The following is a 72089-nucleotide window of genomic DNA, read 5'->3' as shown; positions in this document are numbered from 1 at the left end:
CCTTGGTTACACTATGAAACAAGATGCATAATAATGCATACATTAATGCACTCTCCATTTAACCTTAAAGATCATTTCACCTTAAAGAGCATAGCAGATAACTCAGTTATGCAGGTAGGTCCTTGGATACAGACAACATATATTTCCTTTCTTAATTTCTGCGGTGAGAAAAGGAAAACAAAATGCCTCTGTTTGTTGCAGTATACATGAAATTGGCAACATGTTTTGTGTGCATAAGTGGTGGTCATGTGTAACACTTAACAGGTAATGCATTATAAAATGTGTGAGAAAAAGCACTTTCATTTCATGTGCCAAGGTTTAGCCATTAGTCATCAGAAATATTGTGTATATATATATATATATATATATATAGAGAGAGAGAGAGATTTTTCAGCAGGATACAGTAACTACCACTGTTTGTAATCTACTATTGTGAGGACAGTAGCATATTTATATTACAGGCTAATTAGTTGTATTCATTAGTTGGGGGCAGTTGGGGGTACATAAGGTACTGGAACCAAACTGTTTAAGCTCAGATTATTATTTTTGTTTCCTTTTTACATTTTTGCTAAACAGCATATTTAAACTCATGACATAATATGTTTATGTAAACTGTAAAATTGTAAATATTTCCACCTTCTAATAAAAATATAAATAAATATAAAAAAATAACATGACACCTAGACCATTTGATGTACCAACATGGGATTTCCACCACAAACCAATGTTTACATACAGTTTCCAAATTTGGGTTAAAATGACCATTGTTCTGACTGAAATAAAATTTGATGCAAGAAAACATGTCTCCACATTTCATGGTGACATGTTAAGAGATATGGCCATTGGCCCATTTTAGCGTTTTCACTATTGATAAGGGTTGCACCTACACAGCATTTCTTCCTAAATGGCATTCATATGCAAATTTAATCAATTTCTTTGAAAAGATTATTTGAAGACTTTACTCACAGATTTTCGCTTCTTAATTTAACAGACTACACTGCCATATGACAATTAAAATTCACGTTTTAAAACACATTTTAATATCTAGATTGTTTGATGGAGACAATTACATTCAGCTTTATTTTACAGACCTTTAGGCAGATCATTGTGATCTAATAGGATGGCTTACAGCTATATTTCCCACTTTATCTATTCAGCCAGTAATTTATTGCTCAGTTCTGTCTGTCAACACATTTACTGTGTGAACCATATCACGTTATTTTGCCTGCCTCATTCGCACCATTGAATTACGGTGAACCATCTAGAACCTTCGTACAGCATGGCTACATTTCACCAAGGGGGTAAAATAACATGAACTGCCTCCTCACTCTGAAGCCATCTGCAAAATTAGGATAAAAACTGCTACAAAAAATACAAATCATGATTATGTCACTGAACCTATCTTTGTTAAGTTAACCCATAGCTAGCCCAGACATTTTTAATATTGCTAAAATTTTCCCCCTGAAAATACTATAGCTAGCAAAGTAGTGTGACAGAACATGTGTTATTGTTTATTTGAGAAAAATGTGTACTGGAACTGTTATTTCTCAGACACTCATTTTCAAACCATTTTTAAGAGCAGTATCTTTTACATTTACACTTTATGTGGCCAAGGCAAACAAACAATAATCACACCCCCCCAACAATTACAGTACTGCTGAACAGTGTCTTAGCCAACAGTGAGATTACCTCCCTTCATCTCCTGCTGAAGTCTATGGTTTCCCCCTACCATTTCAAAATGTATAGAAATATGATGCATGTCATATGTAGTTTTATTATGCTTTTTGTGATAGATGGCTTCCTTCCTACAGACCCAATGAGTATTATTGTAATAAATCATAGACCAATAAAACCACCCGCATGTTTATGTGAGCCTGACTGGACGCGGTGACAGCGGCGTCATGCCCAATTTACAATTCCTGCAGAGGGAAAGCGGTGAAATGTTGGAAGTGGCTCGTTTTAAATGCGGAGGAGGGCGCTAACTGACGATGCTGTGGAGGAACTCTTTGCAGTCTACACAGAGCAGTGCACTTAAGGTGAACACGGAGACTGGAAAATGGCGGAAGCAGTTTAAAGTTGTACGCCACAAGGCAGTGCTTATTCCCTTTGTAGCAACGTGTGCCATAATGGTGCTATATTTCATGGATGGCACTAATGATTCAGTATCTGTAAGAGGATCTGCCATATAAATTAATGCAGTATGTATTATCTTCCATGTTTACATTTACCATGCTTTAATGTCGCTTGCCTCTAGCTACCAACCAAAAGAAAAGGAGCTGGTCTTCTGCACCGGTTTGAGGAGCTTCTCATGTTGTTTATGTGACTGTATGCGCTGTAGACTTCAACATTCTGGATATTGCAAAGTCTCAGCTCTTGCAGTTACCTCATTGTCACAGGACAGTAAGTTTAGCAATGTCAAACAAAGCTGACATGTTTTCCCACTACAACACCCCCTTAAGTCTTATAATATAAAATGTAATCAATAAAGCAGAATCAACCACTCAGTCCTTTCTATTGTGGCACTGATAGACGTTGAGGATTTTTGAATGGGAAGCTTTCCACTATCACCACTGCTCCACCAGAATCGAAATCAAGCAATCTAACAGCGGAGTGATACACAACTCAGGTGCTGTTAATTCTATTGAAGTACTAATTACATATTTAAATGCACAGTCTGTAAAGAGAGAAATGCCTTGTGTCACGTCCCATTGGTATAGGCATACAGTATACCTTGCTCAAGCAAACCTGAAAGAGTAATTAACATACGATGCATAATGTTCACATGGGCCTTGTAACCCAATGAATATGGAAAACTGAAAATTAAATGGTCAAAATATAAAATAAAAGTATTCATACTCTTTGCCCTCAAGTGACAGTTGTTTTAAAGAGAGAAAAGTAAGGATGGGCAATATGGATAAAACAAAAGAAAAAAACCTCTACCTGCTGCAATTTGTTATAAGCAGATATTGAAATACAAAAGCTGTTTAAAGTTCCTGAAACAATGGTCGATACTACTGAGGAGAATGCATGGAAAAGGAAGCACTGAAAACACAAGATGTACACAGATACAGATTTTGCACAAATTTGCAGCAAACTGTAAGTCTTCTGCACACATGTAAAACTAACAGAAAAACATCTGTGAAAGACACTTCCAATGGCACACAAAAACCAAAAAACAACTATAGATGCCATCCTTACAAACATGGTATATCTACCACCTGTGAATTACTGTGTCATATAAATTATTAAAATGTGTAAAAATATACTGGCTTAACTTCTAATAACTTAACGTTATTAGTATAAATACCTATATAAACCATATAGATACTTAAGATATTTAATATAATTGCTTTGGTGTTCTCTTCTTAACTGTGTGTAAAAATTATGGTAATACATTTTATCTAGCCCCACACATCATAAATTAACCAGTCACTGACCTTAACAAAAACATATTGTGTGAGAAGATAATGCAATATTTCTTTACACTGGTTAAACAAGAACAATGCCTCATAATATGACAGACTGAAGGCCCCCTGAAGGCTGATACTGAAAGCGATTAGCTAGACATACAATATGCAGTTATGCACACCACTGCGCTTGCTAGTATTACCTTGCAACCATTTTCCAGCGACATGCTGTACTGTGTAATTCAGAAAAAGTCCCAGTCTGCATGTGTCTCCAGAACCATGCAGCCCTGCTGCGCAGGAGCCAACTGTGAAATGTCATTCTCCATAACTTATATGGAAGTAATGATAAGAGTTGTAATGATAAGAATCACAACGATTTCACGACATCGCCACATACAATTGCCAAATTGTAGTTTTTTGTTCACTTCTCTATATTAGTGGAATAAATTTCATAAGAGGAAACAAACCCAGCATTCACACTTTTGCAGGAAAACCAGAGCACCTTGATGAGCAATTGTGCAAATGTTACCTATCCATGCATTTGCAGGACAGGGGTGTGAAGACATTTTCTCGCCACTTCCTGCAAAGACAACTACCTGTGTCTACTGGATGCAACACCAAATGGAGGGGGCCGTGGTATCATTTCCCCATTCAGCTGTCTTTCTCATCACCACATTCATATTTCGGTGGCAGCAACAAAGTTTGCAGAAGTTTGAATGCAGGGAACACTTCCAGGCTATCCGGGTTTGCGTTTCTTACAGTATGCTTCTGGTTTCTGGTGAAGTTTGAAGGCAGGTGTTTCAGTGTTACCATTTTAGTAAACAGCAGCTCCTCCCAGGTCTTACATCTCACATGTAGGTCTAAATGGGGAGGATTTTCTTTCTCTTTTTTTAAGAGACTGACAATCTGCAGCATTGCAAAAAAAATCCTTACAACCTAAACAGGCTGGTACAACTGAAAGAGAACCACAGGAGGAAAACATACATGGATTCAAGGGCACCTCTGTTGGACACTACTTCAAGGAATTAAGGACTGAAACATAAGCCAGAATTGGACACATGCACAATACCTCATAAATACCTCAGTAAATATGAATTTTGTGATGAAGGGGCAAAGGTGCTTCAGGTAGATTTGCGTGCACACATACATACACACACACACACACACACACACACACGCATACAATGAAAATAGTCCTTGATGGTGTAATAGCTGCATTTAATGCAGACCTTGTTCATCACATCATTCACAAATTCATAAATATGCAACTGAATGTCTCTGGCAAGTTTTTTTCCCTATTTGCTTGTTATCTATCTGGAATGACTTTCATACCAAACATTTCCCCTGTCAGATCTTCTAGTGCCAACTCCACATAAGATGGCACTACTGCATGACTGTTTATACATGTTTGCAAATTCTGCTGATGTAGAAAACACACTATGAATAAATATATGTATATACATTCTAACCCTTAAATATTGGGCAATGGAATGACAGGTAATAATTAATGGTGGCTTAAATCATGGACTGTATAAGCATCTGAAAAAAAAGTACTGTACGTGCATGTAAATTGTAATCTGGGAAATGATTTAGCCATGATAATGATGTCAACAGGGAACAGCCATGTGCTGGGTTTGATATTGTCTGGCCTATATTTTAATTAAAAAGAGCAGTGAAATTCAATCCCCTAGATCTGAACTCTGGCAGTAATGCTTCACTGATGAATAATAGATTATGAATGGCCAGTTTAGGAATCATTATAGTTATGAAATGAGGCAGGAGATAACCCAAATATTGACCTTCTTCATCAATAGTACCATTTGTTGACAAGACCCCCTAACCTTAGAAATGGACATAAGTCCATTTCATGTGAATGTGCTTGCCTGAAATTCATAAATACCCACAAAAAGGGCATTCAGGATCTTATTTTGGAATTAAAGCTTTTAATATTCTATTCTGCAGGACTGATTGCCCATAAAATACCTCATCAGAGAGAAAGTATGATAAAATGATTTCGTCAACAATAACTGTGCTTCACTAATTAGGGACTTCTGCACACACTCATGTTTCAAAACATGGGATTCAGATGTTTCTTTCTGTTTCCTGAACACAATGGCAGTCTTTCTCCCTCCAGTTAAAGTGGGGGAATTGTGCTCAATGGCATATCTGTTCTTCTGTGAACATACATCGGGAACACAAAAACTTACTTTGTGTGATTGAAAAAGCACTGTAATAATTTTATTGCTGCCAGTGTAATGAAAGCCCCTTCAATATACTGTCTGCCAATTCACAACTAAGCTTCAAGCTCAGAATCCTTTTTAGGATTGTGAAAGGAAACACAATAGGGGGCTTATTATTTATCTCTAAAGTTAATCTTACATTGGATTTTTCCATCTCTTACAAGCCCCACATGATTCTTGACAAAATGTTTCCTGAAAAACAGTGCAGACTTTACCAGTCTGTCGGTGCATTAGTAATATGTAGGCTAAGGGCTGACAGTGTCGTTAGAAGCACTCAAAGCACAAGGCTAAGACTGCCACAGAGTACAAGGCTATTTCCACACAATGGCAACCAGAAGATGCTCAATGTGAAGAGCAGGAAGCGGAGGCGAGTGACTCACTCCCCCCAACAGGACAGCTTAGACCTGAAACCGAAAATCGGAGACAACAGGATGCTCTAGACCTAAAGCTAAATGCTGAAAATACGCTCTAGGCCTGAAACTCAACATTTGTCAACAGCCAGACACTCTAGACCTGAAACTGAACACAACAGCCAGACACTCTAGACCTGACACTGAACACTGGCAACTGGACGCTCTAGACTCAAATCTGAATGCAACAGCCAGATCCTGTAGACCTGACATTGAACATTGGCAACAACCAGACACTCCAGACCTGAAACTGAACACAGCAGCCAGATGCTGTAGACCTGACACTGAACACCGGCTCTGCTTGCCGGTGACAACAGGACCAAACCCTGCTGCTTCCAGCTCTCAGCCTGGGCTGTACCTTGCGGGTGATGGCTTTAAAAACAAGCTTTCAGAAATGAGGTAACAGCAAACAAACCTAAAAAGAAAGGTACAAAGCGCAGTTTGATTTGATCCTCATCTCCATGACAACAAACAAGGATTCCTTCCTCCCTCACAAATGATTAAAAGTGCATGTCATTCAAATAGCTTCATTTCCACAGCTTCAGATTACTGCTTGTATGGAGCTGCTGCTGTCAGACCTCCAGTTCAAAGAACTGCTGCAGCAGTTTCAATGAACCCTGATACATATGTATGAATGGCAGATTTAGCCACACAATCATGAGGATTTCTAATGGTGATCAACAAACATCTGCAGTTGTATCTTTAATCGAATTTGAAGACAGTGGAAATATGCTTTGATATAAAATTCAGCAGAGACACAGTTACTTTTTTCTGTTGACTCAATCTTATCCAGAAAGCCCTTAACAAAATGTCTGAACAAGAAAAACAACCCCGTACATAAATTTGTAACAACCTAAAAGGAAAAAGCAAAAGGCATTTCTTTACTTAGCTTTTCAATGATGCTGTTGATGCAGTGTTTATAAACATCATGTGATCCAGTAAGTTTGGCAAAGGGCCAGTCTGTATTAACATAAAGAGAGATCCCTGAGCAAAGCAACATATTAAACCATGCAAACAAATCCCTCGGTGCAGAGCATGAGATACATGTCAGTGGTAAACATGTATGGCATCTTCAAAAGAAATCAAATTCACTGAATCAAGCAAAAACATAATGTAAACAACATAAACATTAGAACCAAACCAAAACATCAACAAACTTATAATACATGTCACGATTCTGTTGTAAAAAGGCATCATTGTTATGTGCAAGAACATGGGATTATGAGGATCTTTGCTATTTCAACCCAGTATAGACCCCAGAAGTTCCCTGGCAGAAACCTTGTTTTTTCATGTCATTCTGCCACCTTTTCAAATCACTCTTCAGTTCTGTGCTCTCTGAGCTCTCCCTCTCACTGTCCCCCTATTAGCGCTGCCTTCTACACTATTCTTGGCTGCCCATAGCCACTCTCACTCATTCCCCCTCAGACAACTCTGAGGAATATACGTCAGGCCAAGGTGAGAGGCCACTTGTGCCTTAGTTTCACACTGTGCCTGAACACAAGATGATAATGTGCATGCGTGAAGCTCTGCTAACCCTGAAACCAACTGTTGGAACTCTTCTGGTAATTTAAGCCTGTTCACCCAATTTTGGCATTGCTCCAGGGTACTTTGGAAGCCACAAGCACACAGTAGTTAAGTAACCTCATCCTAAATTAATGTCAATTTATGCAGCTTCTAAAATGCTTCAAGATTTTCTCCTCATCCTGTTCATCTAGCCCTTTCAGCAGTAGCTACATTCCCCATCAGTCAATCAAGACTTATGGCTGATGTTCAGATTCTTTCATTATTTTGGGTTGAATGATTTCATTTTATTATCTGTGCTCACCTACAGCTAACCAAGATTCTATAAAGACTAGTAAATCTGTGCAGCACCTATGGTGAACTGATGCCGGTGAATAAAGACAGAATGAAGTCTTCGGCCGAAGTCAATTCCAAAGTTTGTCAAAAATAACAAGCCTGGGTTTGTGGCATGGGAGACACAACCAAGGCACAAATATGATGCAGGAGTCGCAACCGTTAGCTTGCCAATTATTGTCTAACTCGTCAATTATCCAGTACACAGACATATTTGCTGTTGATTTATGTTGCCTCATTTTTCTTTCTAACACCAGTTATAGTAGATACCCAACTAACAGTCTGTTTTTAATGAGTGATTTGACTCAAAAATAGTCCTGCTAGCTCGCTAGCTCATGTCCAACTGACATAAGAAACCTGAAAATTCAAAAAAAAAAAAAGGGAGCTAGCAAGCTACAGAACATATGACAGAACTTACTAGCCATAATCAACCTAAGATCATAAACTAGTCAGCTCCCTCCAGCAAATAGGACTGGTAAGTAACAGTGACCATATGTTCTCATTCATATATTTTTTAATTTGCCTCAGCATTGTCAAGCTGGGAACCAGCCAACTGACAGCACTTATTTTTTATCAGTGTTGATAATAACAGTTATAGCAACATGTACAGCAATATACATACTTGTATACATATATTTGTGCAACAAAAAGGCAGCTGAAACAGGGTTTATCGGAACATGAAATATTAGTGCTGTCGCGCTAGATGTTTAGCCATATTTATCTTGGTTGTTCGGCTTATTGCCATCAGAATGTTTGAAAGACAGCTGGAACAATTACAGGCAGTTTTGGCAAAGTACCACTAAATGTAGAATGTACAAATACAGCCAAAATCCCCAAAGACTTAGAAGGATGTGTCTCCTCATTAGACCAAGGCATATTCTGAGCAGCATTCACCTTTACAATGTTGCTCTGTGATGAGGAAACAAACAACTGTTTCCTCTTTAACGATGCAAGTAAACAAATGCTGACGTATCCAGCTAAGGAAGTAATCCTTTGGGGGTGACATGTCCCATCATGCCTTTCTGTATGAGACAACCTGCTTGAACTGTCCAGAAAGACACCACAGGAGACAGAGAAAAGCCATCTGCCAATTACTTCAGCTTTCACACCAGAGTTCCCAAGTGGCTCTGTCAGTTAACACACTTGTTCTGAGCATGAGCCGAGTCCTATGGCCCAAGATCATGCCTAGCCATGTCATCTGTAAAAAGTGAGTGGGAGCCTACAATGGAGAAACAAACTGGCTTCATTCCACCAGGGCTGGGGTAGATATGTCAGCGAGAGTTCTCTCATGGCTCCACTATCGACACACTGTGATTCGTTCAAGCAATCACTTGCTCAGATGATGTCAAGGAGTTCAGCCTATCCTCCATTTGGCATCTGCTTTCTGGTGCACTGTGGGACTCGTGTTGTGCAAAATAGTCGCAGTTAGTATGCATGTATGAGAGGATTGCATTTGCCACACCCTGTGCTCGTTGTGTGAGGGTAGAGGTTGTCTTGGTGAGACAAGCCTAGTGTACAATGAGCAATTACAAAAGGTTTGGTGAAAAAAGGGAAAAATGCAACATTAAAATGTAAAAAGACCTATGTTTCCAGTATAATGGCCCTCCGATGCCCACCTTGTCTTATTGCAGACTGCCCAGTGCTCAATTAATGAGTGGGACAGAAGAGTTACAAGTTCAAAAAGTTTTCAGTTTTCAGAAACTGAAGGTCCAGAGTTCCAAATGTAATTTTAACAACTACACTAACAACAGTCAAATTATGTTACAGTGAGTGTATGACACCTTTTATAAAGACTAACTGAAATAGCATATTACAGTGGAGGTGATTTACTGATACATTACAATAACAAGCAATCCCCGGAAATGCTACTATTAATCAAGAAAGTTTCTTAATTTACTTAATTACCCACATCAGAGAACGTTAACATGAACACCAAAATTTGGAGCACTGTGCAGAAGGAGCCGTGCATGGATGCATGGTTCTGCAAATATTTAAACTGTGACAGTGTCTCAGTTTAGTGTTTATTTATAACCCCTGTTTGCATTCTGCTTCATTTATGTTTTAGACAAATGAGATATATCTTGAGATGTGTCTCACACATTCAAAAGCAAATAGTTGTCATAGAGGCAGTTGGGTGCATTAGGTTAAAGGACACAGAGTAAACACAGACAAAGCCATATCTGCCGGGCACACGGGGAGAGGGTAATCACAGAGCATGCCTGAATGATCACTGCTCAGTCTTCTGCATGGAACACTATCAGACCATTGACCAAAGAGCAGTCAAAATGTCATATGCTGCAATTATGTGTACTAAAATATGGCATACTCTAAAATATGCTTCAGTTTTTATTAAATTGCTCGACTTTTCATGAAAGCTTTGATTATCGACCAAAATCAGCCGAGAAGGGTGTACGACATAAATGAACCCCAGCAGACCAGTAAGCCAATTTTCCTAGACCAGTAAGCTAATTTTCATTCAAAGTCCACTCACAATAAAAATACATCAGTACAAGGATTCTGGAGGCAGGAACCAGCAATAATCACCACAACAGCCTCTGGCTAATACAGCCTTGCTCTAAAACCAGTAATTTACAACCAGTAACTACATTTCAAACCACAGGTGCACGGTTTTACTACTGTATGTAGCCACCCTGAAAGAGATAAGAGAGGACGTACAAATCAGGATGTGAGAGCAAAAAGACCCACAAAAATCCGTTGACTTGCATTTGGTTATAAGATTAACATGAGCTGGGTCTGGTCTGAAGTTTCCTTAAGCTCCAGAACAGGAGTGGCAATATACCCTTGCAGACACTATGCACGCACGGAACGACACGTCGTTCGTACATTCAATTAATTTTTCCTCCTAAATAATTCACTTTTAGGCAACCTGTATGTCCGTGCCCCTGGGTTGACTGTGTTGTGTTTGAATTGACGGTGGACGGTGGTGAAAGTCCCTTGGTTCCGTGCAAGAACTATACCCCTACAATGAGTACACATAAGTGATCGCTGAAACCTAAAATCAACATTCGTGAGACATCGACGTGTTCTGTATAATAAGAAAGAGACAGACACGTCGGTGCGCCAAGCACCATTTGGAGTGGAACTAATTAGAAAAAGGAATAATTATATAAAGATGCTCTGTAATTTCTGTCACTGTTAATCATAAGACGGTGCAAAAGAATACAAAGTCATCAAATTAAATATATACCAATGTTGGCCTCAGACATCATATTTAAATATCTAAATCATCAGAAAGTTCTTTGCCGTGCTAACGCTCTGTCCAGCAAACAGGTTGCATGATTTGTCACAGTTAAAGGCAAAATAACAGAAGCATATACTACTTACTACATTAAATCATAATATATTTCCAAGCCATGTGAGTTTGCATGCTTGATACATTTGTACGCATGAAGTCGTTACAACACAAACCTTACCGAGAGCGCGTAGCAGTAGCCTATAACCGACAGTTCCTATACTCTGAAGATCGGAATCATTGCTGCACTAACTGCCAGAGCTAAAATAGCCCCATGCTGTATATATAAAAGCTACAAATGCTATTAGAGAATACAAATGCCTTTTGACCGTTAACCCTATAAAGGTAACAATAAACAAATTAATACATATTTAATAAATATTAAATGCTACTTTACCTAAAAGTGATGTTGTTTCCCCATGTTGTTTTTTTACTCCTTTTGAAGTAAAAGCTTGCTGTTAGTGATCAGAACCCGATTTTCCGCCCCCTCCTCAGCTTTTAAATTTTTTTTTTTTGATTATAGAAGGGGTGGATTGGCGAGCAGCTGGGGAAACGCGATGAACTAAACAATCGCCTCCCAGTTTGAAACTGAGGTTAGCACACCAGAGGGGGGCCGAGAGCCACGGAGTCTGGGTAATTAAGGCAAATAAATAATTAACCAGTGCCACAGTATGACAAATACAATTGTCGCCGTGAGGATACGTGTCCGGTTAGCTGATATTGGCACTCCAATGAAGTCAGCCTATAAGAAGCTGCATCTGTGTGAAAGACTCCTTGCCTCACCCAGAGACAGAGTTGGTTTGCGTAGGAGTTCATTCATTTAGATTCCGATGATTTCCTCTACTGCACAGAAAAGTATTAGCAGACGCTGAGGGTATACGACGGCTGATTTTTTTTTCGGGAAGTAATTTATTGCTGCTTGAAATTGACACAATTTTTCATTTCTGAAAGCCTGTAAATAGCCCATCATTCCTTTCGACAGAACGACTCGAAATCTGTCCATTACCGACAATAATATGGCATATTCATTTCTATTTTCATTCGAATTGGTGGTTAAATTTGCGATTTGGCACAATTTCTGGGTGGCCCCCTCTTCTTACTCGGGGATACAACTACAGTCGCACGTGTGAGTCAAATGCTTTTTTAAAAAAGGAGTGGTGGGATACTATTTTTTTAGGGGGTGAAAACCAAATTAGGTTAGTATGTAACAGTGGCGTCGTTAGGTCCGATCATTCGGATCATCCGAATATTTTCGCCCTGAAAAAGGAGGTGTTTATAGCAAAACAACAGACTATGTAACAGAGCGATGACTTGCAGCGTCTGAAGATGTGACAATACTTATTTATCATAAAGGTAGATATAACCTCCCCAACCTACCGATGCCGATATCCCTTCAAAAAAAAAAGACAAGCCCCAGGCAAACTTGACTTAGCCCCTGATCTTTTCAATAGCTAGAAACGCCCCTGGTATCTAATCAAAGATTATACGGGAGGGAACAGATGCATCACGTTTATTAAACAATGAATTGGAAACAATTAATTACAAGTAAAACGTCAAGGGAAGAGGCGACATAGGTGTTTTTTCTCTCCTGTTGGTTTCGAGTATTTTAACACGTGCACCTATAATGATGCGCGGAATACAACCCACACCCTTAATAATACCTTCATAATACCTGCATAATACCTTCGAATCAGTTATGTTAAAGAAATATTATACAAGGAAAATAAATACACATTACACGCAGCATAGATTTGTGCCCCTTACCTCGCACAACCGACAGCGTATTTTAATAATACAAAATGTCACGTAGGAAAACGGCAATGTTATAGGGTCACTAAGTCAGTTTTCAGTCTGTGTAATACAAGGTCTAATACAATATTTACAAAACCTTAGAAGAAGAGGAATGCAGTGTATGAATGAAGTAAAAGCAATATTAATATGGCTGTATAAAATTCATTATAGACAAGTCTTGATACGTCTAAAATTACATTCATTGCAGTGTGAAGACAAGATACAGTGCAGGATTCATGGCAATGTTTACAACATAACTCATCTGAGAAACCTTGATGTTGCTTGTAGTTTTTCAAAGGCACCAATGATAAAGTTTAAAGTCTCTGCTACATAGGGGCAGAGCAAAGCCGCAGAGGACCAGAAGAGAGGGAATAGGAGAACCGGAGTTTTGAATCAAAGGTGGGCTTTAGCCCATTGCAAATGGAGGGATGAGAAAAGAGGAAGACTTGGTGGGGAGTACAGGTGGGTGGCAATATAGCCAGGTTGCCACTGGTGAATGGAGATGATGCTTTGGGCCAAGGGGGCATGGCAGGAGGGGGTCGTAGCTGTCTAGGCTAGTCCAATAGATTATCAGGGCTCGAACCAGAAGGCGGAAGTGGAGTGCTAAGGAAAGCTGTCAGTGAAAAGTCGGATATGGCAAAGCAATGCTGTGTTCAGAGAAAGCAAGTTTGGGGATCATTACTCTGCTGGGTATCTGTAGATGAATCCAGCCCAGTTCTCCCACAAGCCTCCCACTCGTTACTGAATAAAAAGAAAAGATGCAAAAAAAGACATTTCATATCAGCGCAATGATGTGTCAGTTATTTTCATCTGGCTGGTGACTAATGAATGAATATTTAACGTGTTATCCGTGACGCACACAAATCAGCACTAGGTTTGTCAAGACAGCTAAGGCATATCAAGGACTCACTTTCTTGCCTAACACCCCAAGGGAATGGGAAATTCATAGCCAAATACAGAGATTTCCCCACCATCAGTAGGGGAGTCTGCTAATTATGTTAACCTAGCTGTATATTCCCATTTATACTTCAGCTCTCCTCTCAGCTCAAAACAAATGGTTTGTCTAATAATCTAGGGCAGTAGCTGTAGGGACCATTAATTGGGAAGGATGTAAACCCAAGAGCGCACTAGAGGAAACTAAACACATATTGTATCTGTGTTTCTTGTTAATTGAACTTGATCCAGAGTGAGTCAGTGTCCTTAACATAGGGATTAGATGGGGAGTTTAGGGACACCCTCAATAAGAGAGGCATTCTCAAAACCAATAAGGAAATGAGTATTCAAAAAATGCTGTTGAGGAATTCTGTTATATTACATTTCATTATTGCCATTTAACAGACACTCTTATCCAGAGCAACTTACATAGGCTACAGTTTTTCACATGTCATCCATTTATAGAGCTGGATATTTACTGAGGTAGTTCGGGGTTACATACCTTATGCCTAATGCTAAAGCAGCAGTGTCTCAGCAGGGAATGGAACCAGCAACCTTTTGGTTACGAGTCCTGCTCCTTACCACTATACTACAGTGCTGCAATTTTGTAATCTCTGTCTATCCTTCTGAACCTGTCCAAACTAGCCAACTGCCTGCAAACCTTTTGTCTTCCCACTCCTCGAGTTCTTCTTATACCGCCATCAACACCCATCAGCCTCATTTTCCTCCCACCCTACCTCTTGCTGCTCCCCTATCTGCTACAGCCTGTATCTGAGGGGCTTCTGCCTGGCCCTTGATGATGCTCCTCCCCCAGCTGTCTCCAGCCTACTGCTACCTTCGTCCTGTGGCCAAGACTGCCCCCTTCTGCTCTAGAAGGGCCACCGGGGGCCTCTCAGTACTCTCTCATTGCCAGGTTAACCAGCTTCCCTTGATGGACTTGGACTTCGATACAAGCAGATCTACTGCCTGTACACTGTAATTCTCTAATAATGATTTTTACTGATAAGCCCCTACATTTATTTCAGTTGGTAGTGAATTCCCTGGTCCTAGTGAAAAAAAGAATTATGTGTATCAACAGATTGTATGAAAAAGCAGAATATTTAAAAGTCTCTTTCATGAGCAGTGAGTTTGAGTTTTAATATCCCTAAAGAGAAAAGGCAACAAACATTTTAATTACCAGCAATGTCTGAATTTCAAGTGATTAAAATGATTTTAAAAAAGCAAACAAACTTGCAAAGTTTGCAGAGACCCATCGTGACCAGTAGAGTTGCAATTAACCCATATCACTTCAAAAAGGGGTTTATGCATGACAGTAAAGCAAGTTTACAAAAAACAATGAACTCTCACAGATTAGGGGCAGAAGACTATGCTTAACTCAGGGGTTTTGTAAATGGTGCTGACTGATAACAGGGTAGAACTGTAAATGGCACACTGGGGTTGGCTGTTTAATTTAATTTGGATCCAGTCCACATAGCTAGGTTCCTTTTAATTATATTGCAAAGAACACATAATTTCTGGAATTGTGCTGAGCTTTTGTGTTCTGTTTTGTTAGCCATTTATGATCAAACCTAGCTCTGTTTATTCCACTGGATTTCTTTCTATCCATGTTGTAAATGGATAGAATTATGGTGTGGTTTATTCTGCATTGTGATGGTGGAGAATGTAACTGTGAGCAATCAGAAGCTTGAATGAGAGCCTTTTCATATTACAAATACATACTTTTTCTCTTGTCTATAAGCCAATTTATTTTAAGGACTGTATGTACAGTGTAAATGATCAAAAGTAATAATAGAAAGGCTTTAACAATTTTGGGAAAATATCAAAGGCCATTACCCTCTGATCTTTTGCTTATGTTAATTTTCATTTTTCAAAAAATGCTTGCTATGGGCAAATGTTACTATTATGTATCCAAATAAAACAAAACACTAAGAATGTATTTAAACATAATAAATCAACAGGTCGAACCTTTGATGTCCTCATGTCTGTTGAGAATCATTAATTTGCCAGCATTCAGACTCATTAAAACAGTGACAACAGCCAAACAGCAATGAATTCAAATGTATTTCCAGACACACCGTTAGGCAATAGGATTAAGCTTTATTGATACTTTATGAGGGTCAGAAGGTAGCATTATTTAATAATTGGTCAAAAATGATAACAGAGGTTGGATTGTTACCTAGCATGCAACACGGGTAATTTAGACCTTTTCACCCTACAAAGAACCTATCTCTGAGTTTTCCCTGATCTTTTGCTTCAAATAATGTTCCCTGTTATTAAGGTCCATTTTCATCTTCCACCATTCTTCACTAATTCACACTGCCAGAACCTGATTTTCAGTTAGCCGCGGTGGTCAATTTATTGGAAATCAGGTGTTCTCCAATTTGATTCGTGGACCATTTTAAAAGCATAGACTTAATAGACTGCCGAGTCACACAGAAAGGCAGTAAGGCTTAAGTGGTTCATTTCACAAAGTTAAAGGGATACAGTTCACACACATTAAATAGAATCCGCCCTGCTGATCAATACTAATTATGGTGTCATCACTTTCAAAGTGTTGCAACCTTTCCAAGAACCATAATAGGCGGCCACCATATCAGCACCAGCAGAGACACACTGTCATAGACAAATGTCCAGCTGACACACAGATCAGATAAAAAACATCCTCTGTGACTTTTGGACCTTTGTATTCAGTCTAGTGGGGTTTTTTTCAGGAACTCTTTCAGAACAAAGAATATTTTTCAAACATTCTACCGATCAAAAGGGCTTTTAAAATATTGCAATGCACCCGCACAAAACCATGACGCTACTATATTACAGTATTGGCCCTAACCAAAATGTGTGCCCTTACTACAGCCATGTACACCATGACACTACACATTAGTAATCTTCACTACAGCACACCCCTTGTATTTACCCTTAGCACACCATGCCTTTTCTATAAATCCTTACTACAAAATGCAGATGCAACTCACTGTTATCACACCATGCCTAACCTATTATTCCTTAATGCAGCATGTATGTCCTACTTACCCTTACCACAGTGTTCTTAGCCTATTTTTCTCTTAATTCATCATAATCTCTAAAGCAGCGTGCCAATCCTATTAATCCTTACCACAGTATGCCTATACCACTTACCCTTAACACAGCATGCTTATCCTAACCTGCTTCACCTTTCCACAGCATGCCTGTTATACCTACCCTTACCACAGCATACTCATCATATTAAGCCTTTCCATGGTATGCCTATTCTACTAACCTGTACCACAGCATATGTATTATTAATGTTAATTAATAAGTATTAATTAACATGCCTATTATATTTACCCTTACCACAGCATACGTGTCTTTTTAAGCCTTACCACAGAATGCCTATTCTATTTATCCTTACCACAGCATACTTATCTGAATCAACCTTACCATAGCATACCTATTTTATTAATCTTTCCCACAGCATGCCTATACCACCAGGCCCAGCGTTATGGGGGTGCTTAGGGGTGCAGTGCACCCCCCAGACAGACCTCAGTACACCCCCAGTTGTCTCCTTACATCCCAATGCCTATATAGTATTTATGACTTGTTGTGCACCCCCGTGGATTGCAGTTGCACCCCTCTGTATTTTCTCCTGGTGCCGAACCTGTATACCAACTATACCCATACTCACCATAATTTGCCTAACCTATTGAGTCTTCAGTTCATAAAACAACTACACGATTTCACTTTGGTTTGGGCCTACAGAAGGTTCAAGGCAAGTGAATAAGAAAGGACATTCCTGTATATTGTTAATGTAGGTCTAGGAGACATTTATGTACATTCCAGAGCTAATAGCTGTGATTGCACCACCTACAAGTGTGATATACAGTATATATACTCCGTGGATTCCCGCCCTGATCACGGTGCACTCACTATTTCCTTGGAGTTTGGTATTTGCTCACAGAAAAGACAACTAAGGCAATGTTCAAGCGAATGCACATATTTTTAATTTGTTAAATTTGCCTTGACAAAATATATAAAATTTTCAATGCTAAAATGATCGCGAAAGGTTATGATATTTTGAACTTGAATCCTGTCATTTTCAGTGCCTTTCATGGGATTCGTGCCTACTTACAGTGCATAACTATGCTACCTAATCCTCATTTATTCAGAGATCATTTTTATCTTACATGCAAAGGACCTTCACCAACAGTAGCAATCACTTGTGAACACAAAAATGTAGAAATAATACAGATAATGAGAAACAAACAAAGCAATACAATCAGAAAAATCAGAGTTCTCTGTATCTTCAATGTTTTTTATTATTATTTTGAATACTCAGGTAAAAGGTTCAAAATAACGTGTCTAGCATGATGGCTGATGATGACGGTTGACAGGAATTTTCATAATCACTGTAGGTCTGCTTATTTTTACTTGGGGAAACACAAATGAAATCACGGTAAAGGTGAATGTAAAACAAATATCTAAAGGTGTTTTCTATGGAGACAAGTATTATAGCTGTTATGCGGCGCATTTATTTTCCATCTAACAAACCACGCATACACAGACACACACAATGACATCACTTTGTCATTGATAATTGTTGTGAAGGCAAATTCTGTCCTTTTTCATGCTGTTTTACATTGATGTGAGCTAAATGAAATTACAAGTTACCAATACTATGATGTACATGGTTTCTCTTAGGTCCTATGGTAGTTTATTATTATCAGGGTTGCCAATATCACTACTACCACCACTGTCGCCAGTCAATTAAGGCATAAATCAATTTGTAATCCATCAATTGCTATTAAACAGTTAACTCACTTCCTTTCTGCAGTAATGAAGGGTCAGAGAAACAATTCTATTGTTTTTATTCTTAACTATGTATTTGGTCATTTCTGGAATGAACAACAGACTATTAAATGTAAGATGTGATCTGTTACTGTAACATAAGTAATTGTCATGAGTTCTCCCAGACAAACATAAAAATACAAATAAATTTACACTTTAAATACACTGTTCATATACATGCATATGTACATGCACACATGTATGCATACACACAGATACAGTATACAGATATAACAGATCTAAAAGATCCGCTATATAAGTAAATTACATTTAAATCAATATTTAAAAGTACAGAAAGGGATTAGTAATGTTATTCAGTGGATATGTAGTCAAGATTGTATATTGTCCTAGCAGTGCGAATAAATATTCTCATATGCTCATATTTCTCAATATTGTTTCAATGACTCCAAAGAACACCAGCTGTGAAAGGGTTAAACACTACAAGGTGACATTTTGCTCTGTTGGCACTAGGTGGCAGCACCAAATTGCTTTGTAATTAACTAGTTTTGTTTTCCAAGACATACAAGAGCAAGTCCATTTCACGTTATGACCCTTGGATTTTGTTTTAACTGTTCTTTTGTACAGAATGTGTTGTAATGTTATGACATTAAAACATTAATATATATTCAAATTCATAATTATATTCAAAAATAGAGTGACACAAATGAAAAAGTTGTATTTACTTATTTTGCTCAGCATCATAAAGTTTGAAATAGCTGGAGGCTATCGATTACCCATTTGGATATATTTCCAAGACCAGTCTTTTGTCATTTGAAAATAAATACATTTGAATGTTAAACGATCATCCAAACAAGGTTTTTATCAAGGATTTCTCTTCATAAAATGTCCTTATACAGGGCAACTATGCAAGTAGCACTTGTTATCCATAAACTCTTCCTTTCTTTCTTTCTTTTAAAGAGCTATACAAACCCTTTCCAAAACAATTACCTACATTTCTGTTTCACGTTTATTTAGAAAACATCAATACCACATTCACTTCAATACCAAAACCTAAAAAGAAGATTTGCTACTCACTGATAATTGGTAATCAATTTATCTTCTAAACAATTATTACAGACAATTACTTAAATAGTATTCAACAAATATTTAGATGTTTGCCAAATACTGTAGGCTACTGGATGCAATTAAAGAAGAAAATCAATCTGCCTTTTGGACACCTAGACATATTACAAATAATGTTATATTAGCATTTAATAACATTAGTAGATTACTCAGATATCATCACTGACACTTTTTTCTCTCTTCTAAGGTTTTTATAAATCTTTTGAAATGAAAATATATTCTCTTCAACTGCAATGGGAATATTACATTTTGATGTAATACCATTAAATCCTTGAATGAATACAGAATGAAATGGCTGTAATTACATTTGCAAGTACATTTACAAGATTGATTAAAACTGTGGAATAAAGGCATGCTTATCCTATCTACCCCTGTCTGTTTTTAGTTGCATCTCATTTTGAAGGAAGCCTTCACCTGTCCCCCAAAACAGTTTTTTTTTTTGGTGTATAACATTAAATATTTGTGTTGAAAAAGATTCAATGTCATTAGCCATCAGTTTAATCGAGATTGTCATTGTCTGTGTTTAAGTGTTTAATTGTCGATGTGAACTGACTATTTGATTAATGAGCCACAATTTTCCTAATCAGGTCTGTTATAAACACTGTACGTGTGTGGCTAGAGAGCATTCCCACCTTTATGTGAGCAATTTGGCTGTGTGCTCAAGACTAGTTTGGGCTGTTGCATTTTTAAATAAATTAATTGATCCTTTTGGTAATTTTCCCTCTTTCTGTCTTTGTGAGAAGCAAGTCATTTACAGACCATCTTAATTGCAATCAGACAGCGACATAACAGATAAGACTATACTGTACAGAATTTATCAAAAGATACACATCTCTGTTGCTGGGCTGAATGGCCTGCTCTCATCAATAAACTCATGTTCTTACGTAAATACTCTAATATAATGCACTTGTAATACTCTGGTTAAGAAAGAAGTCCATTATTTAGGAACACCTAGAGAGCAAAAATGTATCAGATGCTGTTTCAACTCCAGCCCTACCAGTCAGAAAACAAAAGGACGAACCAATGGCTATAAAAGAAATTTATCATGGAAAAGCAGAATCTTGTCCATAAAAACTGACAGTCTCTTCAGATTTAGCTGTGCATCCCTTTCTTCACGTGTTGAAAACTCTGTAGGTAAGATAATAATGTTATTAAACTTTGTATAGAAAGATACAATGCACTGTCAGGATATCAGTTATTCTCAGTGCTGTACATATGTACAGTATATTCCTTAAAGTTGCCACAAAGTTAACGTAGCCCACAGAAATAGTAACAGTCAGATTTGCTCTGTGTTTCAGAGAGACACCTATTATGTTCCTTATGTTATTACATATTGGAATATCTATGTGGAAGGTTTTTTTTTCCCCGTTTCCCCGGGCCTTCTCACATAAATATTTGATTATTAATTATATGTATTTAAGATTATACATATCACCCTGTCAAAAACAAAAATTACTGTTCTTCCAGTCATATCTACACTATTTTTTTTTTTTTGCATTTACTGTACATACACAGAGAAGTATGGAAAAATATCCAAATGGAAAATGTATCACTGATAATATTCGTCATAACTTTTCCCCACTCCCTGTAAATGTTTTGTTTGATTTCAAATATTTTAGAATAGAAACAATTATTATATTTAACCATTTAATTTAGAAAACTTACTTTCCAAAACAAAAGCCTTCATTAATTTTTAGCGATAGAATACATTAAAACTCTAACTTTACACTTGTTTAAAAAGAGGGCAGTTTGGTACCTGTAATATAAATAGCCCACGTGGCTTGTTGTTGTCATATTATGTCTATTAATTGTTCGTACATGTTCCTATGGCGTGATTTGGTCGCATAGATTGAAAACCAAGCACAGACGCTATGCGATGGTTCTGCAAGCAGCCGCCATTAAATGTCTTCGTTTACGGGAAACCCCCAAAAAATTAGATTACTATGGAAACATAAAACAGCCAACTGGATAGCCAATTAACGTCATCGGTAGCTGTTGAGATCAATCCAACTGTTTAAAATGTTGGACCGACGATCAGTCATTGTGTCAGACAGAAGCTTTGGTCTGATAAGCACAAGTATAATATTTTACTCTTTCACAATACCGAAATTATATGAATACGTGAGCGTAGTACATCACCTAGACCTTCCGCAAAATTAGCTGTTTTAGCACCTAGCAAAAACTCAAACTACTCGATCTCGCGACATTTCTCCAATCCCGCGAGCAAAGGCGCCTCTGTGGGCTCACTGGTTTCCTGTCTTTCCCAGTTGTTTGTTTAATGGCGGATGAGCAAAGCAACGGCTAACTCAACCCTACACTGTAAACCGGGAAAGACAACTTGAGAAGCGGGTAGCCGGTTAAACTGACTCTTAGGAAAACGTATCCGTGCTCAGTCAACAAGAAAAGGGATTTAATACTACTGAAAGCCGAGCTGCGTTAGAGGACAAGCGAGGCGGAGAGTAAGTTAGCTGACGTTAGCTAGACTCGCTAGCCAGGATTATGAGTGTTCTAACATTACTCGATCCAGCGGCCTGAACACTTAACTTCGTGGTTGTGGGTAGCACAAAAATCAAGTGAAAGATAAAGAGCTAAATGTAAAATCTGCGGTTTGGATGATGTCGCTATAACTTGCATTGTTTGTGGGCTGTTGACTGCAGACATGCCACCGTATCTCTTGGGAAGGTGACATAGGAAAGAAGCTGCTATCGGAGAACTTGCCGCTGGACGTCGTCACTAAAGGTAATGTAAGATAGCTAGTTAGCTAAATTGCTAACAACAATAGTTAGCAACGTTAATTAGATGTCTAGCAACAAGCGTGCTGGCTAATGTTGTTTTGCAATGTTTTGTCACTAATGTTCTTCGCTCCCCTCTATTGTGCCATATATCAGATACCTAGCTAACTGGTAAGCTAACTTTAACGACTCAGGACGGTGAGAATTTGGTGTCAGATGTAGCTAACCCGCCTTTCAAACTAATTTGTCTGGGTTAGTTAGCCAGATAACAAGAACCAGTAAGGATGACCTCCACGCAGACAGTAATGGACGACACAATCGAGTAGATTGCTGTTTAGTAATGGAAGCTAACGTAAATAACATTGATAGACCTTGCTTACCTAGTAGGAGCTAGTAATCTACGTGTCAAAATGAAGTCCAGAGCATATCTAGTGGAGTGATGTAAAATTGACTACCTACGTTACCTCGTTGGCTACTTTTTGCTTTATGGAAGTTCGCTAGCATACACTGTCGCTGTGTGATACTGCAAATTGGCTGGCTGGGTAACAAGCTTGGTTATTGCCGTTTGCTAGGAAGGTGTTAAAGACAAGTCGGACTTAGCTAACTACACTAACGTTAGCTGTTGGCACTTGTAGCCAACAATTCATAACTTTCGGACGTCCTAGGTTTTAAAAGGCTATACTAAGATTTTTTTTCGAAGAAGTTTCGTTGATACAAAGTTTTGCCGTCTTAGTAGCTACTTTCACTTTCAGATGTACTTTCACATAGCACGTATAACTTAGCCGCCCGGCTAGCTTTGTGGAGTTGATGAGAAACATCAATGTTAGGTAGCTTACGTTTGACATTGTGAGATCCGGCATCATCCCGTTAATGTTACCCTTGTTGATGCTACCAAGAGGGTGTGGCGGAATTTGTATGATCAATGTATTTTCTTATTTCCGAGTGTGAAGTAGCTGTGTACGCTGTTATTTTCATCTAATTATTTCTAGTGTTGTCGTCCAGTTGCTCCTGTGTTTTTCCGACAGATGTTTGGGTATTTAACTAACTACAAATTTTCAATTTTCACAGAAGATTTTGTAGATCTATGACTGCTAATATTGTAAACCTTGTATGTAAATATTTAGTCCAGTATGTACTAACGCCAATTAAATCATAAAGAACTAGTAAACCCATAGCATGGTCTGCTTCCGATTTTAGGGACAGTGGCCCTGTGGTGTCATTATTTAAGGTGCTTAGTTGTGACTGGTTCAGAGTGAGACATTCCACAGAACTGATGGACAGAACAGTGAATGTAGGATGTGATTAATTTATTAAGTGCTTATTTTAGCTATTTATGAGGCCAGCCATTGACAGACTGAGAATGACGTTGGAGTATTTACAGAGAAGCAAGTAATATACAGGTTGTAGAAGCTGATGTTAAAAGTCTCAGAATGTCATGAAAACGCTCCACTGTCCTTAAAAAAAAAGTAATTGGAAATTGACCGATATATATATTCTTGTTCATTCAAAGCATGTTCGTTTTTCTTGCTAACCAACGTGCCGTATAAAATCTAGTAATGTCAGTGTGCTCATGGTGTTAACAAACTGCTGGCCTTTACGTTAAACTCCCTACCAAAAGGCATTCATGACTATAAGTCAGTGAGTGCTGAGGGAGGGATCATCTCTCAGTTCCCTGAATGCCAAAGAGAGGGTGTGGCCTGTGACCGAAGGAAGACAGGACACTCTTATCTGATGCCATCCTTTATTTTGCTTTACTTCTGTAGTGTGTTAGGGGGGTTTAAACTCTATGTTCAGGTGTTATTGTCTGAATTGCTACCATTAGGCCCACTGATTAGCAGGTTGGTTGGATTTCAGAGTAGAATCGCGGAATATTGACCTGCGTCATGTATTATGAACTTGAGACATGTGGCAGATTCTCTTAATCAAGTTAAATGCTTTATAATTAATGTTTGTTCTTGATTGCTTTGCAGAAGAATTGTGTATGAAACATCGGTTGGAGGCAGTTTTATGTTCAACTTTTAATCATGATGTGAGCACAGAATTAGCTACTCTGATGAGTTCTGCTGTCCTCAGAACCCACTAACTGCTGGTGTAGTCTGTAGTATAACCAAAATATTTCCCTGTAGTCTCTGTATGGCCATCTCATGTCGGTCTTTTGGAGGTGGGCTCAAGGAGGACACCACAGTGTGTTACATGTAATTGTTTTTGAGACTCTGTGTTTTATTGAACATACAGATTTGTCACTGAGAGTTAGCAGCCACTGCCAGCTACAGCTGTCTCAGCAGAGACTGTCATGGCAAGGTAGGCTCAAGGCATGCTGCTTATTGCAGGGGCCTGGTGTGGTGTGACTTTAAATGTGAGTTTTTACACATTAAGAAGGCAACGTTGGATAATCCTTGTTGATGTTACTGAACAGTGCCTTTCTTGCATATATACTTATTTACAACTTTCGTTTATGTTTTAAAGACCGCTCGCATCATGTACATTGTTGTATTGGATGTTGGGGTGAAATTATTAGGCTGGTCACTAAAGTGGTTATCGAAAGCAGACAAGTAGACAAGAGATCAGAGCAGGTAAAAATTAATCGTTTTATCTGGTGTTTCATACATGGCTGTCCTGGACAAGAGGAACAGCTTTTCCAAAGCACCCCTCGTCTGTTTCGCTTTTGAATCAGGACTATTTTTAGTAATTTATGAAGTGATTTGAAAATGTGAATTACACTAATAGCCAGGAACAGCAATACGTGGGGAAAAAAAACCCTATGTATTTATATCAGTGTTAATTAGAGGAAGGGAAGGGGGTGGGGGACTTTCAGCTCCATTAACAGAAAGGTCTATAAACTTAAGCAGTTGCAAACAGTTATTTATTTTTCACCATTAACTCTTGATTTTGTTGGTCTTTTATGATTATTGTCTTTAGGTCACAGATGCTCAAAAGATATGATCCCAATATCTTTCTGATTTGGAGTTAGTTTTGGCTTGTTTGCTTAGAATGTGGTTTGTGAGCAGTACATTGAGAACATGACCTTATTTCTGGCAGATGGAGTTTCAACTACTATCGCAAGGATTTGTTAGAACAGAATGAAATTGTTGCACATTTGCAGATTGTCTTGGTGTGGTGCTTCATCAGAAACACAGCAAATGCTCTCCGATTAGAGATAATGCCTGTCTGGGTCAATAAGTAAGAACACTAATCATAGATTGTTGGCGTTTCATAATGGGAACTTTGTCTTTTGTCGAAAATAGTGTAACAATCCATGGTATGTTGCAAATCTAAAAGGACTGAATGGAACTGTAGATCAGTAGTCATTCTCCATGTAATAAGTGCCTGACAGGGATGTGTGCATTATTCCATTCCAGTGGAATTGGAGTTCACAGTTGCCAGGCATGCAGAATTATAAACCTGCAGTGTAGAGATAGATTTTGTTTTTTCCAGACTGCTTAAGCATGGTTCTTTCCAAGCAGCATTCCTGCAGTTTGATTGCTATTTTCTCATGTAAGACCAATGAATGCCTTTATTTTTTATACTGAATATGAACTCACTAGTTAGTAGTTCCACATTTGGTATTGGGTGAATAGCAAAATAGCATTTTGAACTTTATAACGTCATATTTCTAGCTTCCATTTTGTAGGAGCTCAAAGTTGTACAGTTCCAGTATTTCATCCAGTACCGGAGGTTGTCTCTTACTTTGAAATGTAAGCATCAATCCCGGGTTGGGCAGCAAGTCATCAGTTTTTGGTTGGCCAAATTGACCGTATTGTTGCCATGTTTTAACACTACATATTTTGACCCCAGCCCCTTGCAGCAGTAAATTGCTGACAAGGCAACGCTCATCTGAGCGTTCGTTTCAGTTAGAGGTCAGCTTTCATTTTTTAATGTCCATTTTGTTACAGTGCAAATGTAAAGTTTGGGTTCTTCTCTTTGGGCTAATAATACTTTAGAAGCTATAATAGTATGTAATTGTCTTGAGACTCTTTTGGGAGAAGGAAATTGGAGGCTTGTAAATTTCTTTCAGGTTCAGATCTCTTCTGTACATTACAAATCAAGGTCATAAAGGTGGAAATTGCCTATAGCATGAACAAGGGGATGCTGTTTATTTATGCTGTGTCCCAGTTATTATCTTACATCGGTGGGAGAACACAAAATAATATGAGTTTTGTGCATTCTCTGTTGCACAAAATGCACATCAAAAATCAACACCTCTGTCAAGTTGAATGTAAGGTAGCTAGTTAGCTAGCCAGCAGACTAGCGATAAACCCAGGTTAGTGCCTTGTCACAGCACAGGTGAACACATGAAATAATTCCAGCTGCCTTGATAGCTAGCTTGACACCACAATTCAGCCTCAAAACTACCAAGGCAAAGCAGCCAACTCAAGACTGAGCTTCTGATTAAATAGACTCGATGCTGTAAGATATATTGGAAAAAAATTGTAGCTGGCAAAGACGTTTTGTTCGCTTGATGAGAAGGTGGTAGCAGTGTCTCATTGGGTTGTGTGCGTGAGTCAGGAGTGAAACACAGCACAGGGGCAGGCGGGTTGGAGAAATATGTCGGCCACTCCATTCACAATGTTCATGCATTCATTGGCAGCAGTTCAAGTCTGCTAGAGCAGGTACAACAAGAATCTCACACCTGGGATTCATAAGGTCATATGAATGCTGCAGTTTCTTTCCCCAGATCGAAATGCATGTTTTTGGTTTTTGGGACTGGAGCAGGTAATAGTTTGGTTTTTCTGCAAGTTGGTTGTCGGGTTGGTGAAATTTGGTGGTTCCGGGCAGCCGGTCAAAGGAATCTCTTTTCTGGAAAAACGTATCAGTTTTCCCCCTGGTTAAAATACTGGCTCACTCTGTTCCAAGTCTACAAGTCTCGTAACCTGCTCATCCTAGTTTGTTTTTTGAAAAACAAACCATGTTTTTTGTGGTCCACAGTTTCAAGTCAAATTCAGAAATTATAGTAATTTCCTCTTGTTTGTGTTCATTTAAATTTGGCTCGTTCACATTTATCATCTGGCAAAGGTTAAGCGAAAGTGAAAAGGGGTGCTTTTGACAAGAAGAATAAAGCTGGATTCAGTTGAAATGCTACCATTATGTGTGGAACCTCCTTTAACTCAGAACAACTAGGATTTTCTAGAAAAATGTCTGGAGCCCCTAAACCCCTGTTTTGTAGATTGTCAGGCAAGAGGTGCAATTCATGTGTCCCGCAATCCGACTGCTGCAGCCTGTATACAGATTTGACTTTAAGATGACATTGGTGTAAATTGTCATGTTTTGATTCCAATGTAATGTTTATCTGATTAATAACTGTTAAATTGAATTCTCAAGGTCATGCCTTTTTATTATGAAAACTTTAATGGCATCTCTAGAATGTTTGGGCTGTGAAATATGAGATTTCAGAATGCTTAAGATGTTTTCATATGAAATGAAGCCCTTATTATTAGTTTGCTTAACTGAATGCCATTGCCACAGTGGTGAAAATAACATGGAGCATAGAACACTGGCCTGCTGAATATATCCCTCATCTGTTTTCAGTGACATAATCACACTTGTGTTATGTATGGGAATGGAGGTTTTTGTTTTGGTTGTTTTTCCAGTTCATTTTTCCATGCTCTGTGAACGCAGTGCGGATTTAGTTGCGCTGCAGAACCTGTTTTTAAATGGCAGCTCTGCAGCCAGGGAAAGGAAAAAGTGTCTGTCAGCAATCTGTCAAAGTTATGCAGTATGGATTTTTTTCTGTGTGTATGTGTGTGTAATGCATATATATGCATTATATTTATAAGTCCTAATGGTACTATCCGGTCCAGAGCCTCTGCAGGGATCTGTGATTGACTGTAGTGAGAATATCAAGTGCTGTGACCATGATCACAGTATGTTAAACCCTTTTTCCTGATATTGATAGCTAATAGCTCAGGTTATAATGTAGGCTGCATCCATGTGGGTCAGAATGCAACTGACCTGGCACTTTGCCTTCCTCCAGCAGGTGAACATCTGCAATGTGGAGCCGCAAGCGGAGTGAGGCCCCCCTGGCCGCTCCTGCGCCACCTGCTGGACTCAGTGCTGGGAGAGGTCAGTCTCTTTTCAGAGCTTCCCAATGTCTGTAGGCATTTCACAGTGCATAGCAATTTGCCAGGGTGGGTCTGCCTGTCCCTGGTCCCAAATCCAGTACAAGGTATAACTTGTCCTGGGAACTTAGAACATACGGATCATGTGATTTTTTTTTCTTAATGATTTCCTTAATCCACATCATGATGGAAGGAGCCCATTTGACGCATAAGCTTGTGCTTAGCCGTCTGCAAACCTGATCCTTCAGGGTGACTGAACGGCATCTCCTGTTTTTGGATATGCTGTAGCGTAGCACCATCAACTTTCTAAAGGGTCTTTATCATTATGCTCTGGGTTTAGTAATGCATGCATTCAACCAATTGCATTTTTAGAATGGCTGGCTAGAATGAACACTAGGAGCACAATGTCTAGTATTTACAGCCACAGATATCTTAAATGCTGGGCTCCATGTTCCTTTGAAATCTCACTTTCAGATAAATTCTTTTTTAAATTGATTCCTTTGAAACATTCATCAGAAAACACTGATGCTCAAAGTGTACACTTTTAATATTTTTTTTATCAATTTAATTCATTCCTTTCAGAGCTGTCAGCTGCATGGACAAGTCTGAATCAGACCAAAGCTGCTGTAAGTAAATGTTAATGTAATGCTGGTATGAGTTGTTTACTTAGGTGGCGGCATGCAAGATCATTATGATATTCCCTTAAATATCAGAATGCATTTTTTCTGTACATTTCCCATGGTCTGTAAACTGAAGTGACTTTAAAAGGACTGCTCCAGTCTGCGTCTGACATAGCTCGTTCTTGTTTTGCTGTAGTTACGGCACATTGAGAACCGCCTGGAGGCTGTTCCCGGCACTGGGGTGTTGCTGGACTCTGTCATGGATACCAAGAAGACCTCGAGTGGGTCCACCAGGAAAGTGAGCCGCAGAGGTGAGAAAAAAAGGGCGAAATAAGCTCTGCTGCAGGCGCCCAGTGAATGCGCACAGTGTGCAATTACACACAGTACATAACAGCTGCAGTGCTGTCCCAGTCTTTCACATTACAGGGGTGGGAAATAAGTTGCAGTGGCCAAATGGGTAAAAGTATCTTGCGAGTGATGGCGTGTGTTGAAAATACAGCGAATACAGACAATTCAGTACATGCTTTTGTTTATGGGTCTTTCTTCAGTAAAAGAACAATGCGTGTCTTCTCTCACTTTGCATTGGGTCTCTCCTTTGTTTTGGAGACACGCATCAACATTAATCATTTGTTTATACTTTGTGTTTGCTGCCTCAGAGGGGCGGCACATGGAGGACACCTCGCTCACAGGCTCGGCCTCTAAGTCGGGGTCACGGAGTCGCCGTAGCCCAGACAAGAGTTCCCGCAGTCCCCTGAGGACCACCACGCTGGACAGCAACGTCGGGAGGGCCAACTGCGTGGACTTCAGGGACCCGCTGGCTTCCTACCGGTCAGTCTCGATAGGTCTCTCTCCATTAAAGGAAGGAACCCCACAGGGCTGTCTTTGGTAGGCAGTTAATATGGTGTTCCTATAAAATTCAGTCTCTATAAGCATATTTTAAATTGCTTTTTAAAGTTGTACCTCTTGTCCACCTGGTTCTCAAACTGTCACCTATTACTGCTTTCAACTTCAGTAAGCTTTTAAGCCAGTGTTTGATGTCAGCACGGATACTGTGAATTCCTACAAGAATCGTATCAAGCACATAATGGCTAATGTCAGGGCCAAACTCATAATCTGTGTTCCAGCCTTATGTCACCATGACCAGATACTGCAATTACACAGAAAAGAGGCACAAAAGAAACTACATATAACCAACAGCAGGACAGATGCTGTAGGCAATATGGAAACTGTCACCTATATCTTCTGACCACTCTGTATTATGAATGTGTTTATTCATCACACAGAGCTGGAGCTATTTCAGAGGAATGCAGTACAAATTGTTTTGTGCCAACAGCTAGAATTATGAGGACTTTCAGCATTTTCCCATTTGGGAATGTTTGTCTGTGAACGGCAAAATAAACCGTCTTTGTATCCTAGAACACTGAAATACAAACTGTTAGAAGTGTAAAACATAGTGATAAATTTAATTTGTAAGGTCTGAAATATTGCAAGATAATTTTGTGTTGCCCTACATGCAATGTTTCATTCGCTTGCTAATTTAGTAGGTCCTTCAAAACAGCTTTTTAAGACTGATAACTGCCAAAAGGCAGTCGCTGTTCTTGGAAGAAATGATTACCAGTCACAAGTCATATGTTGTTGACAAGTCCCATTCAGTGGGCACTTCCTGCTTCTGGTGACAGCCTAATGCATGGTTGAGGATGTTACCTCACATGAACTCTTAAATGTAGGATCTTTAGTGTAAACACAAAAGACTGAATGCTTTTCCTTCCGTGATGATAATTATATGTTTGTGCAAGTTTAGTTCCATAGTCCAGGATAATTTGCTATAGCTGTCCCACATTTTGAAAGAAATACTTAAATAGTACCTCCTTAATTTGTTGGTCTCTTACAGTTTTCTTTGTTGTGTCTTAAAGCTTGTATGGAATGTCCACTAGATCAAGACCAGTCCTGTTTGAAATAATTTTAACAAAAAAGGCAACCCTGCTGCGGTCTGCATATGTCGCTAGTTTATCACCTCAGAAATATTATTAATGGTTTGAACAGTCTAAATGGTATAACAAAAGCATTGCATTTTGAAGGCTTCCATAGCATGTCATGAAGCTGCTTTTTGTATTTCTGTATAAACCATAAGGTAGCATGAAAAATGCTACCATGATGTTGTATAGCTGCTTTCAGTAGGCAGTGGGAATGTCGCCAGTGTCCTCAGCTATGCAGCTGATGTAGATACTTTCACCTGTGTTTTACAAAAGGTCTTTGTCCCTTGAAGAAAAAAAAATGAAACTGTGCAGCAACAGTGAATGATTGCTAAATGAACCCTCATATAACTGTTTTTCTACCTGTCTCAGGGAGATGACCCCACCACCCCTTACATCCTCCCAGCTGGAGGCCCAAAGCCTGCTATCACAGGTGCCCTGCTCCTCTCACGAGGACGCCCGTCTGAGCCAGCTGGTGTACCAGCGCGACACGCGGGACCAGCAGACCCGTGACCTGGACAGCACCCGCTCCTCGGCGCTGGACAGCACGGTGGTGCGCTACCTCAACGACCGGCCCGTTCTGGATGCCCTGCGTAGGCTAGACGACCCCGCCGGAGCCGGCTGTCTCGACAGGGACGGGACGGACGGCAGAGGCAAGCCCCCCGCCCCGGAGGCGTCCCTGGTGGCCGAGACCACCCAGTCCTCCAGCCCCGGCTCGACCTCCCAGCGCCTGGAGAACCTGAGGCGGAGGCAGCCCGACGACAAGCTGGAGAAGCTTAAAGAGAGGATCCGCCGGCAGCGCGAGCACCTGGAAGAGGCGGCCGAGAGGGACAAGCTGCTGGGATACCTGCAGCAGCCGGTGGGCCTGGGCGGCGGCACCACTGAGACCACCACGGCGGCGCCCACCGCCAAAGTGCGCAAAGTGGCCGCCGCGCCTCCTGCGCCAATTTACAAAGGTTAAGGCTTCTCTTTTTGGAATGGCCTGAGATTCCTGAGATTCTTGTTAAAGCAGAAACCGTAATCAGTAAGCCAGCTTTTGCTAATCTGTTTGTTTTCCCTTTGCCTCGCGTCAGGTTTCAACCCCAGTGAGACGAAGATCCGCACCCCAGATGGGAAGGTGTGGCGCGAAGAGGAGTTCCAGAACCTGAGCAGAGACATGTACAGAGACCTGTCACTGCAGCTGGCCGGTGAGTACAGAGGGCCAGGGCTGGAAGCCAGCAGGACAGACACAGAGAGGAAGAACAGGGAGAAACATGCACGCCGTGTGTGCATGGGACCACAGAGACCAGTCGAATTACACACGTGGAGAGAGCAGCACGTAAATCAAACATGAGCATCTCTAATTGAGGTTTAAAGCCATGTAGATTTAGAGTGTGCGTTCTCCACGGATAACCGCTCAGCGGGAAGGGGCTGGTTCAGGTCACTGTTGATGAAAGAAAAGAAGTTTAAATGAGAAAATGAACAGTCAACTCTGGTGCATTTCCAAGTCACCATGGTGGAACCCTGCACTGCCTTTTCAAACCGTGCTGGAAATGAATTGGAATTAGTTTCGCTTCATTCTTCCCAAAGGAACAGAGCCCTGGATGCTCTCTTCCAATTATGCGGTTTCAAGGAAATGAAAATTTTGACCTGGCAGAAAAGCACAGTTTTGTGTTCTGTAGTTGGGAAAGCTGTCTTTGTGTCCCAGAATGCACTGCACACTGTTTTGATGCATCTTATGGCTCATATTTTCTTTCCATTTGTGGTTGCTGTCTGTTTGCATTAACAGTGGGTTGTATGCTTACACTTTTACATGCACATGTTTTGTTTAATGTGTCACAGACTTATTTCTGAAAGTTGTCCTGCATGATGCTTTGCATGCTGAAGCTTTTTTAGATGCTTGCCTCAGTCCTCCTCCCCCAGAAACCTGACTGTCTCAACCCTAACACAGGAAAAGTCGACGTACAGAGAGTTAAGAACCAATTCATTCTGGCTCAGACTTTCCAGGCATGTTGCCACAACCACAGCAGAACTGGTTTCATGCAGTTCTTCCTGGCTTTTTTTTTTTCTAGAAGGAGTATGCAGGGTTTTACTGTGGGTCTGCCCTCTATCATCCTGCACTCTGTTTATGTTATGGGCCCTGCACTTAGACTTTCCGACACTGTTCCTCTTTTGCCCCCTCCCTGTCATCAGAGCCGCGGCTGTTGGACTCCCGCCCACTGGCGCCTCACACTGGCATGCCCAGTGCATTCTCCAAATTGCAGTTTTTTGTGTTTTCGTGGTAGTTACCATTTTAATAACTCCAAAACCGCCACACATTTTTGGATGAGTTTTAGCCTAAGCATTTCTTTTCTTTTCTACATGCTAGAACATGCAAAGAGCAAGCGGAGACCTGCCGAGAAGGGGAAGGAGAAGAAGCCCCCCAAGCCCGTGAGGAAAGTGCACAAGTCTGTGCCGCTCCCCGCTCCTGACAGCAGGCCAGGTTAGCCCCCCCCTCCTCGCCTCTCATTACACAGGTCCTCTCCCTGACACATTCATTCCCCGCTCTCTCACTCCCCATCGCTGCGGCAGCTTCATTTCCACTGCTGCGCTTTGACAGATGCCAAACGCAAGGCTTATTTACGATGGGATAAGGGATTCATTAAATCCCCATCTTTTCACTGCTGTAGTTTTGACAGCCTGTCTCTTCACAGAATGTCTCCCTGCAGTAAGAGGCTCTTGGTTCTTGGATATTATTACTGAGATTATTATCGTCAGTAACAGGTTCTTTTTCATGTGCCTGTTGTTATCTTTCATACTGTGTTGTAGTCTGCATCAGTGACAATAAACCTGATCAAAAGCGTCATATAAAATAATGCTGAAATTGTTGCACAATATCCAGGCTTCCTTCAGCTGACGCTGCACAGATCTTTGCCTGTGTGTGGGGTCTATCTCTGTGTCTGTATGTGTGCCCGTGTATGTGCGCGCGTCATTAGGTCTCCATCTCTGTAAAGATTAGCAGCATGTGTAGTATGCGGATTGCGAGCACGCTGGCGCTCTGAGCGTCCACACTGGAATGTCGATGCATCTCTGTTCTGTTGGCACAGCAGCTCAGACAGCTGAGAAGTGCAGGGCTCCTCAGCCTGCCGCTCCCCCTCCCTCTGCTCTTTCCAGCACCGTCAGATGACAGCGGCTCAGCGTGACACTCCCTGTAGCGTGGCCCCCCTCGGCTCATGCCTCGGCCCCCGCCCCTGCTCAGATCAGCCTCTGCTAATAATAGACCTTTAAAAATGTGTGGTCGGGTTCAGCACCGTGGGCTCCTTTTACACACAAGCAGCCGCTTGTGTAGCCTCTGCGTGGCTCTTCCAGGAGGCCGTGCTCTGCAGAGCACCTGCAGAACCTGGCCTGGGAAAATCCCATGCCCCCACTTCCCTGCCCATTCCCGTATTGTGTGTTGTGCTGCATTGAAAATAGTGACTGAAAAATGATCACCAGTAAAAATCCAGTGGGCATCATAAAGCAGGAGGAGCTGGCGAGGTTCATGGTGTTTGCAGAGGAGGATGTGGGAGTCCAGCTGACGAATAGCGTTTTCCAGTATTTGTACTGGATTTGATTGGATCTCGTTATTAGTTGGCTCCTGTATTTTGGTTGCTCTAAGCATCCACTTGCAGCTTTTAGGATAATCTCTCAAATTTCCAAGGCCGCCGCTTCTTGGTGGCACCTTTCTCTGAGGTGTTATTTCATCTTTTCATATCCAATTTACTAAATGGGGCGTAAATAAGCAAAAGTCATTAAAGTTGCAAGAAACACTCAGGGAATTCTCCTCAGAAAAGATTTATTGTTTCAATATCATCTTGGAATGCTGCTCTGTAGAGAAGGCATTATTCAGGCGTATAAGAAATCGAAAGTAAAGACACCGTTGTGGCAGTTACGTTGTGCCTGCTTCTAAATCCCTTACCTCTGCACCACTGCCACTGGCTACATTGGCTCTTTGTGTTCCACCCTCCACGTTGCCACAGTAAAGCTGACATTCTGTTCTGTTTTGTTTTTCCTTGAACATCCTCAGTTGCTCCGGTGACCAGCACATCCTCCTGGTGGGAGGGGCAGAAGCCGGCGAGGGCCGCTTCGCGTCCGGCGCAGCGCCCTCCCCGTGAGCCGAGGGCGGAGTCCGCAGACAGAGCCACCAGGACAGGTGGGCAAAGAGCTCCGCTCTCAGACACCTCTGTACAGCCTGAGCGGATTCTGCGTGCGTGACCCTGGCTGTTCAACAGCCCAAAACTCAATTCCCCGACTGTCATCTTGGTTGTATATTTGACCACGCTCCTGTTATTCATGTGGTTACGGTGTGCACTTGGTAACACATTACTAGAAAACCCCTCTGAGCCCACGCTTGGCTGGGTAAAAGGAATGCAGATGAATAAGTGAAGATGCGGGCGGCGCCTCTGTAGCACAGCGGCAGTCTCCCTGCATTATCGCTGACCGGAATAAATGGAGATTGACTAGTCGTTTCTGACTGGCTGCACAATTAGGCCCGGCCTCATTTCCAGGGGCTGCAGACTCAGACACAGGGGAGCTGATGTGAGAGGAGCTGGAGAGCGGCTGCTTGAGTTACAGGGATGTGGCTCCTGAGACCAGGATTTCTGAAGGGCGCACAGTGAAAGAGATGTAGTAGTGCTTACTATGGTAGTTCTCACCGCAGAAAAATGGATAACCCTAATAATTCACCGAAGGCAACCCTTAGAGAGGCACACCACCCAGAAAGTTTTGTTTTTCTATGGTTTCATTTTCCCTCATCATTTTTGTTTCATGTTCTGAACTGAACGCTTCATGTCACTAGGAGATTTAAGTTAAGTTTTCAGAGTGAAATAATTCATGCTGTTTGTAATAAGTAAGCGTAATATAAGATGGGTATGCCATTAGTGCATGATTAGGATCATTATGTGTGCTAAAGGGACATGAAATTGCTAGCTTGCTTGATTACAGTAGTTCAGTTCATAGACTACGCTGATTTTGCTTGTGCTTGGTGGATTTTGAGAGACAGTGTATCAATTTTTTGAAGTGTCCGCTAAACACTCATTTAAGACCATTGGTCAGATGCAGAAATGGGTTTTTCTGTTTTAGGATTTAGCCATTACTCGACCTTTCCGGAGTGCTAGTTTCTGTTTCTTCCTGGCATCTTCATAGATGAAACGTGCAGGCTGTTTCCAGTAGGATGTGATCTTCCATTTGCCACAAGTTACACTGAACACCAGACTGTGTTCAGTGCTAAACATAAGAATGTGATTTACTTAATTGTAACCTAAATGATGCAGATCCTTCTTTTCTGAACTTGAAATTAGTCCCCTTGGCTGGTCCTGTATCACTGATCAGCACCCAGATTCTGACCCCTGAATTACATTTTCTCAGGGCCGCCTCGAGCGAACTCTGAACCCCGTCTGGGTTCGAGCCGGCAGTCGAGAGCAAGCAGCACGGAGAGGCCCCGCAGCTGCGCCCAGTCCGAGGACCAGACCAGGGCCGCCCAGCCGACGCCGGTGTCTGCGGGCCCTGAGGAGAGCGAAGGGAAGGCCCTCAACACAGACATACTGTCGGCGGATATCCGGGGCATCCTGGACGACCTTCAGCTGGAAGGAGGGGGAGAAGGCCAGGGGCCGGAGGAGACTCACCCGGGAGGCGGTAAACCCGCGGGCCCGGGGGCGAGAGCGAGGCCCAGGGCGGCGACGGGCGCCCCCTCCCGCGTCTCCCGCAGCGCCAGCCCGGCCAAGAGCAGGCAGGAGCCCGTCGAGGCGGCGCCCAAGAAGCGGCACTACGACGCGGAGTCCGTGCGGCAGTACATCGCCCGGCAGCAAGAGGAGCGCAAGAGGAAGCAGCAGGAGGAACGCCGGGCGCAGAGGGAGGAGGCGGAGCGCAGGAGCAAGCGCCTGCAGGAGCTCTACAGAAAGCAACGGGAAGGCATGGCGAAGGGGCAGGTGGCCAGCGAGGGCCCCGCGCAGAAGCGTCTCCAGGAAACCTACACCAAGCTGTTCCTGGAGCAGGCCAGGCTGGGGGAGGAGCTCCCTCAAGCACTGCCCACCACTGAAAGCCTCCAGGTGAGCGGCGGGGAGCTGTTGTTATGGAAACCGATGCAGTCCTGGGAGAACTAATAAAAGGCCCCGGTTGTTTGAGCTGATCAGAGCCGCAGTGTAATCTCTCTTAAAGCAAACTCATCTGCCATTTTTATTGATGTGTTTGTTTATAATCAGATTGTACATTCTGAATATAAAAGCCATTTGTATCTGGTACAGTGGTATTCTATATGCAGGTTTTCAGCAAAGGATTTGACTTATACTTTTTTCAGCTCATAGGCACAGGACATATTGGCCAGCACTTACAGTGTATAACTGGTTATTCTTATTTGTAAGTCGCTCTGGGTAAGAGCATCTGCTAAATGATGTAATGTAATGGATACTCTTCACCTCACCAGTGTTGACTCACCACTGTTGACACTTTTACAGGTTCCAGTGAATGAAATGATGATGGGTGGTTATGCTCCTTTCATCATGGTGGTTAATGCAGGCCTCAGGTCCACATTAAACAGCACAAAAAACTGCAATCCTTGCCCACTTTGGAAACCCTACGATGATTGGCAGCTCCCTCCCCATTCATAATTATGGAACTAATTGCTGTTCAGTGACTACATCTGTTGGGTCACTTACGAGAAGTGTGCTCAGTGAGTTCTGGTGTGTCTTGTAGCCGAAGCCCGTGTACCAGCCATCGGGAGAGTCGGATAAGGAGAACAAGAGGCTGGATCGGCCCCAGAGCGCTTCCTCCAGCAGTGACCTCTCCCTGTCTGAACCACAGGCAGGACTGCTGACCAGGTTTGAGTTCCCTCTGCGTGTCTCATTACCACCCATCTGACACTATGGATCCAGGAAAGTCCTCTGCAGTCTAGTCCTGCATGAGAACACACTGGCCCAGATGTAGTTACCCTCGGGTCATAAAGAGAGAACATACTGGACACTGATGGGACAGTCATTTGGCAGTGTGCTGTATATGAAGATTCCTGTGCCTGTGTAGTGTTACTGAAAATTAAGCAGGCTGCAACCCACAGTAGTTCAGTCAGTCGCGCTTATCCAGCTATCATTATGTCAGGAGGGGACCGTATACATGAGGAAGAAAATGTTGAAAATGGATTTGGAATGGTCCAAATTGGCAAGCTCTGATCAGTATCTTGGCTCGCAAAATTTAAATTGAAAAGGTTTCATAAAACTTAAATATAAAATGTTGTTCCTGAAATGGAAAGTCCAGGTCTACTTGACTGCCCAAATGATACACATTAAGCAGGAATTTGTAGTTGTTATTATGAAGAATAGCTTGTGCTGTGTGTTAGGTCAGAGAAATAAGCAGGGGAGCACATTACTACATGACATATGGCATAAGCAGGCAGCATATCTGACATTAGTAAAGGTTGTGTTTGTTTCCACACGCTGTTTCCATGGCCACTGCGAGACATTTCTGAAGGGCATGGTGGAGTCTGCCTGTTTGTGTGGAGAATAGAGATCTGGTTGCTATTTAAAAATTTTCTTCATGGGCAAACATCACATGGCTGGTAGTTTAAGCAACTCACTATATGTCCTATTCTGAGAGTCCGATCTGTAAAGGTATGTATTTGCAGTTTATAGCAGGGAAATTTTAGCTCCAGTGTTACTGTGCGGTCTCTTGATTTCTGAATTCTTGCCCCTTGTACGATCCTCTGAAATGTTACTTTCTCTTGATTTTAAGCTGTCATGTTATCTGGTACCATTTTAAGGATTCTTTTCGAATTTATGCATAACCATAAATCATTCAGATCCTTTTTTTTGCAGTTATGTTGCATCTTAGAAACTATGTATGTTTGTCAGTAAATAAACTTGAATTTCATACGCCTTAAAAGTGAGCAAGGCATGTGTGTGGCTACAAAAACTCCTAATAGAAATATTTTAATTTCTCTAAAGGAATGAGCTTGGGCGAGTAGGACAGAACTGGATGCAGCCAGACCGCCTGAGTCCTGCTGGAAGAGCAGTCGGCTCTTTGGTGCCACCCACTGGCCACCTGTTCACCCAGCTGCTGGGGTTGGAGCCTGGGATATCTGGCCTAAAGAGAGAGAGCCAAGCACCGGTCCTGATGGGAGGAGCAAACAAGAACAAGATGAACCGCATCGAGGCTCTCAAAGCCACTGCGGCCTCCCTGTCCAGCCGCATCGAGAGCGAAGCGAGAAAACTGGCCGGAGCTGGAATCAACTACGACTGCGCCAGGGACGCCGGCGACGTGGTCACGGGCCTCCCTGCTCAGCCGCACGACGACGGCCGCTGGGCAAAGCCGGTTAGCCCTCCCGTCCACGAAGGCTCGGAGCCGGACGACATAGCGCTTAGGATCCAGAGGCTCCTCAGTGCTGGCCACACCACGTACAATGGTGTTCTCCCCGGAGTGGGCAACCTGCACAGCTTCAGGGGCCTGAAAGACAGAGGAGCAGAGGAGGGGAGGGCGCACACGGCCCCTGCGTCCGCTGGCCTCGGGTTCCGGAATTACTCAGAGGAGCGTCAGGGGGCCAGGGCGAACGTGTCTGAGGCAGGGAAGAACGTGAGCGTCCATGACTCCAGCAGGGACTCCTCTATCAGCGAGGGGCCTCTGCTGAGTGAAGGCAGCCTGTCAGAGGGTGATGGCAGTCCCCAGGCCAGCACCAAGGGCCTCCCCAAACCGGCCGCACACCTCAGGGCTCCAGACTTCTGCGCAGGGGAGCAGGACACCTTCCGTCACATCGCTCACTTCCAGAAAGAGGCGGAAAAGTACCCAGCTTTGAGCTCCGTTTCTCAGACCCTGGACAGCCGGAGCCCCTGGGAGGAGCTTGCCAAGGGAAGCCCTCACAGCGTCATCAACATCTTTACCAAGAATCTCAACAACTACAGCAAAGGTTAGTGTCCGCTCTGCAATGGATCCGTCTTTTGAGACATTTGTCATTAGATTCATTCATCACTTGGGAACGGTGCAGAGTCATACAGCAGCTTACAAGCACGCTCGACCACTGATGGCATCTTTGGCCCTTGAGGGATTTTAGAAACAGGTCCCCAGTGGTGTATAAATAGAACCCAGTGGGTTGCGAAAATGTCTAGTTCTTCCTAGTAGTTAAAACATACTAATACTTAAACAGAGAATAGCTAATTTTTTTACCCTAAATAATATCTGTATGGTAAACGTATACTCATGAAGGTGCTCCTTTCAACCTATTCATCTGTATGATCTCATTCAACATTAACAGATTTTGTGACCCCAAAATAATTTGGACACAGTAACACTTAATTAGTGTTATGAATAAAGCTATCAAATTTAACGCATATTCATAAATTTTCTTCATTTTTTACTGACCAGTAACATTTAACAACAACCACTAAATATATTTGCATGTTAATTGTATGGCATATAGCCATAAATTTCTTATGGATTCGTGTATGTGTTTGTAAAGCATTTTTGATAGGACCTATAGTGGGCGAACTTGTCCACTAATCAATGATACTAAATTTCTTCACAAGGAAACTATAGAAGACATTCGGATAGTATCGGATATCTGGGTCACAGATACAAGTACTTTCATAGTACTCAGCCATTTTTTTCCCATCTGCCTCCCTGCATGGTATCCTAGTTCTCCATACTGTCTCTGATGCCTACGCTGTTTGGCCTGCTGTGGTTTTAGCTCATGGCCGGGTGTGTTCCGCCTTCTCTTCCCTGTAGTGATGGAGGAGAAGATGGAGAGGAGCTCTCCAGCCCTGCGCTCTGCCCAGCTGGCCAGCCCCATGGACGTGGCCGCCTATGAGGATGACTTTGTCTCTTCTAGCAGCAACGGTGGCAGCAGGCAGTCTGTCAGCAGAGGACTTGCTGGGATCAGGTAGGAAAATACTTTGTGTTCAGTGTCTACGGCTGGCTGTGTTTTTCATTTTTTGGTGGAAATGGAAATCGATGAAGAATGGGTCTGACCGCCTTACGTGATTTTAGAGTGGATAACCCTGAAGAAACTGTCTGTCATACTGAACAGTAGCTTTCAAAGCACAGGTATCCAATGCTGTAGGTGGACCACCACGTGGAGCTGTTGTTACACTTAATTAGAAGCGTAGCACTGAGACACGTATAGGCGTATATAGCAAGAGCCACTGTAATTGGCTCCCCTAAGCAGTCTCTCTCAGTCTTTTTGTCAGTGTGGTCCTTGTTTGGATTTTTCTTATGGATGGCATGTGACTGAAGTGTGTGATTCTTCAGCATGTCGTTAATACATTTGTACAGCCTGGTGAACGGTCTGAACGACGAGCTTGCGAGTCGGAGGTCTCCCTACGACATCAGAGCCGGAGACCTGCCATCCCTCCATTCCTCAGGCTCCACGCCTGTGTCCTCTCCCCGCTCGGCTGGCTCAGTGCAGAAGAGAGGTGAGTCCCTGCACCAGGAATCCAAAATTATCCAAAATGAAGCATCACCCCACAGCTGAACTTATTTAACAGATGCGGCGATACCTCATATGTCTTATGCCTGGATTAGGCTGCATGTGCCCCAGTTTGTTTGATGATGTTTGACATAGACTCGCTCTCCCCCACAGCCAGCGAAGCTTCAGCAGACAGTCTGGACCGTACACTGGTGGACAGGCAGAGGAGCCCCCCCTCGCAGGCCTCAGAGCCCCTGTCCCGAGACTCCCAGAGAGATGGGACCCTGAAAAGCTCATCCCACAGCCTGGTGCAGGGGGCAGACGCAGACAGCCCTCTGAGAGCCCTCTCAGCACAATCCCCTCTCAGGTAGGAGACTGTAGGTGTGCCTGTGGCCTGCATTACACCACCAGAACATCTGCCTTTCCTTTTGCTGAATACTTATTGGGGGGACAGGGAAGGGTGTAAGTAAAATGGGTAAATGATAGTCATTATTCAGGTACGGGAAGGCATTTTAATTGACCGCTAATGGTGGCCATGTTTTTTTCTTTCTTCCAAAGCCGTTTGCCATGGATACAGTATATGATAGAAAACATTGTTAGCTAGAGCTAAATTCTTACTTTCTTTGTATGTCAGCAATTATTCCAGCACCTTTTGTCCATGACTCAGTAGCGTGGGTGAAGCGACCAACAGCAGTTTTTCTCGGTGGACAAATTGCCTGCTTCATAATAAATGTCCGCAGCAGTCTCCGAGAACAAGCCCCGGCCTCGTTATTTACAGAAGAGTCATTGTGAAGGCAAGGTGGAACAGCTATAAAAACATCAATAGGAGGCGTATCTGATGGTGCCAGTGAAAATGCTCTTGCGGCCGCTGATCCGGCCGTGCCTAGGGGGTCTGTGTCCAGTCTGGTGAAAGGGGAGGGGGAGGGGGGAGTGCAGCTGCCCAACACTGGCTCTTTTGTTTGGGTGGAGAGGTGGTCAGATCCTCCCCTGCTGCGCATTGGACCTGCTGCCAAAAGGGGGGGATGTTTTATAACATCAGACCCTCTCTTTTGCATTCTTCAAACCAGGTGGTACCATCCTAATACGCTTCATTGCCTGTTGTGGGTGGGATGATAGTTGCATTAAGATTATTTTGCCCAGGCTAGAAAAAAGACTTGGCATACTGAAGACAGGGAAATAGATCGGATGTGCTAATATCAGGTTGTGTTTTAAAACTAATTTATGACTACTTATTTTTTGACCAGTGGTTACAGAGAGGAAATGAACACATAACTGAATATAGATCAGATATCTTTAGCTTTTGAGCTGGGACACATGCAGCACAATGTGCTTCTTGATAAGTGTCTGGACTCTGGATCAGTTCAGCCACAGAATGGCTTCCAAACGCCCAGGGTCTCTCAGTTATGATGTAGGCCAGTGTTCTGCTTCATGTTGTTTTATCCCCATAAGTATTATGACAGCACAGCCCAGTCCAGCACATGGTGCTTATTCTCCTGCATTGTTTTTCAAGCAGAGCGAGGCATGAAAAATGTATTTGAATGAGGTGTGTTCATGGGTGGGCTGTTAGTTCAGCTTGTACGTTTTCATACGTCAGCATGGACAGAGAAAATTGTCCCATCTATGCTAATATTCTGCCTTTGCTTATTATGCCTGGCACACATTTACCATGCAAGCATTTATGGCTTTTCCTTTGATTATTATTCATTAGCTGTATAGTCTGTGTGCATATATGGTTTGTGGTTTAAACAAAACAAATTAAGTTTTAAAACAAGCAATGAGGCTTGTCAAGGTTCACCATCTTCACTGTGGTCATGACTCAGCTTACATTAAGTAAGGGTACCAGCCTGTGCACAATATGTCTCTAAATCACATTTTTTTTTCCAGCTTGGTTTCAGATGGCAGGAAGTCTCCCAGGAGCCCGGCGCTGTCTCCATCGAGGTCTCCAACAGGCTCGGGGTGTCAGAAGGCCTCTGTCCCAGCTGGGGAGCCGTCACCTGCGGAGTGCCTGAGAACTGCCTCCTCGCACCCGTCCGCCCTTCCCAGCTCCGCCTCCTCCTCCTCCTCAGCCAGGGCCAGGCCTGCCGCTGCCTCCAGTGCCTTCACCAGGCTCGGGGCTGCAGGAAGCTCGGAACCCAAACTCACGGGTACTTAAATTCCATCCTTCCTCCAAAAAAGAACTGCAAGGAAAGGAAGAGATCATTTTTATTACGGAATATTGTAAACAGGCTGGAAAAATAAGTAAATTCTTGTCATTCCAAACAGACAGGGTTACATTACGTTATTGTCGTTTAGCAGATGCTCTTATTCAGAGTGACTTACATAGGTTACAGTTTTTTTGACATTGACATGTTATCCATTCATACAGCTTGATATTTGCTGAGGCAATTGGTTAAGTACCTTGCCCAAGGGTACAATGACAGTGCCCCAGCAGGGAATCAAACCAGCAACATTTCGGTTACAAGCCCTGCTCCTTACCCGCTATGCTACACTGCCGGATTAGTTATTAATACTGATAAAATGTCATATATAAAACGCGTATATACATACTTTAAGTGTGAGAGTAAACTAAAGCCAGGAAAAAGTCACTGTACATAAACTCTCCATTCTGAGCCATTAGGTAGTAGCGGGGTAAATGGTTGAACATTTATTTGAGACAGTATTTGCACTCGCGTCTTCATTCCCCCCCGTCTCCTCCCCATCCCTCGGTGAATATGTCCCCACTCGGTACCTCTGTGTCTCCCAGGTGAGCTGCACTACGCCCCCAGCGCGCTGCAGCAGCGCATGGCTGCCGAGCTCAGCTACCTGGACGCCATGGAGGAGTCAGTGCGGCAGCTGGCTGACGTGGAGCGACTGCGCGGCGTGTCCTTAGCCCAGCAGGAGAGCGTGTCCCTCGCCCAGATACTCAAGGTGAGGGACGGAGGATGCGTGCCGTGAGCATCTCACGGATTTTGTACATAAAGGGAAATTAGTAAATGTAAGAGGATCCCATACTATCCTACCATTACTCATTTATTAAAAAAATGAAAATAGCATAAAATGACAAAACTATGTTGTGTTGCATTCCATTTCAGTACACAGTACTGCCCTCTACTGGGTTAACTGGCGAGGGCAACAAGGAGACAGAAAAATCATATAGCATTACCTTGTGTTTTGTCAGTTGTGACCCCTGTTCTCCTATATCAGGTCTAATAAAGCAATGCCTTTTGGTTAATGAGTCCACTTATTTTGTCTGAATTATAAATCTACAAATTGTATTTTTGTGGAAAAATTACAAAGTTATGTGCAGATGGTTTATTGTGTAGATTAAAATCACTTAAAGTGCCCATAAAAATGTATGTGTCATGAGGAGATTTGGAGAAGATGAACCCTAGTGCGATGAGTTTTGTGGAACGCTGCGTTGATGCTTGACGTTGACCTCTGACCCCCCCAGTCGCAGCAGCAGAGACATGAGCGTGACCTGTTCCTGCTGAAGCAGAAGGCAGAGCAGGAGGCCCTGGAGACCAAGCGGCAGCTGGAGGAGACCCGGCAGCAAGCGGCACGGGTACATTACACTCACCTGCAGTGTGGTCAGTCAGGGGGGCTCTCTGCGGAGTTCTGCTCTTACCGTGTGTTAAAGGAGCCAGTGTGCCAGCTCAGCTGTACCTCTTTGTGTGTGCGCTAACCCTCGAGTCACAGAACTGTACCTCTTTGGCTCTGTGTCACTGCAGGCCCACGCCGAGCTGCAGGGGAACATGGTGCAGTCGAAGCAGGAGGCTCTGGGAGGCCTGCAGGACGCCGCCAGCAGGATGCTCAGCCAGCAGGCCGAGGCCGTGCGCTACACCACCGACGCCGCCCGGCACATCAAAGAGGTGGGAGTCTGACGGCAGGTGGCCCAAGCATGGTGCTTTATCTGCACCTAGCTAATTACCTGCCTGAGTTACTACAATAGATTACATTATTGGCATTTAGCAGATGCTCTTATACAGAGCGACTTAAGACGGGTTATAGTTTTTTGCATGTTACCCATTTATACAGCTAGATATTTACTTAGATATAAGCCATTCTGGGTTAAGTACGTTGCCCAAGGGTACAACAGCAGCGCCCCAGCGGGGAATCGAACTGGTAACCTTTCGGTTACGAGTCCTACTCCTTACTTCTATGCTACATTGCCGCCCCAGTTATTATCCTTAACTTTTGTTTAGTTTCATTATTATCCTGCCTTTTGTTTTGTCCTCCACTGAAACAGCTCAAGCTGTAAATCTCCCTGTTGATAGAACAGCGGTCAGGCCGTTTAGATGCCACTTTCTTTTATTTAGTAACAGCGCTGACCTGCTGGGCGTTCTCTCCCTTAGATGACAGAGCTGGCACGTTCCCAGATCGCAGGGGCTTTGAGTGTGCCGGCCGCCCCCATCACCACGCTGTATGACCAGCAGCGGCAGCAGCACCAAAGCTTCATGAAGCAGCTCCACTCCTCTGCTGACACTGACAGGTAGGGGAAGTGACCAGGGCTCTGCAGACAGGGATAACTAACTAATTAACAGCCAATATGGTATTTTTCTGTTGCAGTCAGTATTTTCTGAGCTTCACTCTCTCACAGTGTTATGTGGGGAGGCACAAAAGACTAAGTATGCTTCTGATTGCATCATTATGTTTTTATGGTATCCAAAAGAGTGACAAAACACAGTACTGCCTTCCAACATGGATGCTACATTTAGTAAGACTGTAGTGCTGGCAGTGAAATGTTCAGGTGTTTTGATACTGGCCAGCAATCTAATTAGAGAAAAGTTCCTAGACGACTTTATACTGTCGAAAGAACAACCTTTACCTTATAGAAACAAATGTGTTGTTCTCCTACAGCAGGAAGATTGAGGGTTCTGTGAGGAGTGAGGAGCCCCTCTCTTCGCTCGGCAGCCCCTCTGAGTCGTCTGCTTCCCGGGGAGCCGCTGTCAGGTACTGCCCACACTGTTAACGTTAGAATGCCGAAATAACATGCAGACACTGGCTCAGTTTTACACGTCTCATAACGTTACCCTGATTGCGCCTGCCTGTCCACTCTGTCCCCCACAGCCACAGCAACAGCAGCATCCACACGAGATCATCCTTGCCTTCACTGGAGCAGAAAGATGGCGGCGCCCCAGTCAGGAAGGATAAGAGCAGCAGCTCGGTGGCGGAGGAGGCCCACACCGCAGCGGACGACTCTGCGCGCAGCGGCAGCATTCCCTCTCTGCTGGACGAGAAAGGTTAGTGGTGGCGTCACTGTGGGTCGACGGAACAGCGGGGAGCTCCCTTTCGAGTTTCACCGTGTTGACGTTTCCCCTGTGTCCGCCTGGCAGACAACACCTCGATCGCCACAGATTACTCCCTGAAGTTCGATGAGTCGATGACGGAGGATGAGATAGAGGAGCGTTCATTTCGCTCGCTGCTGCCCTCCGAGGCGCATCTGCGCTCCACGCTGAAGGGCAGCTCCCACGAAGACTCCGAGGAAGAGCGCGGCCAAGAGAAGTCCAGCGTGCCCGAGGCTGCGAAGGTACTGGAGGATTTGTCCAAAAATGGACAAGAGCGAGGAAGTGCTCAGTGGTACCAATTTGGGCATCTGTTGTGTTGTAGTTTAAATATTCATCCAAATAATCCAGAATAAATTAGTTTATGACTATATTTGTTATTTTTGTTGGAAACCCTGAAAAGAGCCCAACTCTCAGTGCTTTATCGATATTTGCTCTGGAAGCCTGTAATTAATCTGATGACACACCTGCCTTCACCAAAAAGTTCAAGATGAACATAAGCTATCAAGTAAGACTCACTCATCTTCAAGTAGATGGATAGGCATCATGGTAGCTAACGTAACACCTGGCGAGCTGTTTTGCTGGGTAGCTGGCTCTATTGCTTGATTTTATGTGGTAGGTGGAATGCAGATGTAGCTATGCAAATTAATAACTACTGCACTTTGCTGCTTGACTCTCCAGGGGTGGAGGAGCAAAACAAAAACTGTTAGGGGGGGAGTCCATACACAGACCTGAAGGGTTCAGTAGTTCAAGGGTACAGTAGAGTAGAGCTGTATGTACAGGTTTAGCTGCTCCTCCACACCTTTCTCACTTTCCAAAACGATGCTCGCCATGGCTGAAAGCAGCTGTTAAAGGAGTTAAAATATACATTTACATGTTCATTTTGATGTTGTGGAATCAGGATTTGCTCATGCCTTCCATGTGTTCTGGGAAACATACAACAGTGGATGAAGAAAGATAATTCAAACAATTTTATTGTCTCATGATGCTCCAGTGCTAATTACCGTGTTATTTTCATTGTTGTCAACAAAAAACACCTCTAGAACTCTAGAACTCTAGAAGCATGACATCAGTGATCAAATGCTGTTTTTGCACTGGCCACATTTGTGTGAACTTATCAGTCCTGAGTCATTTAAAACAGTGATCTGCAATTTTGTTGAGTTTCTAGGTATAAAGTATGGTGTTTCCTTCCCTGCTGTTTAACAGGTCAATGCACTCGTATTTACGTTCTGTTCGGCCAGCATGGTATAAACTATGACAGCTGAATGTAGCCAGCAGGAGTGCAGTGATTACATGTCTGTGTGTGCCATTAACACTCTGCCTCTTGCTCCCCGCTCTCCCCAGCAGCAGGAGGGCAGCATGTCATTCTCCGGCGGACAGCACAGCTTCTCCAGGTTCACCATGGACATGGTGCGGCAGTACATGAAGGAGGAGGAGGTGCGGGCCCAGCATCAGAGCTCCCTGCTTCGGCTGCGCGAGAAGGCCCTAAAGGAGAAGACCAAAGCGGAGCTCGCCTGGCTGGAGCATCAGAAGAGGCAATGCAACCTCGGCACGAACACACACACACAAACACAAACACAAACACACAAATACCTCTGCCCAAATTCATTACCCTAAAGAGGACATTGTCCTTTGAAGAACACAGTAAAAATATTGTTTTCTGCACTAATGTTCAAAATCCAACTCAGCAGCCCTATGCATAAACAAACTGTCAGTTGTGGGAGTGTTACAAGTAGAACACACAGCTTTATAGCGCTGATCTAATATTTTATAATGCTTGCAGTAATGATTAGTCATTGTATAACGGATCCATTGCTGCACAGGCGCCTCAGAGACAAGGGCGAGGATGACAAGATGCCACCCATCCGCAAAAAGCAAAGGGGCTTGCTGCTGAGACTTCAGCAGGAGCAGGTAACCGCAGGCTTGCACGCCTTCCCTCTGGCCCACTCCAAACCCCCATCCACTCGATAGCCTCTCGTTAGCTTTGCTCTGGAATGTGTCATCACCCATGGTGCCTGCTGCTTTATGCACGGTCTTCAGGCGGAGATCAAGCGGCTGCAGGAGGCCAACAGGGCGGCACGCAAGGAGAGGCTGCTGCTCCTCAAACAGCAGGAGGAGATCGAGAGGATGCGGCACACCACCCTCAAGCTGAAGGAGCGACTCAAGAGTGCCGGGGAAACCAACCTGGTCAGTCCAGTCAGCACATCAGCCACAGTCCCCTCATCCCTGCGGCTTCTTCGGGACTGCTGAGGACCTCAGGCTTTCGTTACCTTTACATTTACATTTAGTCATTTGGCAGACGCTTTTATCCAAAGCGACTTACAAGTGAGGCAGAGTACAACACAAGCAAACAGCCAAATAAAGAGTCAACAATATTAGAAGCACTGCATGACCAAGTTTCAATAGCTGGCCAGAGAAGGTACAAGCTAGCTAGTAGAGATACAAGTTAAATCATAGATGTGAATTTTTTTAAGGAAAACAAAGAATAAGACATAAGAAGTGCTTTAGGTGGTAGTGTTTCAGGTTTCACGTTATATAAGAGATTAAATCACTTAGTCTTGAAATAGAGGGGACTTTCTGTGTTTGCAATATTAACGTTCAGTCTATAAATAGATTATTTAGCTTGTAAATATCTATGTGCTGGAATGAGATATTTTTGTGTGCTGTTGAAAGGCACAGTTGGCATCATGCAGTATTGAAATCGTTGTCCTGGTCTGTGTTTTTGTGTGTGCGCACACTGCAGGAGCCGCCAGTCTCAGAGCCTGCAGAAGAGGCAGCTGTGCCCAGCTCCACCCTGACAGACCTGGACACGCCCAGCCCCTCCCCCATGTCGGTGTCGGGCAGCGAGACCAGCAGCATCATGGAGAAGCTGAAGAAGATGCGCTGCCACATGGATGAGAAGTAATAACACCTCTCACTTTCCACTGCGAGCGTTCTAGTCTTATGTTAACCTGTGTGCTCATAACTAAATCTTTTAAATTACATCAAGACTTGATTTCTTGACTCTCTCTTTTGTTAGTGTGATTGCTAATCCTGCTTTGGGCCTCTTTTTTTTTTTACATAACCCGGTATTGTCAGTTCTAAAATCTTTGCGGTATTTTTGGTCGCATTTTTAATTGTGTCCCTCATCCCTTGATAATTGCTATGTAATTAAAATAAGTAGCACCACACTAACAGGTAGGTTGGTGTTACAAAAATCGCATTAATGTGGAACTCTAATTTTGTGGTCACTGGAGTTATGTTAACCCACTCATGCTGTCCTGAACTCAGCCCCAGCCCTAACCCATTGCTGTAATTTAATTTCATAACTTTTGTACAGTAAAGAAAAATAGTTCATATTTGCACAGATTTTACACAAAGCAAATTTATAATTGCAGGAACACTCCAGTCATTAGATCAGTATAATTCTAATGATCAACCTGTTGGTCAATTAGTGACTGGATAAAACAGATCAAATAAATTATCTGTATTATATGGTGGTCATATATTGGACCTTTGAGATCTCTTGTACTGTTGATGAGTCATTGGTTACTGTTTTAAAGTAACTTTTAAATTTTTACTGCTGCTTAAAAATCTTAACTTTTACTGTTAGCTCTTGTATGCAGTTACTTGAATTTGCAGAGGCTGACACCAGGTAACTGAGGGCAGAATGAAAAGGATGTGCATTTCAGCTAATTAAATGCTCTCATTTGACTTTCAAAACTTAAATGTTTGACTCAGATGCCATTCCTCCTGCTTTTATAAGTCTGCTGCACTGAGTGAAGGACAGCTCTGTGTGGACTGCAAGGGATCCTGATTCATTTCCTCCCTACCCTGTCGCGTGAAGAGTTCCCTCCACTCTGTGGTGTGCTTGTGAATATGAGCATGCTCAGTCTGTCAGCCTTGGGGACGGCAAACTGAATCCTCCTGCCATTTCTGTTGGGATTCTGAGGTTGTGGTATTACCACAAATGATGTCTGCTTCTTCTCCAGTGGGTTATCCTTTGCCTCTTAATGTATTAGTGGATAGACAGGGGCCAGTTGAACACTGCCGTAAACTGTGTGTATCTTCAGCTTTGCTTTCAGACTCTTTTTTTTTTTTTTTTTGACCATGTCAATAGAGGCAGCAGTGTGAAGACTGAGTAGTATTGTTGGACATGGCTGTTACTTCAGCTCAATATATTAACTAAACTGCTCAAGTGATAGAATTGTTTTGGCATTTAGATCAAGAACTTGATTAAGCCTAAATGTCGACAGTATCAAACTGGGAATGATACTGAGTATCAGATGTAAAGGTGTAAATACACTTGAGAACATGAGCTGGTCCCTATACTCACTGTTCAAAACAGTCTTAAAGTTTAAAGCATTTTATTGGTGACAGAGTGTTTAAAACTGAAGGATTTTAGGCTCATGGTCTTTAGTTTGCGTTAACAGAACTACAGATTCTTAATTATTATGTTCTGGACACCTAAAATGTTCTTAATTCTTTAGAACAAAATAATTTTAATTTTAAAAATTTATATTGCCATGTCTACCTTTCTGTGTTACACTGTTTAGCAGGCATACATAGCTTAAACATACACAGAGGTGGCCCAGACTTTCCTGGTCTGGTTAGCTATGGCTGGAGGGATACTGAAAACCGATTAATATTTGGAAGTCCAAATGAAAAGCATACTTTACTCTTAGGGTGTTTGCTAAATAGAACATGTTGATTTGCTTGTCAACAGGACTGAACACGTGTTTGTCAAAATTATTGAGGATTTCCCATTGATATGGCCATGTGGCAGTGGAACATGTGCTTGTTTTGATGATATGCATAACATTCTTCGGAACTTAAATAAGCAGTATTAACAGTTACAGATTTTTAATAGGCATTTTTCTGTCCAGAACGTTAGAGATTCATTAAATTTTTTTTGATTTGGTTCTGCTCCTGGAGGAAAGTTTTGCTTGGTTCCCGGTTTTGCTTCCTTACCCTGAATCGTTCGTACTCCCTGCTGTTATCTAACACATGAATCTGTTTGTGTAGCTCATCCACAGTCTGCCTCCCACCCTGCTTTTCCGTCTGCCTGCTTGTATTAACTCTCATTGTGTAATCAGCTGTGTGCTTCTTACCTTTTGTTGAACCTTCCCGACCCGTCCTCTTTTTTGAATCACGCAGTATTAAATTGTTGTCCCTGAAGCATAGTTTACTTGTGGTTTTAGCCAGGGTTGCATTGTAATGAAGCCTTTGCCAGTTTTTTTTTTTCTTCATCATTTTATATGTAAACAAAATGATGATCCCTTAGTTACACATTTTATTCTTTTGTCTAGTGAATGCAATTCAAGAAAAGCTGATGTGCTAGGGTACAAATATCCCTCTTTTACTTTTATGGGATTGCTGGTTATTGGTTACACATGAATGTGTGTGTGCAACCACACACACACACACACACACACACAATATGTTTAACTTCGGAAACCCTTAGCCTCCATTCAGTTCTAAACATTTGCAACTGTTCTAATTCAGACACACACATCCTCCCATTGTCCTGCTGTTTTCTTAATGAAAAGGACTGGGTTTAATTAAATATTCCCATTAGCAACCGCAACACAGCCTCTTTGGAGTAACCGCGTTACACCTTTGAATGAATCATTATCCATTAAATGCAATAAAACACATGCTTACTCACTTTCTCTCTCTCTCCCTTTCTCTGTTATTGTCTCTCTCACTCCATCTTCACTCAACTTCTTTTTCCGCTGTTTTTTCCTTATTTTCCAACGTTCAATTGTTTTTTTTCCCCTGTTTATGTTGAAAACCCTCTCCCTTGCTTTATTTTGTAGACACTGCTCTCCTGTCCATTACTTCTTCTCTGTCTTTACGGCTCATCACTGGGCCTCTCTCAGTGTCTGTTTCCCCAACCTCCATCCCAAATTCCAGCTGTTTATCTACAACCAGTTGGTCAGGTACAGTGCTCGCGCCTTTCTCACTGCTTCCCGTCCCCACCCTCTGTCCCATGGAGCATGCTCTTGTTCAGCCACCGCCACCAGGGGGCGGGTGGGAAGACTGATGGGGGGGGTCTTGCTGGGGTGTTGCCAGGATTTGGGATTAAAGGTTCGAAAAAAAACTACAAAGCGCTGCCTTGTTTAAATGAGCAGACATTTTGGTAAAAATGTGAGCATGCAAACAAAGTCCACGGAACATGTTTTTCCACCATGACTTTGACCCCAGAAGTTCCATTTGTGGCACTTCCTGTCTGAATGGGACCGATGTGTGGGCAGTGCCAGGAATCAAAAAGTAAGCTTTACAATCCAATGAAATCTGAGCAAATCATGGCTCTGTTTTTGATGTAGAAACCTTTAATTGAGTGGGTGATTACCATGCTATGCTTGTAAAGGCCAAATGCTCATTTTGATATGGCAGGACGGTTTGAATGAGAGACTCTCCTTACAGATGGCGAGAGCTCCCATGTCTCTGTGGGGTATATCTTTGATGGTCTCCCATTATTATGGATCTGTGGAAGACCAAAGCACTGGGACCATGAAGCCTGTTTAGTGAATGAATCATATTGCATTTCCTGTCATCTTCTCCATCAGTTTTTTGTTTTTAATTATTTTTGAGAGAGAGACACCGATTAGTATCCAAAATGAATGTTTTCACTGTCATAGATTTTATCTGGTAGATGCATTTACTTTCAAAATCTTGTGCTTCATGATCTTCATAACACACCTGACCAAAATCTGCAGAGATTTGTATAGAAAGGTAAACTGCACTATTATGAGTATAATCTTGAGCCTCTGTAATTGAGGAATTGTTTACCAGTGCTGAAAGGCCTCATGTCAAATCCTATATCAGGCTCATGAGCTTGGGCAGTGTTGGCTGGTTCCACTTAAGTGTTGCACTTCATGAGATGTGAAGGCTGAGTATGTACAGTGAGAGGGTGTGAGTGTCACCTGGCATCCTTTTTCATTAAGAGGCTGAAAATATGTGAGGTACTTTTAAATTACACAGACAAACACGATTCTGTCATTGATGTACTATGTTGTGTTATACTTTCAGTTTTCATTGCATGGCAGTGAGAATTACCCAGAAATAGGAGAGTTGCCACAGAGCTTCACCGTAAGCAAATGGCTCTTAAAAAGGTCCCACCTGGAAGGGGCTCTGACCAGCAGAACAGCACAGTACTGTAACACAGATTAGGACTAGTTCAGATTGGGCAGAATGGTGTCTAGTATAAATCTCTGGAGAAAGAATAAAACCTAATTTTTGTTTTTTTTTTTCCCCCTTGACTTAGGAAATGCAAAATGTGTACTTCAGATCTTCGTACTGGTCTATGCGTGTGCTTAGTTAAGTAGAGTCCATTTAAAGTTTACACCCACAGAGGCATGCAAGTCTGTTGTGCACTGTGTATTAATCCTGGGTGGACTTGCTTGTGACTGAACTTCCAAGGGGGGGTCTTGTCTTTGTTTAAACCCCTGTGCTAAACCAGATGCATGAATCGTTCTGGTAATCAAGAGATACAAGCCAGTTATAGTGCCTGGGTCTCCTTCATTGTGATCAAACTCCTCCTTTACTCACCTGTCTGGGAAGAGTTGGGACAGCTTGTACACAATGGGGTCAAAGAGAACCTGTGTCTATGAGGTAAGCATGGTTTTGATGGTCTTTGTGTGGTCTGTTGAAGAGGTGTCAGGTTGGCAGCAAAGGGGTGGGTTGGGTTGGTTGGCTGGTTGGCTAGCTTGCGTGGTTTTGTGGTCATTTCACTGCTCCTCACACCGGCTGTCCCCTTCTGTGTGTCTCTCTCTCTTCTCTCTCTCTCTCTCTCCCTTTCTCCCCCACCTCTCACTGTGACTGCCACACCACCCTCCCCTCCCTCCCAGGTTCCTGACTAAGAGGGAGCAGCAGCTCATGCAGCGGCGGCGCCATGCGGAGGAGCTTCTGGAGTGGAAGCAGCGGCTGGATGCGGAGGAGGCGGAGGTGCGGCGCATGGAGAAGCAGGCCCTGGCCGCATGGGACGGGGAGCGCCATCGCGACAAGCCCCACCGGAGCGAGAGCTCCAACGCCAACGCCAACGCCACCCCCAGCGCCAGTATCCCTGAAGACAGAATGGAGAGAGGTGATTGGCAAAGGGGCTGACTCTGCAAAGAGACACCCTGACACTCTGCCAGGCACGAGATGGATAAAGTAAAAAAAGGAGGCTTTTATTGAACCATTTTGCACTCACGGACCATTCTGCAGTTTGTGATTACTGGTGTTATGCAAAGACTTATGTATTTATATATTTTCAGTATTTTCCTTGCCATACATCGTTAATACAGGTCCACAGGTTTTCTGCTATACTTGTGGACGTACTTGCACTTAACCCAGCAGTTTTGTCTGTCGCCACAGAGCTGAGAAGCAAGAGTGATTACTCCCCAGTGGCCACAGTCTCCAGTCAGCACAGTGAGTCCTCTGTGCCTGAAGAGCTGGGCAGCCCCTCCACAGACCACCCTATTTCTGAGCTGCCCTCACCTCACAAGGACACCAGCCAGCAGGAAGACACAATCTACACCCAGGAGTTTGATTCCTCCTCAGAAATCAAGCAGGTAAGAGGTCTCTGGAGCACTGTTGGGTTACGCGATCTCAACGAACCCAAACTGCCTTTGTGGCTTTCTCTGAGACATTACTGCAAAAATGTTACGTAACATTCAATGTCTGACCTGCTGCAAGTCCTGACATTGGCATCTGCTTTCTGTATATTCCATTTACAATGACATTATTTATTCCACTTGAAACATTTGAAAACATATAAATTGTGTGAAGCCTAGACAGGGTATCTGAATCACAAATTTATCATGCTAGTAGCTATGGAATATTCATCCAAACCTTTCCAGATTTACTGTAGGTCTTCTCTAATAAAATAGAACAAATCTAAACCTGAAGATTATGTGAAAAGAATTTCTAATACACCTTGGAACAAAGTGACCCATGATGTATAATGTAGTATACACTGGGCTGACAGCATGTGTAGTTATGCTGTGCTCCTGGAATCCTTCCTCTAGAGAGAAAACAGTTTGTCAGCTGTTTCTCCCAGTCTCTGCACAGTGCAGTGAATATAGGCCTTTGTGAGGGACTCAGTCTGGGCTTCTATATAATGACTAGCATTTTGTTTCTGAAGATGAATCCACTGTCAGTTTTTACCACACAGTCAGGCTTTAACTGCACAATGAATCTTCAGCTGCATTCTTGTTGAGTAAAATGTTCTGTGACATGGATGGAAGAAATGCCACTGTAACACATCAGTATAATTTGTATGTTTTCATACAGTATTTATTGCTGTATCAACAATTGAAAAAAATGTAAGAAGTATCTTTGTGGTCTCTGACTTACATTCATGTCATAATCATAAAACAGAAAATATGCCATAATGAAATCTTCTGGTGTGAGGAGAAGAGAAGGTGCATCCTAAATAAAACAACTTTGTTTCATTGAAGCAGCATTTTTGCAAAATACAAACGTGAAATTGCTTTTATGTAATGACAGAAAATCATCTAGTTGCCCATGACAGGGCATAGTATTCAAACTGAAAGGAAACTAAAAATGCCACCTTCATAATCTCCTCACTCAATCCACAGAAGAATGCCCCCGGATCACTTACAGCAGGTTAATTCAGTGCCATTGCATACAACTATGTTGCAACATTTTGGAATGTGGCTCAGTTGTGCAACCAAATCAACTGAGTGTGTACCCCAGCATCAGTTGTGAGGCCTGGAGTGGAGTGAACAGGTTGTGCTTTTTGATGTGCTGGTTTCTCTGCAACATTTGTGATGCTCAGTGATGGTAGGATGGTTGGGTTGTTGTGGTGGTGAACATGAGAATGTGTCCTAAACTCCCCTGGGGGCCTATCCTGTTCTTGTGTTTGACAGTCTCCTTCACCTAAAGCCAGCCTCAGCACTTCCAGGCACCCGGAGAGCAGCAGGGGCGGAGGCAGCAGCGGCGGCAGCAAGCTGCAGCTCCGGTCGTCCGCCAGGTTGACTGAACCCTGGTCCAGTGAGGCCCGCTCAGTTTCACAGTCCGGTGAGTGAAGCTGTTCTTGCGGCCAGTTCCTCTCCCCGTTGTGTGATTTGCACAAAAGAGTGGTTTTTGAAAGGGCGATTAGAAAACTGGGAGAAGATCTTGCGAGTATAGCTTGGTGTAGTAAAACAGTCTGTGTTTCTCCAGTGTTCAGCCTGCTTAGTCATGTTATAGGATGCCTCTGTTTACCTGGGTCAGGTTTAACTGCTATGCAGTTTTACTGAAGTGCTGTTCCTGAGACATTTTCGTTCCTGTCCTGCAATACTGTGAAAAAATGGTACATTTTCTAGCAGAACTCTTTGTGGATAGTCTTATCCAATGTATTACTTTTTTTCTGTATTTTTCCCCTTATGAAAATGTTGTAATTAATAAATATATTCCACTCAAGGAGATGGTGGCACCAGCTACTGTGCTCATTATCCCTTGATTCTTTGCCTTACATTTGCTCAGTAGATGTTTCTTTGGGGACACTTAGTAATTGTGTTTGATTAGGATATGAATTTTATACCCTTCTAATGTCTTTACCTTTGTCTGCTGTAGAACCCACATCTGATCAGAGCGACATCGAGAGCCGAATCCACGCCCTCAAAGAGGAGCTTCGCAAACGCAAGTCCATCGTCTACCAGCTGAAGAAGGAGCAGAAGAAGAGGCAAAAGGAGCGTCTCAAAGCCCAGGAAGCCAGCTTACTGAAGCAGCTGGAGGTCAGTGCCCACCGCCTCTCCTTTTCTAACAATACACAATGGAGGGGCAGATGCTCTTCCAAGTGAACTGCTGCTCTCTCACTTCGTAACACAGCCAAACAGCCAGAACATTTGGAACTGCTAGTCTATGTCCTACCAACAAAACAAGGTTGAGTCCCATGTCTGTGTTCAGTGAGTTATATCCATTTTATCCTGACTAGAAACACTCATTAAACAGGGTGCTTATAAATTAAAAAAGCTTTTGTTTATAAGGGGAAATCACTGTGGATCCTATAAAAAGCTACTCACCTTAAAAAGTTAATTTGTTTTGTATTTGCATGTTTCACTAAATTCTTACCTCTCCTTCTTTCTAGTCCTATAATGACTTCATTCAGAAGACCAAGGCTGAGCTGAGTAAAGAACCAGACACCACACCCACAACTAAACCCCAGATTAAAACACCAACTTCAGCCACAGAAAAGCCCAAGATCAAACCACCACCTCTACAGAGGTATACCAATACAATAATTTCTTTGTACTTCGTTAGTATATCAAGTGTCTCGTGCAGTTTTTATCGTTTTGGTGTTCTCTTGAAATGGAGTGAAATTAAAGCTGTATTTTTTCTGTAGGCCGGAAACTAGCAAAAACTGGAGGATAGCCACTGAAACGGACAAAGGCGAGAAAGGCGTCCAGCCAGATTCACCTATTGAACATGGTGTGTATACACTGTTAATAGTGATCCTTTTTGTTAAATTGTATCTATATTTTGCATTTATTCTAAATAAGTCAATGTGCAGGAAGGATAGATCACATGTTGAAAGCTAAATTATTCACCACAAATATCAGTGATAGCTTTTGTGTCGGTATTTCAAGTACTTAAATATCCTCATCATCTGCCTTTTTACATAGTTTCAGGTGATGTCATACAGTCTGGATACAGTCAGGTCTCCTCGTTGCGTGAAGAGGGGTCCTCTGATGAGGATCCCCCCACAGTCACACCAACCCCTGTCCAAGGAAGTCCAGAGCACAACAGTGGTTTGAAGAGTCTGATGTCACCGGAGCTTCTGCCTGGGTACCTCTCCAAGAACGTGGAACCTCAGGATGGGCCTGCCAGGCCACAGGCAGGGGACTCTGGAGACGAGAGTGTCATCTCTAGCCAAAGATCAGAGGTCGTGGAGGAGCTGGAGCTTCTGAAGTCTGAAGAATCTGATAATGACAGTTCGCACCTCCGATCAGATCATCCACTTAAACTGGACCTGGAGCTGCGACCTCTGTCCCAGCAGCACTCTCTTAAAGAGAGTCTCTCCAGTGAAAAGAGTGAATCAGGGTTTCTGAGGGACAAGGGTCTTAGCAGGAGTGGTGAAAAGGGGCTTAAAGACTCTGTCGATGGTGCAGAAGAAATTAGACCTGGTGAACCACTCACAAATGAATTAAAATCTGCTACCAAGGAGCCCAAGGAACATCAGTCATCTGAGATAAGCTCTTCCAAAAGGGATGTTTCCTATACTCCTGATTTTGACATTCCTTCACCAGACAAGGAGGCACTGGTGAACCTCAAAGAGGATTCTGTTCCTTTAGGTGACAGCTACCATGACGACTTTGAATCCTCGGTGGAGTTGTCACATCGGGAGAGTTACAGCAGTTCAAAACCGGCCTCCCCTGCAGCGCTGCAGACAGAGGCGCGACCCAACACCAGGTCACCAGTCTACAGCAGTGAGGAGGAAATCAGCGAAGTACTAAGCGAAAAATACAGCTCTGCCAGTGGCAGCTTCCACTCTGAGAAGCTTTTGGATCTCAAGACTCATTCTAAGATTTCCATAGACAGAGAAGAGCATGATAAGGACAAGGAAGATGCTGTCTGTCCTGGAAAGTCACCTGTAACGTCTCGTCCCCAGTCTCCGCCGTCTCCGACACTGGATGTGATGCCTGACTTTAGCATTGGAGACAGGGTCCTGGTGAGCAACGTGCAACCGGGGACACTCCGATTCAAAGGAAAGACTAACTTTGCCAATGGGTTCTGGGCTGGAGTGGAGCTGGACAAGTCTGAAGGTAGCAATAATGGCACATACGATGGGGTGATGTACTTTGAATGTGAGGAAGGGCATGGCATCTTTGCCCCACCAGACAAGATCTCCCGGTTGCCAGAGAATTTTGAAATCTACGTTGACACCACAGAAGATGAGGACTCCTTCTACGATGATCAGTCTGATGGTAACTCCAAGAAGAAGCTTTCATTAGAGAAGCAGTTGAAGCTGGGCAATCTTCAGGATCAAAAAGAGGAAAAATCTGTGAGAGGTAATCACTCTGGAGAGAAAGGACCCTCTGATGTGAGTGAAACCCTAGGTGAACACTCTTCAAATGAAGCTCCACCAGAAAAAGATCACTTTTTAAAATCAACTGTCAATGTTGAATTTAATGACAGTGAATCCAAATCAAGTGAGAAACTGAATGGTGACAAATACCTAACTCCTAATGGACGGAGCAGGAACATTATCTTGGACTTTGAAGATGCAACAACCGTCGACTATGGTCTTCTTATAACAGAGGTGGGCAGAGTGACTACAAGAGAACAGACAGTGGAGAAGGCCTCCACCCCACTGCTGGACCTCTTAGCCAGGGAGAAGAACAGCCTGGCAGCCCAGCAGAAGTCCTCACTCTCAGATGTCTCCTCCACCGAGCGAGCTGTTGAGAAGTCTCCTGATAAGAAGATGAGTGAGAAGGAAAACGTTGGTGCTTTTGCCGAAAGACTCCTAAACAACTTTGTGCAAGATGCGGTCACGCAATTCCAACAAATCAAAAAAGCCCGGGATGAGAAGATACTGGCTTCCAATCGGACAAAAGAAAACGACACCCATGAAGAGGAGAACTCTCCTGAATCCTTGTCCCTCCACCCCACACAGAGGGACAATCTGCCCATCTTCACAGAAGATGATCAAGAAGAGGTCTCTTCTCCAGAGCTTTGCACCCGCCCGGTAAGTCGAAACGACACTTTAAAAAGAGGCTTATCTGTCAGACAGAGCTTTACTATGACCAGCCTAGTAAATAAAAAAAACACTAGTCTAAAGGGAAACGCAGCACACTGAACCCATCACCAGATTATTAGTAGTGAAGATCGCTGTTATGGCTTTGATGTGATCTGAAAGAAATTTTTCAGTCTTTAACCTACAAATCAATGACCCATCAAGTCAATGATTAAATCAGAGAACTGATAGCATGTCTATGCAAGTACAGGATCATCAATGATACCGGTGAGTTTCCAGCGGTGTTGACAAACATCCAAGCCTTGATTTTAGCTTAAAAAGCTCCCTTTTTATCACAAAAGTCCGAAGTTCAAACGCCCCAGATTCTGTCTGTTCTAGATGCTAAAGTTGAAAGATGGGCAGAATACGGTTGTATCTGTTTTTCTGTCACTATTTCTCCCTTCTTTGTTAGAGGTACGTCCTCTCCATATGATCCGAATGATTTGATCTTTTCTCAAGATGGACATATGTGGATGGAATACTTTATGTCAATGTTTTATGTCAATAAATTGACTCATTGTTTAACGGTACATGTGCTTTTTTCCAGAAAAGGATAGTTTTGCCAGGTTGTGAGAAACTTCATTAGTGATCACCAACTTGTGCTGAACCTTGGTGTCTGTTCCCCTTTCCCTACCCCAGGAGAGCCCTGTGCTGGGGGCGAGTGGTCAGGAGGAGCTGGCCAAGCGTCTGGCAGAGCTGGAGCTAAGCCGGGAGCTGATGGACGCACTGGGGGACGAACCGGACTGGTTTGACGAGGACTTTGGCCTCAGCTCACGAAAGGAGCAACAGAAACAGAGGAGCCAGCAGCATAAGGAGGGGGTGTCGCGTCCTGTTTGTGTTGTGGGCGAGGACCAAGTGAAGACACCAGCGAGGCCTGAGCCCCCTCAGCAGGCCAAAGTCACAGAAGAGCCAGTCATGGTAGTGCCACACACCGCCCCTGAAGTGGAAAAGCTGGTACATGCCGCTACCCAGGAGATCTGGAAGTGCTGCAACCTTAGCCAGGGCCTACAGACCCTTTCTGGAGTCCCCAGACCTCTCGCTTCTGATGACTTCTTGGGCAGCGATACCCAGGGTCAAGACCAGGAAAGCATTAGCAATCGCAGTTACCGAAAGGTGAGGCCTGTGTTCTTCTTGATAGTAAAAGTATTCAGCAAAATTGTCAAATGTGACTTTATTTGTACACATTATTTGGAGATTATTTTCTCCTTAAAATGCCTGTTCCTCTGATGTGTACAGGCTGTGTTTGATCTGACATGGGAGATCATCCAGGAGATCTTTTCCGAGGATCCTAACATCCATCAGCCCCAGTGGATGAAGCCCCGACGCATGAATCCTTCCTGTTTCCGCAGAGTCAAATCCCCTGCAGACATGTCAAAGATTCAGGTTTGTATATGACTCACCCATGGTGCTGTGTTCCTGTCATATATGTGCTTGGTTACTGTGTTTGTGTTGAGCCCTTATTAGATAAATTCTCTGTGTCTGCTCTCTCTCTTTGCAGGCATTCATCACCACAGAGGTGTTAAAACTGTATGGCCTGAAGAAAGATCAGAATCAAAAAACAGACTGGCAGAAGATGTTGAAATTCGGGAGAAAGAAGCGAGACAGAGTGGATCATATTCTGGTAATGAAAGTTTAATTGATATTGAGCAGTGGATAATCTGGAAAAGAGTCATTTTAAAAATGAGACGCAGTTGCAGTAATTTGAGTTTAGAGTCTGGTACCTTACCTGCACTATCTGAAAACAGTTTCATTGGGTAGTCTAGTGGTATCCAAAAGGGAGAAAGTAATTATGAGGAAATACTGATACCTCTTTTTGCCTCAGGTTCAGGAGCTGCACGAGGAAGAGTCTCAGTGGGTGAACTACGACGAAGACGAGCTCTTTGTGAAGATGCAGTTGGCTGACGGAATTTTCGATGCCTTGGTGAAGGATACCGCCGACGTCTTGCTCCAGATTCAGGAAAGGAGAGCGAAAAGAGCCCTTCCTTAAACAAATGCAGTGAAAAATAACCCATCAGCGTGTCCCATGCACTTCCACACCCGACGTGCCAATAATCTCCAAATGCCTTGAGCAAAATCACTCTGTCAAACTCTTTTTAGTGTTTCTGTCGCTCCAAAGGGTTAGTATATGTTTGTCTTAACTTAAGAGCCTCACCAAGGATCCTGCAATCCAGCCTTTCATTAGTTTGCCTTTCTCAACTCCAGGAGCCCATGCTTGCATTCCTTCATGTGTCTACAGTTATGTCGTAATGGAATGAGCATTGGACTTGCTTAAATTGCATCCATGCTGCTAAATGGACCTCCTGATTGTTTTGGAAAACGCTTCGTTGTGTTTTCTTCAAATGTCTGTGCGAGTGGAGACGCTAGACAACTGTAGACTCTGGGACTGGAATGACCCAAATGAATTGATTGTCACTCGTTAATTGACTTCACAAAAGTGAAATGGGAGTATCCATTTGATTCGGCTTCTTTTGGAGAAAAAAAAACTGAGCAAAGTTTAAGATAATTCCAATTGGATACAAAAGCATGTAAAGGATTATTTTCCTGTTCTCATCAAACTAATGTAGTAATCAAGCACAAGTGAAGCAATGTGAAAAACGAACACTATGTAAAGGGATTTTTATAATGCCCAGTTACTGGGAAAATGTGGAGCTGCAAGAGAAAATGTACACATTGTACTTTTTACTGTAAAGCATTTTGGAATATTTTAAGTAAAGATTTGACCTTTTTTCTGTAGATCAGTTTGTATGTTAAAGACAAAGCACGTCAGCTGTCATGTATTAGAACAAGTTCTTCAAATACATAGAACTGTTATGCTGGATTCCAACCCTTAGTTTTGCCTTTTATATGATTCAGTTTAAGTGCCTCATTGGTTATAGGCTAATATGAATTGTCTGATCTACAGACGACTGCTCCTATTCCTGGCCCAAAGTAATTATCATTACTCTACTGTTCAGTTGGGCTTAAAATACATGTATGTACAATATTGTGTTTTTACTGGAGGGCAGTGTTCTTAATTCCCATATGGAAAAAGCTTTATTTTCAGTCTCAGCCTTGTTTAGCATTTAGTCCAGGCCAAACAGCAGTTTGCCAGTAAAGTGTCACAGCAAGGCTGGCTGCCAACGGATTCCCTAACTGCCTTGTGAAGTTTGCCATGGTCCTCCTTTACATTGCTGTCTCATAATACAGAACTTCAGAAGGGTGATCTAAAGTTGAATGCAAATTTCTTTTGTGGTCAGCGCACACTGTATTGAAATGTACTGTCAACTTATCACGTACGCAATGGCTTTCACAGCTAACATGGGAGTGAGTCATAGATTGATCAGTGTATCCTCCCAGACAACAGTTACTCAAGGGCTTGTCCTGGTTTCTTTCACAGCCACTTCTGTTAATGACATGAGCAGCTTAGAAGCCCTAGTTTTATCTGTAGTCAAAAAATACTGTGATTAAATAATAATCTGTTCTAACTGCTTCATATGTTTGTTAGAGAAACTGAACAGTGAATGACTCATTCATTAGGTTTCGGTCAATAAGACAAGTGTCCTTAACTAAGAGGGAAGAAACTTTGCATCATGTAACACCATCCTCGTGATTCAGATGGCTTTCACTCTGGCAGTATTAAAAAGAGGATTTGGTTGACAAGGCTATTTGTCAAGTGTGTGGAACTCAGCATAAACGGTATTTTATGAATACTACATTTAAGACCAATGTAAGGGTTTATCTTTTTGGCCTATTCCGTATTCTCTATTGACTCTGGTCAGGAGTGCTGCCAGGGCTATCACTGTGGGTTTTCAAACGGTTACTAACAACACTTTATTGTGACTTTTCTAGAAACTGCTGTGGTCTGTGAAGTGAATGGGGGGTAGAGGTTTGTCAAATCCTGCTCTGCTTAACTATGCATTATTTGTGGGTCTGAAACGTTCACTTTCTTTGACCTCTACATTAATGGATGGATGGGATAAAGGCAACCTACCACCAAATATTTTACAGTAGCTCTTGTTGCTCCTTGTGTAAGAACTAACAACTTTAATGCAGACAGCTGTGAAGTCTTCTGCTCGTGTCATTGGACACAGACTGGTGTGTTCTAAGACTGCATTATTGCAGAGAAATGAATAACAGCCACATGGAACTGTGGCTGCATGCTAAACCTGAGGGGAAAAGGGTGAGGGTAGTCTTTGTTTTTTTTTAATAGATTGTATAGTTAGGAACAAATGGTTCGATAATCAGTTTCTTCTCTTTGTAATATGTAATTTGGAGTAATGATTTGCAATTCAGAGGAATATGACTATTTATAATGATGACAATAATGTACTGTGAGCATCAAGGGTGCACTTGAAGACTTGTAAATTGATATATGGGTGTAAATATGAGAGCATTGTCTCCTGTTTGATCTGACTCACTAATGACCCTGTAAGATTTGTCAAATAACCTGGTTCTCTTTGTGTATGCGAATATGTATATAGTATACATATATATATTTGTTAACTAAATTGAACTTTGAAATTGTAAATAAAGGTTTCATTTCTAAATCTAAAGATTTTTTTGTATTTTTCCTTACGATCCATAAGACAATGTTTTGACGTGAGTGTGTGTGGGATTTTCAATGTCAGTCCAAGCAAGCATGGCGTCCTCACCATGTCTGGGAATCAAGTGTTGCAATTTTTAAAAACTGAGACGAAAACCAAATCTTTTTTAACCCCACCTATGTGTTGTATTTAATTGTATTGGTAATGCTACCATTGGCTGTTGCTAAGGTCTCTAAATTGCACATACTGGGTTGAAATTTTAGACTGCCAAACAAAGCTGGTGGAGGCAACCTTTTTCCCCCATGTATCTCACTGTCATGCTCTATACCTCAGTTTAAACTGCAATAATCACAAGGATTCACATCTCCACAAGGTAACTGTAAAATGTTATGGAGAGGGCCTGCTTTACTTGAGTCTACAAGATCATATTGAGTTGAACTTTATTGGAAGATGAATTGAAACCTTTCTATAATCTCAGACATCAGTTCTTAAGTCTTAACTAAGAATTTAATTCTAGTCCTGTGCAAACAGTATCCTACTTGAGGTTTCATCCTAAACCCCGACTGGATAGAAGTTTAGATTCACAGATTATTATTGACATTGCCAGGAGATGGTGCTGTTGCTACATGTCAATGCTTATTTATTTGGCAGAGGCTCTTGAGCGACATGACAATATATATTAAATAATACAATGTATAATAATACAATAAATGTGCTAAATCCAAACAGTGCTCATATATAAGTATGTAACAGCTATTGAGCATTCATACAATGTCCAAAAAAGATCCAACACATCAATATCATGCTAATCTGCAAAAAAACCTACTAATGATCTTGAAGTCCAACATTGTCTTAGAATGACACAAAAGTAAGTTTACCTTATTGTATTACTGTTCTCTAAGTGCCAAACATTTATCTGTAAAATGGCATTTTATCAAATTTCATTTTGGGGTTGGAGTAATCAGATGTTGACACATCCATGTTCAGGGAACAAGTGTTAAACAAGTCAACAAGCGTGAACAGGTCCCTTTTCAATATGTCACCAGAGGATGACAACTTCATCTGTAGTTCCTTTGGTTACAGATAGTTCATCCAAATACCAGGTAGCCAATGAGGAAAAAAGGCAGCTTTTGGTTGTGAGGACACAGAAGGGAGGAAGTCCCAGATGACCTGAGGCTGCTGAGTGCAGAGTTAGGGCAGGTATGTAAAGTGGACAGAGTATAGGAAGGAGCCACACTCTTGACTGCTCGGGCTAGCATTCGGGTCTTGAACTGCAATGGGTGGTGACAGTGGCTGAGTACACAGAAGGTAGGGGAGGGAGAGAGAGACAGAGACTAAGCAATGATCTGTGAGTTGAAAAGTAGAAATACAGTGGTGTGGCAGTTTCTTGTGAAGACAAGATCAAGTTGCCTGCCGGTATTGTGTGTCAGGGGAGACACTGAAGAAGGGAAACAGTGGGAGAGAGTCAGTGGACTGAGCACTGGTGTCAAAATGAATACAGAATTCACACAGCAGGATCAGTGGCATGCTATCTTCCGGGAATGTGCTCAGAGGGAAAGTCCAGCTCATGGGGGGAAATGCCAAGCTGGCATAGTCAGTGACAGAAAGCAACAATAATAAGTTCAGATGCTTTAGAATAAACCCATTCATAGTGGAACATAATGCTAAACAGAACAGCTGAATTATGATTGGCTCCTTTGACAATATGTGTCACTTCTTCATTTTTGTTGTGCTTTAGGATAGTTGTGCCAGGAATGCCACATTTATTGCTATTTGTAAATTACGTCTGTTTTTACAATACTGGCAGAAGTGTGAATAGACTTTACCATCGGCTCATGAATTGAAGTTGCCCGTGTAACACCAGGGGCACAGACTTACTACCCCAGCATTTCTCAGGTTCCCTTTCAATGTTGTATCAGCAGACCAACGAGAGCTGTGCTCAGAGTGACATAAACTTAAAGTGTAAGTCCTGGATAGGTTCAGGGTAATCGAAGCTGATCCAAATCTTAAAAGTACATACACCAACAAATTTAAAGGTGAAGAAATATATTAAATCTTTTCTTTTGGAGTGAGATATTGAAAATATAATTAAATATGAATGTGGCTATATACTTTATGTACTTGTTCTTTTCCAAAAATATGCTGAGACAGTAAAATGGCAACTGCTGGTTGAGTACTCAATAACTCACTTTTGGAAAAAGGTCATTTATAAAATGAAAAAGTGGGGTGCTACCTTGTGCGCACAGCAGAGGGTATTAAAATCTGTCACATGTACCTTTTAAATGGAAGTGAAACAATTTACCACTTTTCCTACTGTACACACATCGGGGGTTGTCTCGTCATTGCATGCATGCTCACATTCAGATGATCTCTGTATTTTGATAATACATGTACATGCACGCATTTTTGTGACAAAGACAGAAAGCCCTGTGCAACAAAGGATTGCACCGATCCACAGAGATGCTGCTACTCACCCTTCTCATCCAGCAGAGAGGGAATTCTGCCGCATGCAGACAGAGTCGTCCGCTGCGGTGTGGGCCTCCTCCTCCACCACACTGGTGCTCTTATCCTTCCTGACTGGGGCACTGCCATCTTTCTGCTCCAGTGAAGGTAAGGATGATCTCGTGTGGATGCTGCTGTTGCTGTGGGGTACAGAGTGGACGGGCAGGCACAATCAGGGCAATTTTACAAAGCTAAAACTGAGGATTAGTCAGGGTTTGCATATTAGTGTGGCACAGCAATCGTAACAGCGTGGGCAGTCTCTTACAGCTACTCCCTGACAAGTAGAGCACTCAGAGGCAGGGCCAGAGCATTTTGAGGCCCATGGGCTACTTAAATTTTGCAGAGCCCCCTTAGGTGACAAAATTAAATCGTATATAGCGGATAGCAAGCATTACTGCATTATTCTCTGTCAAACTCATATAATACCAGCTGCATCTTATGAAACATTGGTGCTGGTCGGAGCTATCATAGGGCCTACGGTATATCAACTTTACAAGAAAGACACTCCCGCCGGAACTGGGAGGGCATGGGATTTTTCATGGGACTATTGCACTGACATCCGTGGTAAGTGGAAAGAAGAAAACCAGAAACGAAAACGTGTTCAATAATTTTTATATTGTATGTCTTAAAAGCATTATTTCTTAATGGAATATCGTTTTCGTCAAAAGTGAATGTATAATCTCATAGCTACTTGGTACTACTACTCATAGGTTGTAACCCACCCAATTGAACGGGGCCAAAGAAAACTAGACCGGTCGCACACGATTTATATTTTATAATTGTTTACTCATTTACAACATCAATAATAACGTAAAATTAAAATGGATTATAATCATAGTCATAATTATGGCCTTCCCACAGTCCCGGGCCCCTGCAGACGGAACAGCATCGTGCCAAACCGCGGTACACGTGTGTATAATACACAACACCACGAGTAGTCGACCGTACTATAATACAAGAGATAGCAAGCTAACGTTATCAAAGAATATCAAGAAAGACATTACACCAGCGGCTAACAAGTGCTTGCTATTGTTGTGTTCGTGCTAGCTAACGAAACTCGCTAACATTGGTTCAGCTAATATCAGCCAACTCGCTAGCTAATATTATTGTCGTGGAGGTAGCCGTTGGTGACTATTCTAGCGTCCTCTAACGGTTACTGTCGTCGTAACCATAACTGGCTAGTTAGCTGTAGTTCAACTTCAAACCCTCTAACAGTTATTAATAAAACCTTTGAAACCAACCTCCACACATATCTTCAAGTTAGATTAACAGTATACTGGTATCTCCACTAACACTCCTGCCCTTCTAGTTTTTCAAGCTGAAAAGCTCCTGCAGGTGCGGCTATGGATGTTGTCTCGGTTCTTGGTAGTTCATGGCTCCTCAGTCAGCAATCTTGCATTAACGAACGTTACGCCCAGTCCGCTTGCTAACGTTACACGAGCCTACATAAAGATGCTGTCTGACTTGCTACAGTGACTGGTAAAGTGACTTGACAAATGGTGTTGCTTATTTCCTGTGCACATTTGCCAATATGATACAAAATAACCAAAGTGTTCTTCTGCATCCTTTATATTAACACAAAATATACGAGTGTACGATGTACGATATAAAAAAAAAAGTCAAGTACAGTTAGGAGAGTACCCGTAATCTGTTCCTTTACACCACTGTTTTTTTTTTATTATTATTTTTATTTTATTTTGTCTCATATTTTAGAGATCACGCAGACATTTTCAGCGAGAGTGAGTAAAACATGTGAATTATGCCGAAACATGAACCATGGTACCAGAGCTTTCCCATCACAACAGATTGTATTAACCACCCCAAAATCATTTAGGTTGGGAAGAGGGGCCCTGAGCTGCAGCCTGCGTCCCCTTAAGTCTATTGGGTAGAGCCAGCCTTGCTCAGAGGGCTTGCTGAGCAATGTCCCCGGCAGAACCCTAAATATCCTTGCTGGATTTTCCTGACAAAACAAAGCCAGGTTTTTAGGGAAAGCTGTTTAAAATGCTATATATCTGCTTCACATTCAATGTAACAGCCTGAAGACAATATGCCAGACAGGTGATTAGCTTGGTGCAGATACAGGAGTGTGTTTGGGGCACCTACCCCCAGACTCTCAGAGACTCATTCTAGAGACTGTGTTATTGCACCTTGTTCTCCTGCAGCTTGGCATGGGACTGCAGCAGGTCTGTGACTCAAACCGACACACACACACACACACACACACACACACACACAGAGGTATAGCTCTGTGACTTAAGAGTTAGCACACACAGAGGCACAGCTGAGTTAGCACACAGAACCTTGATCCCCTCCCGTTTTGAGCTTAAAACAGTTTCTCTCACACACACCATCAGTGCAGAAGTCAGACAGGAAAGCCCACTGACTGTGTCACTGATGGATGACATAGTGGAAGGATGAAAATCCACTTTCTTTCTGCTGCATCTCTATTGCTGAAATGTGTCTTGCCTGTGCACAGTAAGCACTACGATTAATTGCTTGTGTAACAGTATGGGACATTTTTCACATGGCTAAGCCCTGAACACACATCTTGGGAAAAGGATAAGAATAAGTACCAAGAGGTGGCAAGCAAGTAAGCTTGGGCTATAGATGATGAATATAAAAGGTTTAAATGTAATTATTGTTTTCCTATTCAACAGATAATCTGGCATGTAGGGAATGTACCACCTGGGTATAAAGAATGCAAAAGAGAAGGTCCGATGTCATGAAAAACATCCCCCCCTTTTGGCAGCAGGTCCAATGCGCAGCAGGGGAGGATCTGACCACCTCTCCACCCAAACAAAAGAGCCAGTGTTGGGCAGCTGCACTCCCCCCTCCCCCTCCCCTTTCACCAGACTGGACACAGACCCCTTAGGCACGGCCGGATCAGCGGCCGCAAGAGCATTTTCACTGGCACCATCAGATACGCCTCCTATTGACATTTTAATTATCAGTGCTTAGCCCTTAGCCCAGATACCTCTTAAGCAAAGTTAGTGTTTATTTAAGGTCTTTTATTCCCCTTTAAAGGGAAGGAGGGCAGTACATTGATGATGGCTTTGGGTAATGAGGAGGTACCCAACTACTGCAGTGCTGCATATAACTGAAAAATAATTACTGTGATCATATTCAAAAGCTTGGTACGACTCCCTCATAAAACTGAAGCCAAAGGAAGAACATCAGAATTATAAAGTGTATGGGGCTTTGAGTCAGAATCCCACCCCCAATAAATATCAGCAGGTAAAATTATTTTTTATTGCTTTAAATTCTCTATTAATAATAATGATATTTTCATTTTTTTTACTTAACATTTTTCAACTTTTATTCTACTGTATAATTACACAAGGAAAATTTTTCAAAATACAAAATCAAGATTATATAAAAAGCAAACTTAGCAAACTATATTATGAAGGAGGCAAACACATTCTCATTTTTGCCATTTTTACCTCACTGAGGCTAATACAGCATAGCCTGACTTTCCCAGGGTGGTGGAACAAAACTGAAATTGCCACACTGGGGAGTCCGCTGAACTCATGCGTACAATAGAAGTGCTGTATGTTGAGGTGTAACTCCTATGTCAAGGTGTAACTGCTCCTCAGAGATCCATGAAGCACACAGCACTGGCACCGCAGGTGTTAAGTAAAGAACTCTAGTGGTTAAGAGAGGGAGGAGAACCACTAGTAGGGGCTGACACCTGGGTGTCACGTTTTAAATCAAACTTGAACTGTGGTTTGTCTTAAGTGGCCGGTGATAAAGACACAACTTGTTGTTTATTCTTGTTATTTCGGATGGGAAGGGTGGAAGAAACATACTTTAGACTTTGCACTGGGTTGAGGGAATTTACAAGACTCACATTAGTCGGGTTTAATTAGGATAGGAGGATGAATGCTGTCTGCTTCTACAAATATTTCGCTGACACATAAATAGGTTTATATAGCTCATCCACAGTCAACTTCTCACTCTTCCTCCCTGTCTGCCTGTATTAACATTGTGCAATCAGCTGTCTATTTCTTACCTTTTGTTCGACCTCCCAGTTTTCCCTGCCCTTTTTTAATTACCCAGTGTAAATTTTTTGTCTTTGAAGCACAGTTTACTTCTGGTTTTAGGTAATGTTGTACTGTAATAAAGTCTAAGCCATCATATTTCAATCATGACTAGCTGACAGATGAAAATGATGACTTACTTAAATCCTCTTTTTATTATTTAAAAATAACTTCAAATTATCCAGGGGTGAATTTAACTGAGGCTTAAACGCATTTGGTAGAACACAATTGCAATAATTCTTACTTTACCCTGAAGGTATTACTGTTGTCTGTGCACACATGTAAACACACACATACACACACACGTACATGAAGACAAAAATATTTTCTTTGAGTTATCAGGCCGCTTGCCTCCATGTAGTTTCTACCATTTGCCATTGCCCTAATTTGGGGCCTAAAACAGACACACATCCTCTCATCATCCTCCTCCATTCTGAATAAAAAAGGACTAGGGTTAATTAAATATTCCCATTAGCAACCACAACACAGCCTCTTTGGAGTAACCATGTT

At 42.4% G+C, this 72089-nt stretch overlaps 1 protein-coding gene across 4 annotated transcripts; it reads left to right on the top strand.

Moving 5' to 3' along the window:
- Positions 1 to 22071: 22071 nt before the first annotated feature.
- Positions 22072 to 64919, top strand: cep350 (centrosomal protein 350). Of its 4 annotated transcripts, none has more exons than XM_036522851.1 (40): positions 22072 to 22251; positions 22450 to 22531; positions 28499 to 28584; positions 29163 to 29206; positions 29397 to 29511; positions 29857 to 30028; positions 31546 to 32129; positions 32247 to 32360; positions 33521 to 33634; positions 35198 to 35323; positions 36538 to 37217; positions 37861 to 37985; positions 39102 to 40057; positions 40873 to 41026; positions 41419 to 41558; positions 41726 to 41918; positions 43436 to 43695; positions 44295 to 44458; positions 44982 to 45092; positions 45259 to 45399; positions 45883 to 46019; positions 46388 to 46480; positions 46598 to 46770; positions 46864 to 47057; positions 48157 to 48347; positions 48636 to 48723; positions 48853 to 48999; positions 49556 to 49713; positions 52611 to 52733; positions 54645 to 54880; positions 55153 to 55349; positions 56670 to 56820; positions 57358 to 57518; positions 57872 to 58008; positions 58127 to 58212; positions 58407 to 60469; positions 61157 to 61630; positions 61754 to 61900; positions 62016 to 62138; positions 62340 to 64919. In XM_036522851.1, the coding sequence occupies exons 3-40, from the start codon at positions 28512 to 28514 to the stop codon at positions 62502 to 62504; spliced, it is 9510 nt and encodes a 3169-aa protein (XP_036378744.1). In that variant the 5' UTR covers positions 22072 to 22251; positions 22450 to 22531; positions 28499 to 28511; the 3' UTR covers positions 62505 to 64919. The 4 variants fall into 4 exon arrangements, with proteins under 4 accessions (XP_036378744.1, XP_036378745.1, XP_036378743.1 ...); XM_036522852.1 differs by having other exon boundaries at positions 28496 to 28584; positions 48160 to 48347; XM_036522850.1 differs by having other exon boundaries at positions 28496 to 28584.
- The last annotated feature ends 7170 nt before the right edge of the window (positions 64920 to 72089 follow it).

This window comes from Megalops cyprinoides, chromosome 2 (genome assembly GCF_013368585.1).
Source record: "Megalops cyprinoides isolate fMegCyp1 chromosome 2, fMegCyp1.pri, whole genome shotgun sequence".
In the NCBI taxonomy this organism is placed as follows: Eukaryota; Metazoa; Chordata; class Actinopteri; order Elopiformes; family Megalopidae; genus Megalops; species Megalops cyprinoides.
Note: the sequence above shows the minus strand (reverse complement) of the source record. Positions and strands in the feature narration are given on the sequence as shown.

Bases quoted from the DNA above. Each gene is read 5' to 3' on its own strand.
- cep350 (XM_036522851.1), top strand. From the start codon at position 28,512: ATGTGGAGCCGCAAGCGGAGTGAGGCCCCCCTGGCCGCTCCTGCGCCA. The intron at 29,512-29,856 runs GTGAGAAAAAAA...TTGCTGCCTCAG, and splicing joins CAGGAAAGTGAGCCGCAGAG to AGGGGCGGCACATGGAGGAC. The intron at 46,481-46,597 runs GTACTGCCCACA...TGTCCCCCACAG, and splicing joins TCCCGGGGAGCCGCTGTCAG to CCACAGCAACAGCAGCATCC.